At 40.8% G+C, this 72,089-nt stretch overlaps 1 protein-coding gene across 2 annotated transcripts; it reads right to left on the reverse strand.

Annotated features, from left to right (window-relative positions):
- Positions 1–15,647: 15,647 nt before the first annotated feature.
- Positions 15,648–24,560, reverse strand: CCNG2 (cyclin G2). 2 transcript variants are annotated; one of them, XM_049885977.1, is made up of 8 exons: positions 24,477–24,560; positions 23,364–23,501; positions 22,318–22,455; positions 20,981–21,231; positions 20,723–20,801; positions 20,536–20,634; positions 18,003–18,208; positions 15,648–17,079 (listed from the first exon to the last, which is right to left on the reverse strand). In XM_049885977.1, exons 2-8 carry the CDS (start codon positions 23,499–23,501, stop codon positions 16,956–16,958), a joined length of 1,035 nt encoding a protein of 344 aa, XP_049741934.1. In that variant the 5' UTR covers positions 24,477–24,560; the 3' UTR covers positions 15,648–16,955. The 2 variants fall into 2 exon arrangements, with proteins under 2 accessions (XP_049741934.1, XP_049741933.1); XM_049885976.1 differs by lacking the exon at positions 24,477–24,560 and adding an exon at positions 23,582–23,869.
- Positions 24,561–72,089: the final 47,529 nt, after the last annotated feature.

Below are 72,089 nucleotides of genomic sequence, written 5' to 3' on the forward strand. Positions count from 1 at the left end.
TCCCAGCACAGGCTTTTTCCAACAGCTGCCCCACACTGGATTTGCCCGGCCTCACTGGTGTCCACAGCTAATTCCTCTCCTTCCATCTTTTAACCCCCTTTCTTTCATCTTCTGTCACCCACAGCTTCCTTTCCTTTTCTCTTGCTTCTCCCTGCATGGAATTTTTTACGTTCTTGTCAGTCCTGTGGTGTTCCCTCTTCCTGGATCTTTTGTTTTCTCTTTGTCACCCATAAAAAAACTATGTCTATCTTTGTATCTTCTGCATTCAGTAAGTAAAAATAAGAGTTTCATGTGTATGGAAATTCTGAACTATGTTTAAAATTACAATTCTACAAATCTACTGTTAAGTCCAGTGGAAAAATACTACTACCCAAATACTCCCAAGACTAACTACAAAAGCGCTTCCGGGATGGCAGAATAGGTTTTGAGATGATCACACAGGGGCCTTCAGAACATCAAGGAAAGGTAAAGTTCCTACAGGGAAACTACAGTCTTACGTAATACAACAAAATAAAAATGCAATGGAGGATATTAATTCGTCTGTAGTAGCGATGGAAATGAACAACTGAGGAGAGTTTTAAAAAAAAAAAAAAGGTCAAATAAATTCCATCAAGCTAAGCGGAGAAAGCTGTTTGGGGACAAGCTGATGCACCATGTTTCATCAGGTCTGAACGGGATGAGCCTCAGAACCAATCCCGCTGTCTACAAATTCAGTTTCCCATGTATGTTGCTGGCAGGGAGGTTATGTTTTGGAGAGTAGACATTAACATTCTAGATCCGAGGAAGGGAAACCCTCTAACATAAATTAATCAGTTGGTATCCCCATTTCCTTTCACTAAGAGGCTGTTCCACTTCGTGTGTTAGACTCTAGTTCCCGGCCTGCAGAGCAGAGGAGCTGACCTTGAACTCTGCTGGCCCCACGAAGGTACTGACACCATGACCTCTGCTCTCTCACATTTCTGTGTCCTCTCTAGCTTCTGCGAGTTGATAAAATAATCAGAAAATACCGATTAAGCATGACTGCATGGCCTTGAATATGGTAGATTATTTGCCTTCTGAGAGCTGGCATTCTCATTGGCTTAAACATTCCAGAAGCAGTGGGTATTAATGAGTTCCAGAAATGGATAACTAGATTTGCTTCCTCCTGGATTATCTTTTTTCATGTTCTTCTAGGAGCATCAAGAAAGGGGAAGTATACACCAGTGTTCATTGCAGCACTATTTACAACAGCCAAAACGCGGAAACCACCAAAATGTCCATCAACAGAAGAATGGGTCAGCAAAATGTGGTATATACGAATACTACTTAGCCATAAAGAGAAATGAAGTCCTGATGCATGCCACAACATGAGTGAACCTAGAACACATTATGCTGGGTGAAATAAGTCAGTCGAAAAAGGACAAACACCTTATGATCTCACTTATATGAAATATGCAAATATATAGGAAGCAAAGATTATTAGTGGTTATCAGAGATGGGAAAGGGGAGTTTTCCTTAGGGGGCATTTGGCTTATGTTAATGGGGGTGGAATAATTTGAAAAAGGATATAGACAAAGTTTGCACAACATGAAGAAAATGTCACTGAATTATTCATGTGGAGATTGTTGAATTGGTAAAGGTTTTGTTGTGTATATTTTCACCACAATTAAAAAAAGAAAAAGAAAGAAAAGCAGTCCTGAGAGCTTTCTGGGCTAGCCCTAGGTAAACAAACATACAGCTTTCTTCTCAAAGGAGAAGCCCCTCTTGAAGGCCCATTTCACTTCCTGCTTGAGCAGCCCTGTTTGCTCCAAGAACTCAGTCCTGGAAAGTACATAGCAGAGCTGTGTCATTGAGCCCCAAAACAGGATCCCTGCCTCAAGTCCAGGCAACAGCTGCTACGCAGCTGCCCCATTGTGCTCTCATGCCATTAGGGTAAGATGCAAAGAAAAAAGAGACTAGGTCTCAGAAGCTGTGTGAAAAATAAAAACCCCCGTGACGACAGCTGGTGGGTAACCTATATCATGAAAACATTTGTGGCATCCGAGTGGATACATACATGGATAAGTTTTAGATGAGTATTTTAAAGTTCTTTTTTTCATAAAACTTGTGGACCCAAATCTTTTGAATTTAAGAAAAAAATAATAAGGACTAAAAAAAAAAGAGGAAAGGAGAGAACCATGGCAGTTGGCACAGCACCGGCATGGAGGTAGGCAAAAAGCGACTCCCTGTCGACCCTCACCTCCTGCCCCTGCTCCCGTGCTCCACCCAAAAATGTCATGAAATGTTTCCCTGGAGCAACTGAGGTGAACACCTCCTCCTGGAGCCAGGCTCCAAGTTCAGGCATAGCACCACTTCTTAGAGTTGGCAGCTTGTCTAACCTTTGATCTCCTTTTGTTCAAGGGGCACGTCAACCTTGCTTCTCTTTTATGTGCAAGACGTGACAAGAGCCCAGGTCAGGCAGGTATAGCTGCAGGCAGTGCTTTCTTCAATGTTGCACAGGAAGGCTTTTGCCTGCCCAGGCCCAAAGAGGCTGCTTCAGTGTCTCGCCTGCCACATCGCTGAGGAGACCCAGCCTTCTGGCGGCTTAGGATGTGGGTTACTCATCTGGTGGGTGAGCTGGGACCTGAAACCAAATGAAAGGCAGACAGCTGGTTACTTTCTAAGTGTCCAGCTTTTGGGGTCTGTCCTTTTCGGTGACACCTTCCTGTGAGCCTTTTAAGAATCTAATGTCTCCATTCTCTTTTCCAACTCCTCCTCCCCCAACTCCACCACAATTCTCTTTTTTAGTGAGGAAACAGACACTGGTATGAGTTGTTTATGGGAGTGTAAATTCATATAACCTTTCAGAAGAGCAGGTCAATAATATGTAGCAAAGTTTTAAATGTGTATTCCCTCAGACCCAGGAATTTCACTTCCAGGAAAAGTATCCTAAAAAAATGATTACACAACAGAAACATACGTACAAAGATGTTTATGGTAGCTTTGATGAAAAGCTAATGAACAAATGGAAACAATGTAAGTGTCCATCAGTAGGGGATTGGTTAAATAAAATCTCTCTTAAACAATAAGGATGTAGATCCAAATCTATTGACACTGACTTATGCTAATGATATATTGTTAAATTGAGGAAAGTAGATTATAGACAAGTATATAAAGTAGGCTCCCACTTGTGTAAATGAATTTTTTGTGTTTGTCCCTACAAACAAATACTCCCAACAGAGTATTTCAAAATCAAATATTCTGTTGGCAGTATTTATCTCTGAGGGGTAGCATTGTAGGCATTATCTACTTCTTCTGTATTGTTTACATTTTTACAAAGGAGATATATTAACAACAAATATATTTTGATTTTTTTTTAATCTATTCTCAGGAAAATCTATGTACTATATTTACATTGGCAACAGCAACTTGCATTTGTAAAGTGCTCCACAGTTTACAAAATAGTTTTATTTTCTCCATTAACTTGCTCAGTCCTCTCAGCCCCGTGAGGAAGTATAGGTTGATCTTATTATCTTCCCTCTCAAATTAAAAAGCTAAATCTCAGAAATTATGTGGTGTGGCATTGTGCAGTTACGCCACATGGATCTCTCTTCAAGAAAGAACTTGCCATTCCACTGCAAGGACAACCTCCGGCTGCAGCTTCTCAGGACCCATGGCAGCATTCCAGTCAAGGTCACACTTGTCCTGGGAAGCCCTCAGCCAACTGCTGAGCACAGAGAGGGTACTCCAGTTGCCATCAAGTGGATTCTGACTCATGGCAACCCCATGTGTATCAGAGTAGAACCATGCTCCATAGAGTTATCAATGGCTGATTTCTCGGAAGTAGATTGCCAGATCTTTCTTCCAAGGTGCTTCTGGGTAGAATCAAGCCTTCAACTTTTCAGTTAGCAGCTAAGCGTGTTAACCATTTGCACCACCGCAGGACTCCAAGAGGGTAGTAGGCCTGGCCATTTCTCCCTAGTATGAGGCTCTTCTAACAGACAACTTTTGTTCCAGCGTCTCAGGTTGGCTGAGACGTCAGATCTGAATCACAGTCCCTGGCTTTCCTTGCCAAGCCCACCTTCCTCTGCCTTTATCATTCACAAGCATTACCTCCCAGTAAACTTCTTGCACTTCTAACTTAGTCTCCGTATCTGCTTCCTGAGTGACCAAAACTAAAACATGTGGCTTGCCCAAAATGACCCTCACAGTCAGGGTGGTCAAGTCTTGACCCAAAATATGTTTTCTGAATCCCATGAACAAAGAGCATGAACCCTTAAGGGGACTATTTGGAGATATTTGCATTTTAACTGGATTCAAAGCCTTTCGCTAAATGGAAAGCCAATCTAAAAGCAGGAATGACAGAATGAGCTAGTGGGAAACAGTGATGTAAGGGACTCTGGGGAGAGGACACGGCAATCAGGGCCTACTTTGAATGACTCAAATCACACCACCTGGTATTTTTGTTCCATCCAGAATATTCTGAAATACATGCCAAGGCCAAGTCAGGATGCTGACACAGCGCCTTGTACATATTTCTTGTATTATGTTTATTACATTGAATAGTGATTTATATGTCTGCTCGCCCATTAGATTATGAGCACCTCAAGGGTGAGAACTGTGCCTCGACTCCTTTTTGCATTCTCAGTGCCTGGAACAAGACTCAGTACATCATGTTATTGTTGCTGTTGTTATTAGGTACCGTCGAGTCAGTTCCAGCTTGTAGAGACCCCATGTATAACAAAAAGAAATGGTCCCCAGTCCTGTGCCATCTTCACAGTAGTATGTATGTTCGAGCACACTGTTGCAGCCACTGTATCAGTCCTTCTCACTGGGGGTCTTCCTCTTTTTCGCTGACCCTCTAGTTTACCAAACACAATGTCCTTCTCCAAGGGTTGGCCCCTCCTGACAAAGTGTCCAAAGTAAGCAAGACGAAGTCTCGCCATCTGCGCTTCTAAGAAGCATTCTGGCTGTACTTCTTCCAAGACAAATTTGTTCATTCTTCCGACAGTCTATGGTATGTTCAATATTTTTTGCCAACACTATAATTCAAATGTATCAGTTCTTCAGTTTTCATTTTTCATTGTCCAGCTTTCACATACATATGAGGCAATTGAAAACACCACGGCTTGGGTCAAGGGCACCTTAATCATCAAAGAGACATCTTTGCTTTTTAACACTTTAAAGACATCTTTGGAGCAGATTTGCCCAAAACAATTATATTGTTGGATTTCTTGACTGCTTCTTCCCTTGTGTATGGATTGTGGATCCAAGTAAAATGAAATCTTTGACAGCTTCGATATTTTCTCCAATTATCATGATGCTGTTTATTGATTTGTTGTGAGGATTTTTGTTTCCTCTATGTTGAGATGTAGTCCATACTGAAGGCTGTAGTCTTTCATGTTCATCAATAAGTGATTCAGGTCTTCTTCACTTTCAGCAAGCAAAGTTGTATCATCTGCATAATGCCGGTTGTTAATGAGTCTTTCTCTAATCCTGATGCTGCTCTTTTCTTCATCATAGTCCAGCTTCTTGGATTATTTGTTCAGCATACAGACTGAATACGTATGATGAAAGGATACAACCCTGATGCACACCTTTTCTGATTTTGAACCACCCAGTATCCCATTGTTCTGTTCAAATGACTGCCTCTTGGTCTAAGTACATCATAATTACTCAAAGTGGGATAATAAATATAGCCAATATTTACTGAATGCTTATCAGACACTGCTCCAAATTCTTTATTAGGTATAACCTCATTTAACACACAGTCACCCCACAAGGAACCCTGGTGACACAATGGTTAAGCGTTCAGCTACTAACTGAAATGTTAGCAGTTCGAACCCACCTGTGGCTCCATGGGAGAAAAGACTTGGTGATCTCCTCCAAAAAGATTACAACCTAGGAAACCCTATGCGGCAGTTCTACTTTGTCATAAAGAGTCACTATGAGTTAAAATCAGCTTGACAGCACACAACAGCAACAACCCCACAAGGAGCACTGTTGCAGGTTGTGCCGTCCAGGAAGCAGACACCAAAACAAAGTTTAGTGTGCAGGATGTTTATTAGGGAGTGCCCTTGGAACACCTGTGGAAGGAAGCAGGACTGAGTAGAGAAAGTTGAACTACAATGCAGGCCCAATAACAGCCTCTGCCAGAGCCACGGGGACCTCTGGGGCTGAAATGATCCATTAGGGTTGTCCACCGTTGGACCAGAATGACCAGGACTTTGTATCTCCTCCCACCGCAGTCATGAGATGTGGGCCATCCCAGGCAGGGCGTGACCTTGAATGGGGCTGCTCTCTGCAGCTGAGGCAATCCCTGAAGGGGCTGTCAGCTGAAGGCTATGTGCTCACAGCTCTCCCAGCAGCTAGGGCATGTTGCAGCACATCTTTGTGTCCATCACAGGTAGCTACGATTAGTAACCTCTTCATATAGATGAAGAAAGTGAGGCACAAAGACTTTAGTTAATACCACATCAGGTCAGATGATAAGCACCAAAACCAGGACTCAAACTCTGACGGTCTGGTTCCTAAGCCTGTGTTCCCAACCACTACATTTTTCTGCTTAAATAAGGTGCACATAATTTTAGGAGTGGGCTTGTGGCCTCCATACTTCCTATTAATAATTTGAGATCCTAACTTTGGAAAAAGTGAATGTATCCTTGCCAGAATCAAAATTCATGGAGCCCTGCTGGTGAAGTGGTTAAGCACTCAGCTGCTAACCAAAAGGTCAATGGTTTGAACCCACCAGTGGCTCCAAGGGAGAAAGGTGTGGCAGTCTGCTTCCGTAAAGATTATAGCCTTGGAAACCCTATGGGGCAGTTCTACTCTGTCTTACAGGGTTGCTATGAGTTAGAATTGACTCATAGGCAACGGCATCAAAGTTCACTGTTACAAACTAGGAATCTTCCTGCAGTTAGGAACAGAAAAGACAATGTCAGGTGTGAAATAATGCTACCATAATGCTGAGTAAAAACTTTGACCCATGTTTCTACCCAGTATTACACTAGGCACCCTGAAGGAAAGAAAAGAAGCAGAATACATGGTTTCTTCTCATGAGAAGCTTAAAGTCCAGTTAAAGGGAAAAACCACAGACACATGGAATAATTATTGGAAAACTCCCAGAGCAATAAATGAATAAATGCAAGATGATTGCTATGTTGGATAATAGTAAAACAGGCAAACGGCAAGCAAGCCTTTAACAAAATAATTCTCTGTAGTTACAAAGTTCCACCCACATTAACAATGAATGACTGTGGGTTTTGGGACCCAGAATAATGATAAGATATGAAATACAAACCTAAGTGTAAAAAGAACTTGACTTCAGGGGACACTTTTTTTTTTTATCTGGGCATATTAAAATCCCCAGCTTTTGATGAGATCTCAAATTCTCTGCCACTAGACTGCCGCAAAATTTTTGTTGTTGTTGTACTTTAAATGAAGGTTTACAGAACAAACTAGTTTCTCATTAAACAGTTTACATATTGTTTTATGACATTGGTTAACAACCTCATGAAATGTCAGCACTCTCTCTTCTTGACCTTGAGTTTCCTTTTACCAGCTTTCCTGTTCCCTCCTGTCTTCTAGTCCTTGTCCCTGGGCTGATGTCTGCCTTTAGTCTTGTTTTGTTTTATGGGCCTGTCCAACCTTTGGCTGAAGGGTGAACCTCAGGAGTGACTTCATTACTGAGCTAAAAGAGTGTCTGGGGCCATACTCTCGGGGTTTCTCCAGTCTCCATCAGACCAGTAAGTCTGGTCTTTTTTTGTGAGTTAGAATTTTGTTCTACGTTTTCCTCCAGCTCTCTCTGGGACCTTCTGTTGTGATCCCTGTCAGAGCAGTCGGTGGTGGTAGCCAGGCACCATCTAGTTGTACTAGATTCAGTCTGGTGGAGTCTGTGGTAAAATGTGGTCTATTAGTTCTTTGGACTAATCTTCCCCTTGTGTCTTTAGTTTTCTTCATTCTCCCTTGCTCCGCAGGGGTGAGACCAGTGTCGTATTTTAGATGGCCCCTCACAACCTTTTAAGATCCCAGATGCTACTCACCAATGTAAAATGTAGAACATTTTCTTTATAACCTATGTTATGCTAATTGAGCTATATGGTCCCCAAGACCACGGTCCCCACAGCCCTCAGCCCAGCAATTCGGTCCCTCAGGGAATTTGGATGTGTCTACGGAGTTTCCATGACCTTGCCTTGTACAAGCTGCCCTGGCTTCCTCAGTATTGTGTACTGTTTTAACCTTCATCAATATTACCACTTATCTATTGCCAATTCAGTGTTTTTCCATCCCCACCCCTCCCCCTCCTCGTAACCATCAAAGATTGTTTCTTTTTGTGTGTAAACTTTTTCATGAGTTTTTAGAGTGGGGTTCTCATACAATATTTGTCCTTTTGTGATTGACTTATTTCACTCAGCATAATGCCCTCCAGACTCATCCATGTCATAAGATGCTTCACAGATTCATCATTGTTCTTTATCATTGTGTAATACTCCATTGTGTGTATGTACCACAGTTTGTTTATCCATTCATATGTTGATGGACATCTAGGTTGTTTCCATCTTTGTTATTGTGAATAATGCTGCAATGAACATGGGTGTGCATATTTCTATTTGTGTGATGGCTCCTATTTCTCTAGGATATATTCCCAGGAGTGGGATTGCTGGATGATACGGTATTTCTATTTCTAGCTTTCTAAGGAAGCACCATATCATTTTCCAAAATGGTTGTATCGTTCTGCCTCCCAACCACCAGTGCATAAGAGTTCCAATCTCCCTGCAGCCTCTCCAACATTCGTTATTTCTTGTTTTTTTAATTTGTGCAAGTAATGCCAGGGTGAGATGGTATCTCACTGTGGTTTTAATTTGCATTTCTCTAATGGCTAGTGATGGTGAGCATTTCCTCATGTGTCTGGTGGCTGCTGAATGTCTTCTTTGGTAAAGTGTCTGTTCGTTTTCTTTGCCCATTTTTTAATTGGATTATTTGTCTTTTTGCTGTAGGTGTTGGATTTTCTTGTAGATTTTAGGGATCAGAACTTTGTCTGATTTGTAACAGCCAAAAATTTTTTCCAGTTGGTAGGTTTTCTTTTCACTCTTTTGGTGAAGTCTTTTGATGAGCATAAGTGTTTAATTTTTAGAAGATGCCAGTTATCTAGCTTATCTTCTGGTGTTTGTGTGCTGTTGGTTATGGTTTGTATCCTGTTAATGCTGTGTATTAGGGCCTCTAGCATTGATCCTATTTTTTCTTCAATGAACTTTACAGTTTTTGGCTTTATATTTAGGTCTTTGATCCGTTTAGAATTCGTTTTTGTATATGGTGTGAGATATGGGTCCCATTTCATTTTTTTGCAGATGGACTTTCAGTTTTGCCTGCACCATTTGTTAAAAAGACTGTCTTTTCCCCATCTGACGGACTTTGGACCCTTGTCAAAGATCGGGTGACCATAGGTGGATGGATTTACATCTGGGTTCTCAATTCTGTTCCCTTTGTTAATGTATCTGTCATTGAACCAGTACCAGGCTGTTTTGACTACTGTAGCTGTATAGTACATTCTGTGCCTCAAATTTTTGTTATGGTTCTAATCTGGGTTTTAAGTGATTAAAGATATTTTAACTCTAAGTCTTAGCCACTTTTCCTTTATATGGGTGAGAGCACTTAAAAATTGGACAGGAGAATATTATGGTTAATTTTACTAGTATGACAAGTAGGATTTTTTTTAGAAGAACTTTTTATTATTTCATTCTTTCAACAACTGTTTAATGAGTACTGTCAACTTTTGGGTAGTAGTTTCGCACTGTGGTTAAGGGCATAGGGTTGGGCAGAGAAACTTGGTTAGAATTAAAGCCCTGTTACTTATCAGATCTGTGTTAAGGTATTAAACATCATTTCTTCTTAATTCTAGCATTTCTTCTTAACTAAAATCCTTAGTTTCTTCATACATAAAATGGGCATAATAGCAGTACTTGTCTAGTAGCATTGTGGTGATGATTAACTATTCACTTAAAATGCCTAGAACATAGTAAGTGGTCTGTAAAAATACTGTCACCAGTAATAGCAGAAGCAGTAGGAGGAAGAGTGTGGGCCAGATTCTGTGCTGGATGCTGGGGATTCAACAATGAACAAGAAAGACAAACAGCCCATGCCTTCCAGAGTAGAGAGATAAGGTAAGCTGACAAGGGAGACAGACAAGCCAGGTAGTAACTGCTAGGATAAGAAAAACATACGGTGTTATGGACACAAGCAGCACTGACAAGAAGAAAATCAGGGGGTTCCAGGAAAATTTCTTGGGAGAAAATGTCAAGAAATCTTTAAATATATTATTTGCTGTTAATTGTCTGATTCCACCACTAGAATGTAAGTTCCATGAGGGCAGGGACGTTGTGTGTTTTCTTCGGTTTTGTATCCCAAGCACTTAGTATTATATCTAGCATAGAAGAGGCATTCAAATATTTAGCGGGTGAATACATGAGTGAATGAAGGAACAAATGAAGTGACCCCTAAGGTAATTGAGTAGGAGGAGTTTGCCAGATGAAGATGACAGGAAGAAACAGTATTCCAGGCAGATGAAATGTACATTAAGTCACTGAAGCGATCAAAAGCATGGTGAGTGGGAGGAGCTAAAATGCTAAAATGTTAAGAACGAATCAAGGACCAAATCAAGCAGTATCTTGTAAGCTATGGTAAGGAGTTTAGGCTTGATGCTAAGGAGCAATGGGAAGTTATTAAGGATTTTAAGCAAAGAAAGAATATAAAGAATATAATCAGTGTGTGTTTTTTAAAGTTCATTTTATATTCCATTATTACACAAATAATTCAAATCCATTTTAGGAAAAGAAATGGAAACTACAAATAAACATATATATATATGTAGGGTAGCTATGAGTCAGAATCCACTCAACAGCACTGGGTTTGGTTTTTGGGTTATATGTATATAAATGTGTGTGGTTGACGTTCAACCATTTCAAGAGGTAGCATACGATCAGGAACCAATGGAACTGAAGGAAGAAGCCCAAGCTGCACTGAAGCCATTGGCAAAAAACAAGGCTCCAGGAATAGACGGGATATCAGTTGAGATGTTTCAACAAACAGATGCAGCGCTGGAGGTGCTCACTCGTCTATGCCAAGAAATTTGGAAGACAGCTTCCCGGCCAACCGGCTGGAAGAGATCCATATTTATGGCTATTCCCAAGAAAGGTGATCCAACCAAATCCGGAAATTATGGAACAATATCATTAACATCACATGCAAGCAAAATTTGCTTTTGAACATCATTCAAAAGCAGCTGCAGTGTTATATCGACAGGGAAATGCCAGAAATTCAGGCCAGTTTCGGAAGAGGATGTGGAACCAGGGATATCATTGCTGATGTCAGATGGATCCTGGCTGAAAGCAGAGAATACCAGAAAGGTGTTTACCTGTATCTTATTGACTATGCTAAGGCATTCAACTGTGTGGAATCATAACAGGTAATGGAAAACATGGTGAAGAATGGGAATTCCAGAACACTTAATTGTGCTCATGAGGAACCTATAGATCAAGAGGCAGTTGTTTGGACAGAACAAGGGGATACTGCATGGTTTAAAGACAGGAAAGGTGTGCATCAGTGTTGTATCCTTTCGCCACGCATATTCAATCTGTATGCTGAGCAAATAATCGGAGAAGCTGGACTATATGAAGAAGAAAATGGGACATCAGGATTGGAGGAAGACTCATTAACAACCTGTGTTATGCAGATGACACAACCTTGCTTGCTGAAAGTGAAGAGGACTTGAAGCACTTATTGATGGAGATGAAAGACTACAGCCTTCAGTATGGATTACACCTCAACATAAAGAAAACGAAAATCCTCACAACTGGCCCGATAAGCAATATCATGATAAACAGAGAAAAGATTGAAGTTGTCAAGGATTGCATTTTACCTGGATCCACAATCAACACCTACGGAAGCAGCAGTCAAGAAATCAAAAGACGCATTGTATTGGGCAAATCTGCTGCAAAGGGCCTCTTTAAAGTGTTGAAAAGCAAAGATGTCACCTTGAAGACTAAAGTGCACCTGACCCAAGCCATGGTATTTTCAACCGGATGATATGCATGGCAAAGTGGACAATGAATAAGGAAGACCAAAGAAGAATCGATGCCTTCGAATTGTGGTGTTGGCAAAGAATATTGAATATACCATGGACTGCCAAAAGACCGAACAAATCTGTCTTGGAAAAACTACAACCAGAATGCCCCTTAGAAGCAAGGATGGAGAGGCTGCATTTCACATACTTGGCCATGTTGTCAGGAGTGATCAGTCCCTGGAGAAGGACATTATGCTCGGTAAAATATAGGGTCAGTGAAAAAGAGGAAGACCCTTAACGAGATGGATTGACACTGTGGCTGCAACAATGGGCTGAAGCATAACAACGATTGTGAGCATGGCGCAGGACCAGGCAGTGTTTCATTCTGTGGTACATAGTGTCGCTACGAGTTGGAACTGACTTGACAGCGCCTAACAACAACATATATTTAATAATCTGTAATCTCACCAGAGATAACCATCATTTACTGTAATAAGCAATCTCAGTTCTCTACTGCTGTGTAACAAGCTGCCCTGAAATTTAGTGGCTTAAAATGAATTATTACTTCTCATGAGTCTGTAGGTTGACTGGGATCAGCTGGATGGTTCATCTGCTCTGTGTGGTATAGCCAAGGACACTCATATGGCTGCATTCAGTTGGGAGTTCTGAGACTAGAATATCCAAGATGGTCTCTCATCCTCAAGAAACTCTCTTCATATGGCCTCTCATCTTTCAGGAATCGAACCCAAGCTTTTTTGCAGCATGGTGGCTGGTTTCCAAGAGGGTAAAAGGGAAACTGTCAATGCTTTTAAGGCCTAGACTTGGACATACACTGAGCTTCTTCCACTGCACTTTATTGGGCAAATCCAGTCACAAGGCCAGTCCAAATTCAAGGGGAATAGACTTTACCTCTTGGTAGGAAAAGCAGAATGTATGCACTAGGATGGGAAGACTCATTGCCTTATTTAGAAACTATGCTGGGAAACTACCACACAATCTGGTTTACTAAACAGAAAACACTAAATTACTGACCATATCTGGTACAAAACAAGTAAAAAATTATTTTGATCTCTGAGTTTAAAAATGACCAATGCAAAGTACAATGTCTTTGTCCACGTACAAGCTGATAAAGTGGGTTGCCTAAAAAAGGTGACAATTTCCATGTGTGGAGAGGAAGGTAGGAGGCAGGGAGAAATACATTATGACTTGGTGTTGAAATGAAATGAAGGAAAAAGGCAGATACTGACAAAATGGTTAAAATTATCACATATTCTTGGCTAATACCTCTATAGTTAATCTGAGCATAAACTCTGAGTGATTAAAACCCATTGTTTGATTGGCACAAAACGAGAGACTGAAAGGGCTGACTCAATAGGGGGAGAGCAAGTGGGAGAAGGGAGTAAGATGTATGTAAACTTCCATGTGACAGACTGATTGGAATTGTAAATGTTCACTTGAAGCTTAATAAAAGTTAATTTAAAAAAAAAAAAACAAAAACCCATTGTTTGTCCTAACTCACTTCCTGGGGAGAGAGTAAAAGCTGGGTCAAATGGGTGGAGACCCAGGTTCCAGGCAAAATGCTACTTCAGCATGCACAACAGCAGAAGCAGCAAGGTGTGCACACCACATCCAAGAAGTGACAGGGTCAGAACCTAAAAAGCCAAATCAGTACCCACATCCAAGGGACAATCGTAAGGTCAGAATGGGAGCCTTCTCCTAACCCTCTGCTTTGAACGGGCAAGAGGCTTCTCAATTTTATTCATCACTACTCATGGGAGTCACCTGAGTGGCACAAGGAGGGCATAATCAAGCTCCTGGACTTGTTTGTGGGTCTAATACCTACAGAGAAAAGACCCATCCATTGCCATTAAGTTGATTCCAACTCAGAGTGGACCTTGTAGGACAGAGTACAATTGCCCCATAGGGTTCCCAAGGCTGTAAATCTTTATGGGAGCCGACTGCCACATCTTTCCACTACAGAAGGGTTGGTGGGTTTGAACCGCTGACCTTTTAATTAGCAGCTGAATGTTTTACCACTGCACCACCAGGGCTCCTTACACAGAAAATACAGTGCTTCTCAATTCCCACCTCTCTTCTTCATCTCCACTGCCATTGCCTTAGTTCATTCAGTCCTTCATCACCTCTGTTGGATTTTTTCATGGCTCCTGGCTGGTCTCCCTGTATCTGTATTTCTACCCGTCAATCTCCCACGTAACTGCTAGTTATCTTTCTTAACACACATTTTCTAGCTCCTGGAAATGCCAAGAGAAAAAAGTGAGACAGGGCAGCGTTCAGATCAGGAGGTCTTATATGTCATGATATAGACTATGCTGATCACAAGGGACCTACTGAACAATTTTTCAGTACAGTCATATTTGGGTATTTTAAAAGGTATCCAGGCAGCAAAAGGGAGATCAGGAGTGACCCTGAAGGCTGAGCGATCGCTAAGTCAAATACTGCTGTAATCCTGCTGATACGGGTGCAGGTCTGAACCAAGCCAGTGGCAAGAAAGAGGCAGACTAATATAAATGACAGAGGCTGGCGACTGCCAATAAACAGGAGGGAGAAGATGAGAATATCACTTAGGTTTCCGACCTGAGTAGACGGAACTCCCATCCACCGAGATAGACATACAGGAAGAGCAGGTTTAAGAGTCACCAGAAACTTCCAAGTGGGACAGTCAGTTGTGAATAAACAAGTTGGGAGCTCAGTAAAGAGGTCCAGACTAACTACACTGAAAACGAGGTGGAACAGATGACGCCCCATGTGGACAGCTTCACTAAGGGCATCTAGGAAAAAGAGCAGTAAAACCCTGAAAGAAAATTGAAGAGGGTCCCAGGATTTTGCAAGCCACAAATAACTTCTACATCTCATTAAATCAAAATCTGAAAACAGAATATATTGTCTACTATTTACCAAGGTTATTTAATAATAGAGGGAAGGTCATCCTCTAGCAGATTCTCCACTGGGGAGGCTAGGAAAACATGCTTCTGTCTCTAGGGAAAAAGTTTTATATGAAAAACATATTCAGTATACCTGATGCTTTTCTAACCAACTAGAGAAAATAAAGGTCTACAAAATACTAGATGGGGAATCGCTGCAAAAAAAATGACTGTGATCACCACTTGTAAAACCTGAGTTTTGAAAAAGAAATGCCCAAACAGCCAGAGGGTTAGCAGGGCCCTCTGTGACAGGCAAGCTCCTAAGGATGACACAGCCCCAGTACTTGTTCACCAAGCAGCCTTCTGATTAGAATTTGGCTTGTCCACAGAAGCCTGCAGTGATCTGCCAATCTGAGCATTCTAATCTACTTGATACCTTTTGCAATTACCTGTAAATTAACAGGCATTCAGGTTAATATACCAATCTCTGTGAGCTTGCTTAATATGAGTACAACCCAAAGAGAGGTCAATGCCCAAGTGACAGATTCACTTTCTATGTCTCCCAGGCTAAGGGGCAAAGTTTGGACTGTGGTAAATTTATGAGGAAATATTACCTAGAGAACTCTGGTAGCCAGTTAGAGAGCTTACCCTAGAGGCACTCCAGCCTCAATTCAAGCCTTCCCGCTGAAACAGTACTTTTTTTTCTCTTAACCAGAAGATTTAAAAATTAAGGTATGATTGCACAGTAGTATAATTTATTAATATTTTTATTTTGAGCTGTAATCTGTAACCACTTCAAAAAATCCACTTCAGAAAAACATCCCATGGATGCTGACTTACCAGTAAAAAAGTAAGTCATCAATGTGTAATTTATTATACAGAATACACAATAAATTATATTTACATGCAATGACTAGACTATCACACACGCAAGGTAAAAAAATACAGTATTTTTATGTACATTTTTTAAGATTTACATTTTCATATACAAAAATTTATAAAGTTAAAAAAATTCTCTGTACAAAATCTAATGTGTACAGAGTTTACATATCCCCATTCTTACGGATGCATCACCACACGGATATGCTTGAAACTATAATACTACACTTTTTTTTTTTCTTACTTCATACTCAATCTTGGCACCCATATACTAATACCATTATTTCTGAAATGTGAGTAATAAAGGAAGCAAAACACAACCATGCATTTTTAATATAAGAAAATTAGATAAAATGTTCTATTAGATCAGCATTTATCAATTCCATAGTTACCTAGTTCTGTTCAATTTCCTGTGCTGCTTTTGTACAGGTACATGCAAAACTAGCAGATTATGGATTGTTTTAATAACATTAAAATACTACTACAGTCTGATAATACTTAGGTACTAGGAATGCAACTATCTAACAGCCCTAGCCTGTCAATTATTTCTGCTTTACCAGAAATCTCAATGAAGACATTACATACTAAAATTCACAGAAATGTCAGTAATTGTAATTTCTAAATTTAGGGTCTGCATCAGATAGTACACTGATCATTTAAAAAACAAAACAACAAAGCGTCTGACATTTAAGAGTATATTCTCTCTTCTGAGAATGAGGTTGGGGAAGACCTAAGATAAACCATTAAAGGATTATCCATTGTCCCTGCTAAGGAAGCATTTGCACTCCCAATCTGTTTAAATAAAGACACCTGAAAGCTTTATAAAAAGTTTAAGATAACTTACATTATTCATCTTTAAAAATCTCCTTGAAAAGTAGTAAAGTGAAGGTAACAGCCCTTACTATCCTCCCCCAAGTAGCTAAGTTCAACGAGGAAAATAAAGTGCCGATGTTTAAAATTTTTCAATTGTTTAAGAGGCACTAACCCACTTGATGGCTTAGGATTAAATATGAAAATAGGCCAGATCTGATCTGAATAATAATAAATAGAAGGTAGGTATTCTAGTCTATGCAGTCCCTGCCTAGATGGGGGCTGGACCTGAAAACTACCTACTCCCCCATTTATTGCTTAGAAACCTGTACGCACACTTTAAATTCTGACACAGAACAATTAGATTTCTAAGACGGTAGGCACAGTGCCTGTGCCACTTTGAAGGTGAAAAAGAAGGTGCACTCCTGATCACTGGGAGGAGAGCTGCTGAGATTCTCTTCTCCACAACTCATGTCTTCACAAGAGTCCTCACTAAGGCGAAAAAGAGAGACAAAAAGGATTCCATTCTGTAGCATACTCTTTTGTGTTTTACAGGCAAGACAAAACTGCTACATGAGTATCTCTAGTCTTAAGATTTTTATATTCAAAATTTAAGCTATACACAGAGAAAACTTATAAAGTCTATTGTAATCTCAGTAGAAAATATTTTTTAAGAGGTTTGAACAAATCACTATCTACCAAACTACTACTATTGTATCAATAATTCAATCAGCACCTTATTGTGGGATTCTAAGTATTTTAAGTCCAATAAATACAAACTAAGGACAACGTATTTCCTATCAGTTTATTTAGAATGACAGGAATGTCTTTCTTGTATCAATAACTGCATTGATGCTTTTAAATATCAAACCAAGAATCCAACCAGATATGAAAATGTAACTTCTGGTCCTTTACCCTTACCTATAGATCAATTTAGTAAAATTACACACTTTACAAAAAAAAAAAAAAAAATCACACTCTGATGAAGATAGACATCTGACAAAACTATAGGAACAACAAAAAAAATCTGCCCCATTAGTGGTGGTGGTTTCCTTTCTTTTCCAGCCAACTACTCCTCAGCCTCTTTTCACAGCATCACACCTGGAACTCTTACTAATGTTTAAAAACTCAAATTTCAATTTTTTAAACTAAACTGTATTTCAAATAAAAAGAAAGGTAAGGAGGGAGATGGGGGACAATCTGTTTAAAATGGAGAGAAAGAGAAAAGGCTTCTAAAATCATTACCTATTTTAATAAAACTATTTCTAATTAATTTTCTCACCTGAAAAAATGGTGGTATTAGAGTAGGGGCTTTCTCTGAAAATGCCTTATAATATTTCACAGTTTTGTTTGGACTATCAAATCCAGTTAACATGTAGTCTGGGGATGTCTAATTGGTCAAAGCACCTTCTTACCTTTCACTTTCATCAAAACAACCCCCCTCTGGTATTGTTGGCAACTCGGGAACACTATAGTAGCTATTGTGGAGGTTCTGAGCTGTGCGCCTTGAAACAATCCAAACCAGCTTTTTATGATCTGGTTTGCAACATTCGGGAGAAGAATACTCTGCTAGACATTTAGAAACCAACTCCCTCCAGTAAAAGAACTCGGTGTCGTTAACCTGAAAAAAAAAGTTTAAATAAAGACGTTATGCAGTGGTTCCCAAACCTTGCTGCATCTTGGAATCATCCAGAGACCCTTAAAAAAATACTGATGCCTGGCTTCCTCTCCCAGATGTTGTTGTTGCTAGATGCCTCAGAAATCGATTTTTGACCCAGTGACCCCATGTGACAGAGCAGAATTGCCCCATAGGGGTTTCTGGGCTGTAATCTTTAGGGGGGAGCAGATCTCAGGTCTTTCTCCCACGGAGCCCTGCACTGATTTAGTTGACATGGGGTGCAATCTTGGCATCAAAAAATTTTAAAGCTCCCCAGGTATGCTTCAAAAATTTGTGGACCCCTGGTTTAAGGGAACAGCACAATAGGTATAAACGATTTACATTAGAATTCCATACACAGAAAGCTTTGCCTCTCTTAAAAGACACACTAACCTAAAAACATGGTAGGTCTGTTAATAAATTAACTATCTCCTCTTTAACAGTCCCAGTGCAAATGAATTTAACGTTAACTTAGGTTTCTGTAGCAAAACATTATTTGGATTATAATAACATAAATTTATTATGATACCAGACATATGCTAATAGAGAAGTGAGAAATATGAGAAAATCAATCTGCCACAAAGGACACAGTTCCTCCTCCACCACTGGGGAGTGCCCCAGTTTACTTCAAGGAATCAATATTCACTGAAGACGTTGCCAGATAACACCGTAATAAAAAGTGCAGATGAAAGCCAATAAACTCGTGATTAAAAGTTAGAAGTTATCTACGTTACAAAATGCTTCACACTGCATGTTTCTTTTTTTAATACTATGATTTTTATATCATATTGGTTTTCATTTCCACCAAACCCAGCTACATCTTAAGCTCACTGCAATCTGACTTCTTCTACTTCCTTGTCCCTACTCTACTGAAATCACCCTCCAAGGTATCTAATCTTTAATTCTCATTCTACTGTACCATTCATCAAACTTCAATACTCTTGACCACCTCCTTCTTGAAAACCTCTTTCTAACTCAACAGTCTACATTACTTGTCTAAATACACCTTCCTTCACTGGGCTTATAAGTGGGGGAAGGGCAACACAGGGACCCCACAGCTTCAACTAACCCCTAAACAAGAGACTTCCCACAAGTTTCTTATGGTTTCAACTACCGCTTCTTCATAAGACATTCCAAATCTTAATCATCAACTGTGGTTTATCTTGAGTTTTTATTCCTGCCAGATGCCTGCTAGATACCTACCTACCTGGAAAGTATACCCACCAAAAAACCAAACCCACTGCCGTCAAGTCGATTCTGACTCATAGCGACCCTATAGGACAGAGTAGAACTGCCCCATAGAGCTTCCAAGGAGCACCTGGTGGATTCAAACTGTTGAGCTCTTGGTTAGCAGCCATAGCACTTAACTACTACGCCACCAGGATTTCCGGAAGGTATACGAGCACCTCCAGATCGTCATTCTTTCATCAAATTAACTCCTCCAAATTTCCTGTCAAATGTGTCAATATTCTCTCGATCATTAAGTCCAAATCTTGGTCATTGGCGACTCCTCAACTCATTTTCATGCTTGGGTCCAAAACCACTGTTTGAGTTGGACATCCTTACTCCCACTTGTGACTATCTCCTAGACATTCTATCTGGAAGCCCACCCAAAAAGGACTTCCTAAACCCCTTTAGTCTGCCCAATTTCCTGGCTATACATCTCTGCTGCCCAAACTTGCACTAAGATTCTTTTGGTCCAGCCAGGCCAAGTCATAGCCTCTCCTGGTCTGCTCTACTTCTCTAACAAAACCCCAACATACTCTCCACATTGACTAATGGCCTAGCACTGAGACACAACAATAAATGACAGAAGATACCATCCCATGTTAAGTTCCACTTCTCTCCAACTAGCCTAAGAGGTTAAGAAAACGGACTGTGCTTTTTTTTACATCTCTTTATGACTCCAGAAACATACCGGGCTAGCCTGCCTACAGGATTTAAAAATGGAAACACTGCTGATGGTAGTTTGGTAATGTTAATGATGGGATAATGATTCGATCTTATAGATGTGATGATTTGCCATCCTATCCCATTCATGTATTTAGTCTACTTTCTAGTATGCATTTGAGAACGATGCACATGCGGCAACGTACACAGATGTATTACCACCTGTCAAGAACACTACAGAAGGGATGCCTGCATACTGAAAGAAGCTGGGCTAAGTGACCAAATTCCCTCTCAATTTAGTCTGTATGAGTCAAAGTTGCATTCTGAAATCTAAACACTTGAGATTAAAAAAAAATTAGGAAGGAAGCGTGTTTTAAAGAATAAGGACTAAAGATATTTACCTTGGAATGTTTTTTAACAAGCAGGAGAATTTCCAATAATTCAATGGATTTCAAAGTTTCTATTTCCAGATTAAGAAGGCACAAAGCTAACACAGATGGCTACAAAAAAAAAAGGATGAAAGAAAATAAGTATTTTTTAAAAATTCAAAGTAATGCTTGTGAAAAAGCAAGCAAGAAATTGACTTACTTTTGCTTTTGAAAACACAAGTCGGCAGTTGCAAGCTTTCAGCTGAGCTTCCAGTTTATCCAGGCTCAATATTTCTTTTCTACACAGTGCAAAGAAAGGACAAAATGCTTATTAAACAACCGAAGATTTTAAGGACTTGACATCAAAAACCAAAACTGAAAACTTAGAGGAAGTAAAAATAAAAATTTCATTGGCATTCTAACTCTACTATTAGCTACAGCAATGCTCAAAGTACATTTTATTTTCAATCCCACTCACCTTTCTGAAGTATGACAAAGTACAATAGTGTGGTATAAGTGCAAAAAGTTTAAGGCAGTAGTAGCTTCCAATTCATAGTCCAATTTTTCCGAAATTATTTTTTCCATCCGTTTTATGTCAGAGGCGGTACATTTACACTGACTAATCCGGATTACATCATGAGTGGATGGAATATTGCATTCTTCCTCAACTATTCTAGCAGCCAGTAAAAAACAACATACTCCAATACAAGACAAATGTTTAGGTTTCACCTGAAAAACAAATAAAAGGCCTCTTCTAACAACCGTCACTTTGACTTAATAAAGCAGACACTTAAAAGAATACTGTAACGATACCCTTACTTTTAAAACAGAACACAGTCACGCTGGTCCCATGTAAGTATTTGTCTTAACTCATAGTTCTACTTAATCATTTTTACATTTTAGACATTAAACTCCTTAAGAAAAAAAAAAAAAGTATTTTGAGTACTTGAATTATTCAATTTAAATTTTAAATTCAGATAAAAAGCAAACAAAAAAAAAAACTTCAAAGCAGGTTCAAAAGTTAGATTTCTAACACTGAGTTATACTTTGTATCTCAGATTATGAAACCTATAATGTTATAATCTCCCCCCAAATTAAGCCTTTTAACACCAAGATACTACTTCTTTGGCTATAAAAATACTGTTTATCTTTTTATGCAGAAAATCTTTAAGAATCATCTCATGCTTCAATGCAGATTTGCCCAAGAGAAATATTCTATCAGTCATGCAGAGGGAGACATATGTAAAAGCTGCCACAGACAGATGGCCGCCCTTTTTTTCCAGTGCCCTGAAAACTGACCCAGCAGCTGAAAGCAATCCTATTGGCAGAGGAATCACCACATTTTCTAACAGTTGCTAATCACAGATAGTAAGATAGTGGTTCCCTGCTTTGAATGACTTTTCATAGGGAAAGCAGTGGGTCACCTTTAGCACACTGCTATACTTCCATTTATCATGTTTCAGTATTAAAAACACCTAGGCTCTAAGAGAAACACAATGGGAAATGAAAATATAAAAATGCTATTCTAAGATCTATATACATAAAGATACCTAATACACATTAATCTTCATTTTGCCACATCTTCAAGGAGAAAGTGAAGGGTACAGCAAAATCTCACTTAAGACACAACAACACATTTAATTTTGTAGTCTCTTAATATAAGACTAAACATCACACTTCCAATTATTGGAAATGTTTATGTATAATGTACATTATTACATTCACTCAACAAATTTATTGAACCCTTGTGTTAGCCATTGTACTAGGCACTACGTGTAGAAATATAAATATGTATTTATAGAAATTATTAAATACCTTCATAAGAGCCAAGAATCTGTCCAAAATATTAACAGCCAGGACAAAAGTTTCAGTGCAAGATCCGAAAAAGTTGGTTAAACTCCTTAAATCTTCTACTTTGGCATTTCTCAATCTTGAACACAAAGTGTTATCATTCTGCAATAAAAACCAAGATCCAAAGTTTATGATTTTCTTAGAACTAGATTGGATAATGCTGTTGTTAGGTGCCAACAAGTCGCTTCTGACTCAGAGAACCCACGTATAACAGAACAAAACATTGCCTGCTCCTATGCCATCCGCCATCCTCACAATAGTAGGCATGTTTGGGCCCAATGCTGCAGCCACAGTTAAATCTAAACAGATTCAAATAAAGTACTTTTTCCCCCTTGATTTTAAAGAACCTGAGATGGGGTAGAATAGTATCATGTACGGAAAGCTAAGCACTTCATCAGACACAGAAAAATACTCCTTGCGGTAGAGTCGATTCTAACTCACAGCAGGCCTATAGAACAGGGTATAACTGTCCCATAAGGTTTCCAAGGACCAGCTGGTGGATTCGAACTGTTGACCTTTTGGTTAACAGCCAAGCTCTTTGTAAATTATTACTTTTTAAATATTATCCATCATTACAGAGCTTTAGCGACTCAATGTAAGCTGAACTGTTGCCACACTTCCAGAGGATTATAACAGCTAAACGTAATTCGATTCCCTTAAGACGCAGGTAACGGGTTTCTCCTTTTTTTAATAATTTCAGATCCTACTAAAAATAAGTATTTCATAACCAGAGGGTATTTCCACAAATCTACGGCTTAATTCCCAGGGAGTCTCCCACTCAGAAGCCGCGGTGACACATTTGGAGAAACACTTCTGTACAGTACCATTCTTATTCTAGCTAAGAAACAAAAAAAGCATGACACTGTATTAAGGTTTACCTCAATATTCCAGGAAGACCAGTTTTGGTCTTAAGAAATTCTGCAGCTTTGGTCTTGATTCAATTGGAAAAAAAGTTATCCCCTCCAAACTCCATCAGCTGCTTGAGTGACTCATCTTTCCCGGGAACTTACCTCTGGGGTAGCCTCGATCAAGCTCAGCCCTTTTTCTCGAGGTTGGAATCTCTGTTCTTGTTCCAGGTAGAGGCTCAACAATCCGAAGAGCTGGACCCCTTCGTGACCGGCCAAGTCCTCTGTCCCCAAATCCTTCATCTGCATCAAAGACACCACGAACAGTTAGCATGTATCCTGGGGAGGGCGAGGGTGGAGAACAGAAGAATTAGTGCGAATACCTCCAGCGGGGGCGTCCCAGCACACCCCGGCGAGGACACGGTAAGGAGACCAGTCACGTCGACCAGAAGCCCCAGGGCAAACCTCATCCGCCGCCAAGGGGGTGTGGCGGGGGAGGGGCAGCGGTCACGTCCACCGCCAGCGCTGGGTCCGACCAGCCAGCCTCGGGCCTTGCACAACAGGAAAACTGGGCGGCGGTGTCAAGGCAGTCCGGGCCTACCTGAAGCCACGGGGGGAGGGACTCCCAGCCAGCAGGCTGCACCGAGGGCAGCAACTGCAGCGGGTTCAGCCGGTGGGGACGTTGCACAATAGGTGGCAGGAAAGAGAAAGTCTCGCGACCGAACAAAGAACCGGAGGGCGGAGACTCCAGGACCACGCCCCTACCGGAGACCCAGCCCAGAAGCCCCTCTTGCTGGGTTCGAGCCCCGAAATCTTCCCCATGCGCTTCGACAGCGCCTACTCCGGACAAACCCAGGTGGCAGCAGCTCCTGCCCGAGCGCGCGGCGGGGTGGCGCGGCCGCCGGCCGGGGCCCGGGGACAGAAGCCCAGCCCGCCCCGTGCCCGAACACCCGTACACCCAGCGACGCCACCGTTCTGCAGCTGTGCGGGGCCCTAGGGCTGCCAAGCCAAGAAGCACCACCCCCAGGCAAATCCCCGTGACAAAACAGGGAGGAGAGCACCGAAGGAGAAAACCACCTCCAGCCTCCTGAACTCATCCATCCCTCCCACCCTCATCTACCCGCCGCCGGGCGCCAACTCCCCCAGGGCTGGAGCGGAGGGCTGTACCAAGGTCGCTCCCAAGGATGAGGGAAAGCACCGGGCCACTGCGGCCAACACCTCTCCGCCAGTTCCAGCCGCGAACAAAGAAACCCAGCGATCCCCGGTGGGCCCACTCACCGTGCCGGAGACGCGCCTCCGCCGGCCCGCGGCGCCGAGGCCCGGAGGGAACTGTGCGCGGCGGGGGCGTCGCGGGCCTGCCTCCGAGGTCGGGGCCCCGCCGCTTCAGCGGTGCCCCCGGACCGGCATCGACCTTTATCCTTGCTGCCACCGCCACCTCGGCCTCACAGCCCGGGCTTCATCCCGCTGCCCGCGCGCCTACCCTCTCGCTGGGGCGAAGCGCCGGCCCTCCAGACCCGCTGCTCCACCAGCAGCTCCCCCGCCACCGCCGCCACAGCTGAGGCTGCGGCGAACCCCTTGTTTTTGTTTTGCGCTTTCGACGCCCCCAAGGGGGCGGGGCACGTGACTCCCCGCGGAGGAATCCTCAGTGCCTCAAAGGACTTTGAAAAAGAGTCCCTCCCCTAAACCAGTGACTCCAGCCTGTTTTATGGCCTCCTCGGCGCTCCTTTGCTTTACCGAGATAGTCCCCTCTCGGTTCTTGGGCGAAGGGTGAAATCTGAGCGTAAAACTTATTCGGCGATTGATCCGAAGTGGGAGGGTAATGAAGGACTAATGTTGAGAAGCGGAAGGAGACAGTTCTGGGCCTCATAGCACCTTTTAAAGGTCCCTGATTTGTTTTGTTTTCGCTGGTTTGAAAAGTCCGCCCAAAGTAGCCGGCTCTCTGATTGGATGCGGGGGAGCGAGGTGAATGCTGAGGTCCAGATTCACTCTCGAAACCAGATTGGCCAACTGATTAGTCTTTGAACCCTCTGATTGGCTTTCACTGTATCTGGCTCTTCTATCTTCCTTGAGGCCTTAGCAACTCTGGGATCTGGATTGCGCATGCCTGAGTGGGCAGAATGAAGGAATTCATTTACCTGTCCTGGGGGGTTTGCGCCTCCCACCTGCCCTGGGGGAATGCTATGCTGGGTTTCTCAGCGCCATCCAGCCAGAACAGCCAGATAACCTCTGTGACAACTTTTCACCACGTTAGTTCTATACTTGTCCTGCGACCCCTTTTGCGATAACCAGTCGTGATTAAATTTGGGGGATGTATACTGAAATATGGAAACCCCTGTGGCGTAGTGGTTAAGAGCTACAGCACCTAACCAAAAGGCTGGCAGTTCGAATCCACCAGGCGCTCCTTGGAAACCCTACGGGGCAGGTTTATAGGGTCGCTAAGCGTGGGAATCGACTCCACAGCAACGAGTTTGGGGTTTTTTGTGTGTGTGTACTGAAACATTGAGTAAAACCCTATGGTGTTTTGGGTATTTGCTTTAAAATTTCAGCGGGGGCGGGGGGTGGGAAATAGGGAGGATAAATGAAACAACATTAGCAAAAAGTTGAAAGTTGATGAAGCTGGGTGGTGAGTACACTAAGGTTCACTCTACTATTGTTTCTAATTTTGTGCACCTTTAAAATTTTCCACAACAATAAAAAAAATGTTCAAAGCAGAAACTTTTTAAAAATTTACCTGTGCACATTAATGAGGGCACATAAACATCTGACAACTACTATAGCGTACCTCCAGAAGCTGTAATTGTGCTGTTGTTTTAATGAAGACCGCCGGGGTTTTTGATCATCCATCAATAAATTATCATTTATTGTTCATTATAATTAGCATTATTATTGCGAGGTGACACCTCTCCAGAGGCGGGGCAAAAAGCAACTGAACCAGGTGCCTTTTAGGCCTTAGAAAATTTGACACGGAATGTATTTGGAGGATGTGGGTGGAGACTCCTCTGACCCGTTATAGTCCCTTTCCTTACTTTCTCTCTTCTCCCCTTCCCACTGCCCCATGTATTTGAAAAAGAGTAAATAACATATTCGTGGGTTCTAGTCTAAATAATCATCCCGGGGAACAGATTTCTCTTTTCGAATAGTTCTTCTGTTTTCTCTGAATTGTTTTATTTGCAAAAGACAAAACCAAAAACCCACTGCCCGTCAAGTCCGACTCATAGCGACCCTATGGGACAGAATAGAACTGCCCCACAGAGTTTCCAAGGAGCACCTGGTGGATTTGAACTGCTGATCTCTTGGTTAGCAGCTGTAGCACTTAACCGAAGGCACATAATATACCTTTAGCAGCAGCTTTCTCTACTTTCCAGAGCAGTCAAGGAATTTTAGAAATAGATCCCTTTACATATGAGCTAGGACTAGATACAGGCGGAACCCTGGTGGGGCAGTGGTTAAAGAAGTACCGCTACTAACCAAAAGCTTGGCAGTTTGAATCCACCGGCCCCTCCATGAAAACCCTATGGGGCCGTTCTACTGTGTCCTATAGAATCGCTAAAAGTTGGAATGGAGGAGAGGGCAACAGGTTGGGTTTTTGTTTGTTCTAGATACAGGCGTCTGGAGCACAGACCAGCTGGGGAGAGAAGCTCAAAGAGCTTCTTATGTTAGTGTGCTCTTGCTTTGCTCAGAGTTTTGGAAAATAAAATAACATTATCAGACTAATTTTAAATGATTTATTCCATGCTTGTTTGATCTTGTAAATATTATTAAAACTATTACTTTTACTTGACATAACCTCACTGGAAATCTCTACTGATAAACTAAATGGGGACATGCAACTAACTTTGAAAATAGAGCTAAGATTAGAATTATGTAGATGACAGCTCACTGTACAAAGTGTAAAAAGGCTCAGTGGACAGAGTCCACAGAGAGGCAGAAAGTAGCTGGAGGAGGAAAACACATCATGAGAGTTGTGACCTAAACATGAAGAAGACTGGGGACTTTTTTTTTTAAGCAAGGGGGTAGAGGTAGAAAAGGAACAAATGATATAGAGTAAGTGATATGAAAGAGGAAATGTAAAATTATGTGATAGAATATTTTGAAAAAATAATAAAGATATAAAACAAAAAGATCTTGAAACTGCCGTTTGCTTAGATCGCTAAATGCTATAAAGTTGTACAAAGTATACATAGCGTGTATATACATTGGAACCCTGGTGGTGTAGTGGTTAACTGCTACAGCTGCTAATCAAAGGGTCGGCAGTTCAAATCCTACAGGCCCTGCTTGGCAGTTCAAATCCAACAGGCCCTGCTTGGAAACTCTACGGGGCAGTTCTACTCTGTCCTATAGGGTCGCCCTGAGTCAGAATTGACTCGACAGCACTGGGTTTTTTTTTTTGGTATATACATTATACTGTATAATATGTATACACAACATACTATATGATATTGTATAACTGGTATTTTAATGTGTCTTTCTGCAGACAGCCTCTTGAAACAGGTGAACAGTTCTCCAAGAGTAACGTAAGAAAGCTTTGTAAATGGTGTGGAATTTCCTGCCCTTTGAAGCCCCTTTTAAGCATAGAAGAAGACTGACTAGTCATGTTGTCTGCTGTAACCCTTTATCCACCCTGATCTACTTTATGTCTTTAAGATAAAGGAAAGCAATAATTTTAAATATTGATTCAGTAGTCACGTCTTCCTCCCCCCTCCCCCCCCCCGCCAAAAAAAAACCCTCCTTTAAAAAATGGTGATATTTAGGGGAAAAAATTATGCAGATTTTCTCTTTTTACTCTGCTATTTTTTAAAAAATTATTTGTTAATATATCCTATACATCATTTTTAATGGTAGCCTTTCTCCAGGCTCTGTTTGTCTGTCCTCATCATCTTAGCTCACTTTGCTGGAGCTGGAATTCTTTACGAAAAATATATTTCCCTCTAGGCTAATCAGTCTTTACCTGCCAGCCACCTTTCAGCCTTTCCTAAGTTCTCTCCAGGACAGCTTTCCTGTATCATGCGCACATACAAAATAGGGACATCAGAAATCTGGCAGTCCCCAAGAAGGTCTTTGTGTGAATTTATTTTATCATAAGATACTTGTATCACTGTACAGCACAGTGATAGTGATAGGGGTGCAGTGAGACTGGGGATACTCTGCTTCTACAGCCCCTGCCAATAAATAGCCCCATAAAGGCTGACACGGAGCCCTTTGTCCTCAGTGTGACATCTGAGACTGAAACTAGAAGATGGACATGGAGAGGGAAATGAGCAGTGGTGCACCCACATGGAAACAATGCCTCCATTCAGTGAATCCTTGCCTTGTGAGGGAGTGTCCTTCGAACCTGCTCACAGTCAAGCGAGATATTTTAGTTCTCTGCTTCTACCTTGAAGAGAAAATAGGGCATTCCCAAGTGGCTGCTGCAGTGCTCATCTAAATGAACATGTGGACTTCCCTGAACTCTGTAAAGCATCAAAATTTCAACAACTTTCCAGACATCGTATTTTTCTCTTCAGAAATAATAATTTTGGACATAAGCACCAGTGTGTATTTAACGAACATCTAATGAACACTCAGTAGGTGCCAGGCATGGTACTAGGCCTCAGGAATACAGAAGTAGATAAATAAAACATGGCCCCAAAATGTACCTGGTACATCTGAGGTGTAGGGCAAAGAGCGCTAGCTGTGGGATCAGAATGCCTTTTCTGAGTCCCAGCTACCCTACTCGTCAGAGTTGAAAACCCTGTGGATCACTACTGTCTGATCCGCAACCCATCGTGGGGATGGGCCAGTGTTTTCATTCCATTGTACATGAGATTGCCATGAGTCAGGGGCTGACTACAGCAGATAACAACAACAGAGTTAATGCCTTGAATAACTTGAAGTATTCACATTGCCCTGAGCCTCAGCTTTCTAATTTATAAAATAAAACAAAACAGAAAACCAGGTAATATGCTTACATCACATGTAAAGACTAAGTCCGAATGTTTGTGAAAGCACTTCTTCTATATCTACCTAGGCTATTAGGATTTTCCCCAATGCTCTGACTTCATGAAGGGTTAGAAGCAGGGATCATTTCTAACCTCGTCAAAGAAAGTTGGAGAAAAGCAGCCCTGAAGGAAAGCACTTCAGGACCAGAATTTACTAAGCTGATGCGAGGCCACACTCCCATCCCCCTCTACTCACTGTTTCTGGCCTCCCCACCTGGGCTATTTTCTGTCATTAAGAGTGGCTTGCAGCCTCAAACTTCCCGCTGAGATTGTCTCTGATTACAGAACCTGCAAAAGAGACAGGAATGCTTTTTTTAGGGAGAAAACAGGGAAGGTATAACCTAACTCAGGTGCCATCTTGAAGTGATTCAGATTTGTCAACCAATAGCTCATTTTTTAATCTGAACCTGGAAGCATGAGATCATCTATATGGCAGATTAAACCATTTATCCTAGTAATCAGAATAAATCAGTGGGGCATCACATATATTCTCCTTTCTAACTTTTTCACAGACAAAATCATCTCAAATATGAAATCAGCGAGGTCAACAGTTTACAATCTATTGTATGTGTATATAAATATATATATTTGCCGACGTTATTAATGATAAAGGCATGTAGCCTCTTTCCACATGAGTGTGTTTATCTATGCACTAATTGGTGAAATTCACAACACAATTAATTCCCAGATATTGATGTGCACGGCTTTGGAATTGTGCAAATTAACCACACCATTGAGACCACCTCAGGAGTCCCTGGGTAGAACAAATGGTTGTGTTCGACTACTTATGGAAAGATTGGTGATTCAAACCTGACCAGAAGTGCCTGGGAAGAAAGACCTACAGACCTGTTTCCAAAAGGTCACAGCCTTGAGAACCCTATGGATCACACCACAACTCTGCAACACATGGGTTCACCACGACTCAAAATCCGCTCAATGGCAACTGGCTTGGGTTTTGTTCGGTTTAGAGACCATCTGAATGACAGTAGAAGACCAGTTTTTCTAGCTTGCCAGTTTAGTCCTTCCCAGTTCTACTAGCCTGCAAGAGATTAGCCTCATGTAAACTATCCATTCCGAAACTCAAGAACTCAGCTCATGTTTGACTCTGTGGCCCCACTTATTACCTCAGTATCTACAGCTCTTTCTGTTATGCTAACACTTAACTGAAGTAAATGGGGTAACTTTGACATAGGAGTTCCTGGGTGGCACAAACGGTTAACCACTCTACTACGAGGTGAAAGGTTGGCGGTTTGAGCCCACCCAGAGGCACTGGGAAGACAGGCCTCAGAGCCTTGAAAACTCTATGGAGCAGTTCTATTCTGCACACATGGAGACTCCATGACACTGACAACAACAAGAGCTCTGACATGGTGTGAAAGGAGAGTTCAACTGAGAATACAGGCAATTCCTGAAATCAGACCCAAAGTGGGGATCTGGTTTCGAAGCAAGCATTTGTTAAGAAGCCAAGGCTGCCTTCCAGGATATTATGCATCATTGTTTACATCACACATTCTTCTTTTATGATTCGTTCTAAGAACCTTAAGTTCATCACGGAGATTTTCTGTCTTTTCTTGACATCACAGTGCTATATGAAGTGTACAGTGCCAGCAAAGAATCATGTAGGAGCCATCTGTTAAATATGTCCTCTTATTCTCAAAGGAAATTTTTGTTAATGATCTCTTATTTTTATCTCAAATAAAAAGAAAACTGACATTTAAAGTGATATGAATAGTACCTGCTTAAATTTTGCTTTCATTAAAATTTTGTATTTCTTCAGAATGAAATTTTTTTTTTTTTAACTTCTAAAAAGAAAGATTACTTTATATCAAAGATCTTAAGGTCTCAAAAAAAAAATCCTCGGGTCTGTTTAGTTATATGTATTATTATTGTCTTGTACCAGTATGATCCTGTGGCTCTCTCCTCTTCATTAATTGAAGTACCAAACAAGAGCCTATCCATTACTGCTGTTCAAAATTTCTCTTTTCCTCTTAAGAAAGTGCTGCTTTTGGAATGAGCTTTTAAATTTTTTAACGTAAAAAATATGGCCTAAATCTAGGTTTCCTTCCTTGCAAAATAAGACTTCCAAGCTGGAACACCTCTCTTACAAATCAGTAAGAGGAAGATGAACACCCAACAGGAAAAAATAAAAACGCAAATGAACAGAAAAGAGCAATTTGTAAAACAAGAAATACAAATGTAATTTTATTAATAATCAAAGAATAATAAAAGACCAATTTCTTCTTTTTTTCTGTAAGAGTGCCAACAATTTAACATAATACCCACTGTTACGAAAGTGCAAAGTGTATAATTTTTCAGATGGATAATTTTATAGTATGTATCTTCTTTTTATCATGCCACAAAAATACTCATACAGCTTGTTTTATCAGTGCCACTTCTAGGAGTTTATTTTAAAGAAACAATCAGAAGTATACACAAGGTTTTTGTATAACCAAGGTCATATTTATGATGGCTAAAAATAGGAAACAACATAAACGTTCAACAATTGGGTATTGTATAAATAATTATAAGTTTATATGATGGACTATCATATAAGGATAAAATAAAAATATTTAATAGCATGGAAAATGTTCATAACATGTTAGAAGTATAGACTTTTGGCTATGAAAACAGTATAGGTCTGTCTGTGACCCAGGAAGGAAATCCTTGTTACTGTGTTGGAGGACTGAGAGGTTAGGATAGGACATGGGGGCCAAGGGAGACAGGTTAGAGAACTGTATCAGGAGTTAGGAACAGAAAGCTTCCAGAAGAAGCCAGTAATTCTAGGGACTGGATATCTGGGCCACCCAAATCTACATTAGCCTTTGACTGCCAAGTAACTTGGTCTGTGCTAAAAAACGAGGACTTGAGTACGTTAGTTCGAGCCAAGGCAATTTAGATTTGGATGTTTTAACAGCATATTTAATCAATAAGCTATTCAGCTGCATATTTTGTGTGTATTTTTTTCTTCAATTGCAAATGAATGTGTTTTTGAGAAATCCTAGATTTATTTCCACCAAACTCTGTGGAAAACAAATTGTCCAGTTAAAGACCAGGACTGCCAAGATTAGTGCCCCCACCTCAGAGTTCTGGCGGTGGGTTAGCATGTTTCTAACAGAGCAGGCCAATGGTGTCAGCCCTGCTCCCACCACCCAAATCCCAGGAAAGCCAGCAGGGGAGTAAACCCAGTAAGGGAGGAAGAAGAAGAAATAAGAAGGCTCTTTCTTTTCTGCCCAGGCAAGATGTCTAAAGACTTTCTAAACATCATGTGAGTGTGTCATATCAGTACTTTGCAAGTGTTTAGGTGCCAGAGAGAAATAGGTACTATGTTCCTATTGGTCCTGATAATGGCTGTTTTGCAGACATTTGGGCTGTTTTCCATCTTCTGACAAGGAAGCATTATTTTCAGTCTTTATAACAGAAGATTGTAATTAGCAAATACTCTGCTTGCTCTATCATGACTGTTCTGCTCCTGTATTCTGAGAACTTCCACACGATCATTCTCAGTGCAAGTCAAGGCCCCCTGATAACTCACTGCTAAAAATAGCAAGTTTAAGCTTTTAAGCAAGTTTTACAGCCTGTGGTGGACAGAAGGAGGGTATAGAGGGTGAAGAGTAGCACAAACAGTATGTGGAAAATACTGTTCTTGGTATGTGCCTAGAAATTACCAGTTTTTTATGCTCATTGTGTTCTGCAATGTTTATACGGTTTTATGATATATTTGGGTATAACATATTAACTCTAGATTTGATATTTATACATGATAGAAACATATTGACTTATTCTGCATGAAGATTAGCTTAGAATATTCAGGTTTCCGTAGCCATGTGCAAATGCAGCCCCCACTGCATTGTAAAATCTGTGCTGCTTCTTTTGGTCAGTTTAGTAAAGGTTATCTGGGCAGCTACTCTATTCCAGGCACAGTGGTGGAAACAGGAGATACAAAGTGACTATGGTTTAGACTCTTCCCCCGGGGAGCTCAGAGCCTAGAGGAGGAGACAGCCAAATCAACAAATAACAATACTACACTGTGGTTTGTACAATGATAGGAGTGTATACAAAGTATAACAGCAGGACAGGGAAAGAATGGTTACCCCAGGAGAGGGAGGGAGATTAGGTAAGACTCCAGAGGGGGTGATTCTTGGCTGCTATTAAAAAATTGCTTTTACTGTGTAATTATGTCTTCTTTTAACTCAGAATGATATATTCTTTTCTAAAAGTGAGCAGCTTCCAGGAAGAACAGAGTAATAGCACCTGAGCTACTCAAGAGTACGTGCTGGTAGAACTTCCACCTTTAGGGAGTTCTTTTAACACTGGTACTTCCCTGGAGGCCTGAGAAATCCATAATTCTAACTAAAACTACTGCAAGTCGTATTTTGGGTCTTATTTAGGCTAAATCAGAATATTGCCATTTCCCTATATTTTAATTATGAAGGCAATAAAAACATATTACAGAAAATGCAGGAAAAGAAAAAGAAATCACCTATAACCCAACAATCTAACACAACCAATGTTATTGTGGTGATATAAATTCTTCTGGTCTCTTTTCTGAACCTTTTTTTTTTTTTTTTAATTGTATTGCGAAATACACGTACAAAAACGTATGGATAACATATGCACAATTTAAAGACTATTGATAAAAAAAAAAAAGTAATCGTGTATCTGCCATCCAAGCTAACCAGTAGAATATGATCTGTACCTTTGGAGCCTACGGATACCTACTCGGATCATATCCTCCCACTTTTTCTCCCTAAAAGCAGCCCTAGTACTGAATTGGGAGTTAATCATTCCCTTCCTTTTTAAAATAGATTACTTCATCTGTATCCTCTAAAGAACACTTTGTTTATTTTATGAACTTTGTATAATTGGAATCAAACTGAATGTATTTTTCTGTACTTTTTTTTTTTTCAACTTTATGTTTTTGAGCTTCACCCATGTTTGCCTATAATTTTTTATTGGTATATAATGTTCCATTGTATGAACATACCACACTCTATTTATCTATTCTACAGTAAGTGGACTTTAGGAATCTCTCCAGTTTACCACTATTATAAGAAATATTGCCATTCATGTACTTTTTTTTTCTTTCCCATTTCCTTGTGTACACACACAAGAGTTTCTCTACAGCATATTCCTAGAAATGGAATTTTCCAGGTCTCAGGGCATATGCATCGTCAACTTGACTGAATAACAATCAGTTTTTGGAGAAACTGAACCAGTTTCCATTTCCACCAGTACTCTGTGAGAGCTCTTGCCTGTGCCACATCCTCACCAAAAGGTGTTACCTATTTGCATAAGACTTAAGCACAAGGGCCAGAATGACTTATTTCTATACTCTTCCCTGTATAGAGCTGAACACAGAACAGAGATGCTCAGGAAAAATTTTCTGGTTGCTCGATTTTGGGAAATATCTTTATCCTATAAATATAAAGTTAAAGACAACTATACTTAAACAATGTTTAAGTGCTACGGCTGCTAACCAAGAGGTCGGCAGTTCAAATCCTTCAGGTGCTCCTTGGAAACTCTATGGGGCAGCTCTACTCTGTCCTATGGGGTCGCTATGAGATGGAATCAACTCGACAGCAGTCGGTTTATACTTAAACATACAATTATTTCCATCTAAAGGAGAAAGCTTTGCTTTTATTCTTAAATAAACACATAAACACATATTCACACACAGAAACACATAAATATATATTGATTGTTGTAATGGATTTAATTGTGTCCCCCCAAAATATCTGTCAACTTGGTTAGGCCATGTGTGGTTGTCCTCCTTTTTGTGATTTTCCTGTGTTATAAATCATAACCTCTGCTGTGGTTAAAGAGGGTTAGGGTGGGATGTAACACCCTTGCTCAGGCCACATCCCTGATCCAATGTAGAGGGAGTTTCCCTGGGGTGTGGCCTGCACCACCTTTTATCTTACAAGAGATGAAAGGAAAGGGAAGCAAGCAGAGAGCTGGGGACCTCATACCATGAAGAAGCACCAGGAGCAAACAGTGTCCTTTGGACCTGGGTACCTGCACAGAGAAGCTCCTGGTCTGTGGGAAGATTGATGAGAAGGCCGACAGAGAGAGAAAGCCTTCCCCTGGAGCTGACACCCTGAATTTGGACTTTTAGCCTACTTTACTGTGAGGAAATAAATTTCTCTTTGTTAAAGCCACCTACTGTGGTACTTTTGTTATAGCAGCACTAGATGACTAAGACAGAATTTGGTACTGAGAGTGGGGTGCTGCTCTAACAGATACCTAAAATGCAGAAGTGGTATTGAAACTGTGAATGGATAAAGACTCAGAGGGAAGTGAGGAGAACTGTTAACACCAGAGAAGGCGCAGGTGGTGAGAAACAGCAGCAGAGGACCTGCAGCAGCAGAACCAGGAGACCAGCACCACATAGTGCTGGAGCTGACCCACGGAGTGAGAAAGCTGAGTGCAGGTGTGCAGAAGGCTTCCTGGTAGAGTAGGGTGCCTCTGGGCACTTATTGGTGGAGCTGGGCTTGCTGACCCATGGAGCAAGAGCTGAATGCCTTCCACCGAAGTTTACTGGCAGAGTGGGGTGCTTCCAAGCACTTACTGGTAGAGCTACAGAACTTTGGAACACTTGCTCCAGCAGGGCAGATGCGGGTGGTGAGGCCCGAAGGGCTAAGAGACCAAGAAACCAGGAAGCAAAAGCCAAAGAGACAAGGAATACAGGAAGCAGAGCTTCCTCAATCTCAAAGGGTATGGCTACAACCTCTGGGGTTTCAAAAGGTGAAGTGATGGCTTCTGGTGTTTCTAAAGGTGGAGTTGCCCCTCAGATGGACTAGGAGAAGAGTGTACCTACAGCCAAGGGAGCAGAGTTGCCATCCCAGTGGGCCTAGACGGCGGAGTTGAATCCCAGGGCCAAGGGGTCTCCACTCAGAATCTGGAAAGTGTGGCCAATATGTAGAGTCTGGAGGGCAGGGCTATTGTGTGAATGGTCTCAGAGAACAGAAGATTATTTTCAAGCCTTGAGGGCTAATATAATGTGTTCTGCTGACTTGCTTGGTGCCTGTTATGCCTTCTTTCCTTCCAATTTCTCCCTTTTGTAATGGAAATGTCTAACTTGTGCCTGTTCTGCCACTGTACTTTAGAAACAGATAACTTGTATTCCAGATTTCACAGATGAAGAGGAACTTTTGGATTTGGGACTTGGAGTCGGTTTAAGACTTTTGCTATGATATGATGGGGTGAATATGTTTTACGTGTAGCAAGGATATGAATTTTTGGGGGACCAAAGGGTGGAGTGTAAAGGATTGAATTATGTCCTTCAAAAGTATGTGTCGACTTGGTTAGGACATGTATGGTTGTCCTCCTTTTTGTGATTTTCCTGTGTTTTATAAATCTGTGGTTAAAGAGGATTAGGGTGGGATTGTAACACCCTTGCTCAGGCCACACCCTGATCCAATGTAAAGGGAGTTTCCCTGGGGTGTGGCCTGCACCACCTTTTATCTTACAAGAGATGAAAGGAAAGGGAAGCAAGCAGAGAGCTGGGGACCTCATACCACCAAGAATGAAGCACTGGGAGCAGAGCACGTCCTTTGGAACTGGGGCCCCTCGCAGAGAAGCTCCCGGTCCAGGGGAAGATTGATGAGAAGGCCGACAGAGAGTCAAAGCCTTCCCCTGGAGCTGACACCCTGAATTTGGACTTTTAGCCTACTTTACTATGAAGAAATAGATTTCTTTTTGTTAAAGCCATCTACTTGTCGTATTTCTGTTATAGCAGCACTGGATGACTAAGACACTTGTTTATTAAGACAAAAAGTGAGAGCAATAAAAATATTAGTACTTGTGCACTTAAAAAGAGATATTTTGAAATTGTTCTACCTTACACACACACACACACACACACACACACATATGTATGTGCATAGTGCACATGTGTGTACACGTGCATGTGTGTTCCTTCTTAGACATTTGCATCTGTGACTAAAACGAGTTTGAAAACATTTCCATTTGCAGTGGTTCCCAGGGATTCAGGGGAAGGTGGGGAGGGATGAATATAGGTGGAGCACAGCACATTTTTAGGGCAGTGAAACTACTCTACATGATACTGTAATGGTGAACACATGGTATTATGCATTTATCAAAACTCATAGGACTGTATAATACAAGGAGTGAATCCATAGTAAACTGTGGACTTTAGTTAATAACAATATATCAATACTGGTTTGTCAATTATAATAAATGTACCACATGATTGCAACATGTTAGTAACAGGAGAAACAGTGTGTGGGGGGAGGAGGTATATGGGAACTCACTGTACTTTCTGCACAAATTTTTTGTGAAACTGAAACTGCTCTAAAAAACAAAGTCTGTGAAAAAACTAAAACAACAACAACACTGTCATTTGAACATAAGAATCACTTCATAATCTCCTCATTTGGAACCACTTATTAGAGGGTTCTGAACTGTCAATTAGTCTACAAATGGAATTAAATACATAGTTTAAAGTGAGCTTCAAAATGCTTTCTTTAATACGCACTTATCTAAGCAGGAACAGGACTTCAGTGAATTACTTGATACTCAAAATTTACCTTTTCTCTGCCAATTTAAAAACATCTTTGAAAATATAAACCCCTTATTCATCTGTCAGGGTAATTTCAAGATGAACTTGAGACTTTAAAGCTAAAAATAGTGTATTCGTGCAATTACAACATCTTTCAAAATCAGCGAAAGGTAGAAACTTAAATTATAATTTTAAAACTAGATGAAAGAAATCACTTCTTACTAGTCAAATCATTTTTATCCAAAATTGCAATGGTTACACAAAGGATAATACACTGAAAGAGATCAGGCAAATGTGTTTGTTATCTAATAATTATGAGGAGGAAAAACAATGCTTTTCAGATACTTAATTATGGAAAAGTTTTTGTTCCATGAATCAGGAAATACAATGACAAAAGTAGCAGAAAATATAAGCTTTCTAATACTATACTTGAGGTATCATATATGGATCTAATATTTAAAATATGATATATGCTTCTTCACATTGATCCTCAGAAGAAAGCCCTGGCTATCCATTTCCTAAAGATCCCAGTCACTGAAAACTCTATGGAGTGCTGCTCTGCTCTGAAGCACATGGGGCCACCATGAGTTGGAATCAACTCAACTGCGACTGGATTGGTTTCTTTTTCTTTTTAATTCATATTGATAACATTTCATTCATGTTCTTAACTTCATTAAGCAAAAATGAAGTAGATGGGCCCTGTAGGGCCGGAAGAATCAGGATAATTATAAAACCTACATTTCCTTTTGTACTGCACAAAATTTAATCTCACAATAAATACACACATAGCTGACTTTGGTTGTCTAATAGCTGAAAGGTCCTGGAATCTGGAACCAGCACACTTGGCTTTGAGTACTGGTGCTGACACCTACTAGCTGAATGACCTCTCTGAGCTGCCATGCCCACATTTGTAAAAATAGGATAATCACTCCTGACTACTTGATAAGGCTGTCTGGACAGATTAAGTCAAAGCATGTATGTAAATGCAATTAGTAAACCACAAAATTCAAAACAAATGTAAAGTATTATTATCGTCATCATCATCATTACCTATTTTTTTTTTTTTTTATTTAATAGCTATAAGACTTATATGGCAGGTGACTTAACCTCTTTAAGTCTATTTCCTTACCTGCAAATGAAAGTTTTCGGGGAATTAAACTACCCAATACATATAAAGACCTTAAATACAGTGTGTGTCATAAGGGTTCAGTAAGGCTACTATTATTTCTTATTGTCACTTATTACCTGTATCAACAGAAAAATTGCTTTCAGTTGTTCTTCCAGTAATGATAATAGATTGTACTGAACGGTCCATATCATCAATGACCTGTGCTTGAGAGAGGCTAATTTGGGTAGCATATAAGCTGTATCAAAGAAACAGATCCTTTCTCTGTACAGAGCTAACCAGCCAATATGAAAACTGAACCTAGTCTTCATGAGGTAACGAGGCGAACCGATCTGGACACAAACCATATAAACAAATTATCATATGCCAAGATTATTGTTGCAAAGCCCAAGGATCAACATCAGTATAATTTGATGAATATTACACTCATAATATTGCTTGTTTATTTGCTTTTATATTACTTTGTCCTTGCAAATCTGTGCTCTTTACTTCTCTATCACCCATTTCTACAACCAAATGGCTTTGGCTATCTCACTCAGCTGTCTTCTTTCCATGTTGTTCTGAGAGGTGGACAAAGTGGGTTGCTGTTACGGATTGAATTATGTCCCCAAAAAATATATGTTGTAGAGTAGCGTCTGAGGTCTTGAAAGCTTGTGAGAGGCCATCTAAGATACTCCACTGGTCCCATCGCATCTGGAGCAAGGAAGAAGGAAGAAAACTAAAAACACAAGGGAAAGATTAGTCCAAAGGACTATCAGACCAAATCTACCACAGCCTCCGCCAGACTGAGTCCAGCACAACTAGATGGCACCCAGCTACTACTGCAGACTGTTCTGACACGGATCACAACAGAGGGTCCAAGACACACCTGGAGATAAATGTAGAACAAAATTCTAACTCTTGAAAAAAGACCAGACTTATTGGTCTGACAGAGACTGGAGAAACCCTGAGAGTATGGCCCCTGGATACCCTTTTAATTCAGTACTGAAGTCACTCCTGAGGTTCACCCTTCAGCCAAAGATTAGACAGGCCCATAAAACAAAATAAGACTAAATGGGCACACCAACCCAGGGACAAGGACAAGAAGGCAGGAGGGGATAGGAGAGCTGGCAATGGGGAACCCAAGGTTGAGAAGGGGAGAGTGCTGACATGTCGTAGGTTGGCAACAAATATCACAAAACAATATGTGTATTAATTGTTTAATGAGAAACTAATTTGCTCTGTAAACCTTCATCTAAGGCACAATAAAATATATATATATATATATATGTTATAAATCCTAAGCTCTATGCCTGTGGTTATGACACATTTGGGATTTGTTATGTTAACGAGGTGGGACTAGTGTAGGATGTATTTGAGCCAATCTCTTTTGAGATACAGAAGAGATTAAACAGAGCAATGATGGAAGAAGAGAGATGCCAACCCACATGAAGATTTCCCAGGAGCAGAAGCTCAGAAGAGACAAAGACCTTCCTCAAGAGCTAACAGAGAGAGGAAGCCTTCCCCTAGGGCCAGGGCTCTGAATTCGGACTTCCAGCCTCTTAAACTGTGAGAAAATAAATTTGTTTGTTAGAGCCATCCACTTGTGGTTTTCTGTTATAGCTCAGCACTAGATAACTAGGACAGTCACTGTGGAGAAAAGCCATGTGCTACCTCTCATAGGCTCCTTTCACTTTTCCCCACAATCCTTGAGGTCAGACATCTCCATGATGTTTATGACCTAAATTTCAGATCTACAACGTGCCAGAGAAATAATCAAACGATTATGCGGGACAACTCTGACTCTATATGATGCTAACCATTTATGTGATTAGATTAAAAAATAAATAAACTAAGGTGACACAGCAATTGAAAAGTGTAAGTTTTAGAGTTATGTAGCGTGTGGCATATAGAACAATAGTAATATAAACCAAATGTTTTATTTCTCCATAAATACATAGCACTGTGTGTTGTCAGAGGCCACTGAATCACGGTAACTTCTGATCTTATCCCAACCAGTTCCACAAGTACTGATATAAAAACGGTGTGGCTGAGATGTCTGGCCTCTAACTTCACAAGGGGGAAGGAGAATCATTATCAGCTTCATTACCATTATCAGCCCAAAGCTGATATGAGGTGGAGGACTTACTCCTCCCTCCAACCTTTGTACCAATTCCTACACCAGCGGTCCCTCCCACAGCACTCTCTACTTCTCTGCAGGTTTGATAATTCATTGCAATGGCCGCACAGAACTCACAGGCCATACTCACAGTTATAGGGCTTATTAGGGAAGCAACAGGTTACAATTCAGCATCAGAAGTGACTCAGGATATAGTTCTTCAATCAGGACAACCTCTTCTCAGCTGTGCCCATAGGCAGGCCTGTCTCTGGCCCTCAGCCCCTCAGCCCCTCAACCTGGTCTCTGACCTACTTGGCAAGTGTCAAAAAGCTCTTTAGCTCCACCAACAAGTTCCCAGAGGCAACCGACTCTGCCAGGAAACCTCGGCCTGAAGAAGCTCAGCTCTCTTGCTTTGAGGGTCAGCAAGCCTACCTCTGTCAACACATGCCTGGGGGCACCCCACTCTGCCAGCAAGCCTCCTGCCTGAAGGTGCTTAGCTCTGTTGCTCTGTGGGTTGGTGAACCTAGCTCCACCAAGTGCCTGAAAGCACCCATTCCACCAGCAAGCCTCCTGCTCAAAGGCACTCAGCTTTCTCACTGGGTCCTACCACACTATCTCCTGTCAGTCTCCTGGTTCTGCTGCCTCTGCTGCTGCTATTTCCCTGCTGTTCCTTCTCACTGTCTCCAGTGTTACAGCTCTTTCTGTATCCTGGGTCTAGGAGGTCTCAGTGCGTGGATGCTGGGTCCAAAGGATGCACTCCACTCCTAGCTCCTCTTCTCTGGTGGTAGTCAGGTCCCCCGTCCACCTCTGGGATGGCTCGCTTTAAGCCTAGAGGAATGGCAAAACTGACCAATCTCTTCATTAGGGTTCCATACACTTTATTTGCATGGTCCTCCCCCAAAAAGGTGCCATGCACCTTATTTGCATTCTTAGCAAGCTGTCTAATCCCCTTGGTGAGCTACAAGCACCTTATTTACATAGTCCCACCAAATCATTTGGTAGGAATTACAAGACCATGGCGAGAAAAGCCTTATAAGAACAATCCATCGCACCACAACTAGGAATCAAACACTTGTTTATTTCTTAATGAAACTGAGGGAATGCAGTAACTGGGTTTCAGTGACTCTAAAATATATACATGCATTCTATTTCAGACCAAACATTGTATATCCTTTCATATATGAGGTTGTTTTGATAATCAATTTCCTATTTGAAAGGTATCGGTATGATTCATGTACTTTGTCTCACTGTTGATAATTCATTGTTTTTGTTCTCTGGAAACAATCTAAACTCTGTATGAATATTATGTCTATTTTTAAGTTTTAGGAATTATACATGGTTTTAACAAATGATTGAGCATTTATTTGGGGGTACTAGCCAATCACTTAAATGCATTACATCATATCATATTTGTCATGGATTGTAATTGTGTCCTACAAAAATGTCAACTTGGCTAGGTCATGATTCCCAGTATTGTAGACACCGTTTTGTCATCTGATGTGATTTTCCTATGTGTTGTGAATCCTAATCTCCGCCTGTGATTAATGAGGCAAGATTAGATTATATCAAAGAGAATTAAGTTGGGCTGTAACACCCTTGCTCAGGTCACATTCCTGATCCAATGTGAAGGCAGTTTCCCTGGGGTGTGGCCTGCACCACTGAGCAGAGAGTCGGGGGGATCTCATACCACTAAGAAAGACGCACTGGGAGCAGAGTGCATCCTTTGGACCTGAGGTTCCTGTGCAGAGAAGCTCCTTGACCAGGAGAAGATTGATGACAAAGACCTTTCCCCAGAGCTGACAGAGGGAGAAAGCCCTCTCCTGGAGATGACACCCTGAATTTGGACTTGTAGCCTACTAGACTGTGAAAGAATAAATTTGTCTTTGTTAAAGCCATCCACTTGTAGTATTTCTGTTATAGCAGCACTAGGTAACCAAAACAATATTCTACTATAGGAAAAATAATATTAGCGTGTTGTTGGCATTGTTAGTTGCTGTCGAGTCAATTCCAACTCATGGCAACCCTGTGTATACAGAGTAAAACTGCTCCATAGGATTTTCAAGGCTGTGGCCTTTCAGAAACAGGTCACCAGGCCTCTGGGTGGGTTCCAACTGCCCATCTTTTGGCTGGTAGTTGAGTGCTTAACTGTTTGTACCACCCAAATACTCTCGTATTAGCATACCAAACCCAAACCCATTCCTGATGAGTCAATTTTGACTCATAGCAATCCTATAGGATAGAGTAGAGCTGTTCCAAACAGCTTCCAAGGAGCAGCTGGTGGATTCAAACTGCCAACGTTTTAGATAGCAGCCAAAGCTCTTAACTACTGTGCCATCATGGTTCCTAATATTAGCATTAAAAAAAATATATATTAGCATACAGACTATAAATTTAGTATAGACTCTAACCACTAAAGAAGAGGCACTAGGTGGTCCTTTTTATAGTTCAGATGCAATACAGGTAGTCCCCAGGTTAGGACTGGGTTCTGTTACGACGACTCTGTCGTTTAAGTTGGTTCTTATGTAAGCCAAATACCTCATTATTATTTTTAGTTTTCATTATTATTGCCTTTTATTATCAGTGTCTTTATAAATCTGATCTTTGTCTTTGGGGGTTGGAAACATTACAGATAAGCTTACAGATATATTTTAATCCATGTATACACACATAAAAAGTATACAAATCATAAAAATTTACTCTACAATGAAGAGTTGGACATTAACATTTTGTCAATTACAGAAATAACTCCATTTGTGGAAGGTTCTGGATCATCTGGATTATCCATGGGGATGGGGATGTTGTTTCTAGTCAGAAAATTAGTGAGAGCTTTCTGTGTGGTCCTTTTCTTTTTTTCTTCATTTATTTCACAGTAACATCTCACTGCTTCCTGAATCTGCCTGTCAACTTCAGCAAAATGATCAGCATTTGAGTCCATGCTTTCAAGCAATCGAATCCCCTGATTTAGTTTATAAAAAAACTTCAGCTAATCCTTTCACTATAAAAGTTTTTGACAACTTCTCTCCTTCCTCTTCCTCATTAGTACACATATTATTTAAGTCAAATCTGTGTTTGAAGCGATGAAACCAACTCTTGCTGGCATTAAAGTACTGACAGTAAACTCCTTGCTGTTCCTTCAGGTTCAAAAAGGCTGTGTGTGCTTTCGTTTGAATCGTCAGTAAACTCATAGGAATCCTCATCTGGGTTTGGTCTTCTATCCAGCTCACCAACAGCTTGTCCATCTCGTGGATTGGCCCTTGCCTCTTTTTTGTTAAAATTGTAGATTTTATGCCAATAGTTCTTTTAAGTGCCTCCAAAATCCTATTCTTATCCTTAATGATTGTCAAACCAGTCGAATGAGAACATCTGAGAATGATAATACCGGCAAAATATGTGCCGCTAAGTTGTATGTAGTACATATTACGAACCACACCAAACCAAAAACCAAACCCATTGCCGTTCAGTCAATTCTGACTCATAGCAACCCTGAAGGACAGAGTAGAGGTGCCCTGCAGGGTTTCCAAGGCTGTTAATCTTTATGGAAACAGAATGCCACATCGTTCACCCATGGAGTGACTGGTGGGTTCAAACCACCAACCTTTCAGTTAGCAGCTAAGCCCTTAACCGCTGCATCACCAGGGCTCCTTTACTAATGATAAGATGTACAAAAAAAAAAAAAGGACGGTCGTAAGTGTGGTTCATCATAATTCGCATATGTCGTGTGTCGGGGACTACCTATATATACTACATTTGTGTGTGCCACTTAGGCCCCATTTACCAAGTAATCTGTAAAGCTGTCAGTCTTGAGGGAGACCATAGCAAAAGAGGCTGTGCGGCAAGCGTAGCAGAAGTGTAAGCTGCTCCTCCCTGAGACCCAGCACACCCAGTGATACTCTCTGTGGCAAGCGATAAAAGGAGAATCAAGGTATAGAACTCCACGGTTTTTGAAGCAAATGTATGCTTCTGCAGGTAACAATTCTGCCACATCTTTTTCCCACCGAGCGGCTAGTGGGTTCAAACCACTAACCTTTCAGTTAACCATTGTGCCACCAGGGCTTTTTTCATGTGCCACCCGTTACTGTTACCCGTTACCCATTACTGTTTAGTCGATTTCGACTTATAGTGACCCTATAGGACAGAGTAGAACTGCCCCATAGGTCTTCCAAGGAACAGCTGGTAGATTCGAACTGACAACCTTTTGATTAGCACCCAACCTCTTAACCACTGCGCCACCAGGGCTCCATATTTATATAAAAAGGACCAGTAAAATTTGTTAGGTAGAAATACAGAGGGTTTTTGTTGTTGTTGTTGTTGGTTAGAAGGTTGAAAATGTTTAGTGGTGTGAATATAGATGTAAGTAATCAAAGGGGTAGAAGATGTCAGTTGTTAAGCTATTATCTGTCAGCTGCAGATGCATGCTTCTATACTCTGCTTCATGATGCTAGTACAGGGGCTCTGCACACCATACCTCTGCCTTGCCAGCTCGCTTCCTGTTAGGCTTTGCCAGTAGAGCATTCTAGAAGGATACTGCAAGGCTGGAGGAGGATGAAGGGACTTGCTTTATGCTTCCTATGTCTGTGAGCGTCACACTAGCATTGCTTCCTCACCCTGGTAGCACTATTTTTTCCCTCATAGCAGCAGCTTAATTCAGTTTGCAGTTTTTCTTATACTTGAAGAACCATCTTCATTTTGCCTCACCTCTTGGACACCAGTGGGTGCCCTTTACTCAGAAGTCTAATCCTAGCCCAAAGGGCTTCTCTTCCAGACTCAGCAACATCATCACCAGTTGAGCAGCACTTCTTCCTCTGAGATCTGAATTTCAGCTCCAAGGGACCCTACCCAAGCTTCTAAGTGTTAATAATTCCAACTTCTTTATTCAACCAGCCTTAGAGTGACAGCTGCCTCTTATCATTGATACTTCCATGATAACTTAGTTTCTTCCTTTTGTCTTTTCAGTTACCTAGTTAACAACTTTATACCTGGTTAAAAATTCCTTATGTTAAAGTCTCTTGGTTTCTATCTTCTGACAGACGCTGACTGATACGGATGGATTCCCTCACTTACCCTACCTCCCCCTATAGTCTAGGTTGGAAATTTCTCTTCTGGGTTCCCATTCTCCCATAGTACTACCCCTAAAAACCCCTAGCACAACAATGATCACATAATTTTGTGATTTTTTTCCTGTATCCTCCACTAAATGGAGAACTCTATAATGACAGGTATATTTCTGAATTATTCACCTTGGCGTCTCCATTTCCCAGCATATTTCCTGGAAAATACAGACATTCAATGAATATTTACTGAATGAATGAAAGAATGAATTCAGGAAGGCTCCTTGTAGGAAGATGAGAAAGGAGAGGAATCAAGGTAGCCACTAGACCAGTGGTTCTCCAACATTTTAATCTTAGAATCCCTTTACACAGCAATATACTGTAAAATGTTTAATAACCATATAGGGTTCAATAAGCAACATCATGATAAATAGAGAAAAGATTGAAGTTGTCAAGGGTTTCATTTTACTTGGATCCGCAATCAACAGCCATGGAAGCGGCAGTCAAGAAATCAAAAGACTTATTGCATTGGGCAAATCTGCTGCAAAAGTGTTGAAAAGCAAAGACGTCACCTTGAAGACTAAGTTGTGCCTGACCCAAGTCGTGGTGTTTTCAATTGCCTCACATGCATGCAAAAGCTGGACAATGAATAACAAAGCCTGAAGAAGAATCGATGCCTTTGAATTATGGTGTTGGCAAAGAATATTGAATAGACCATAGACTGTTAAAAGAACACACAAATTGATCTTGGAAGAAGTACAACCAGAAGGCCCTTAGAACCAAGGATGGGGAGACTACATCTCACATACTCTGGACATATTGTCAGGAGTGATCAGTCCCTGGAGAAGGACATCATGCTTGGTAAAGCAGAGGGTCAGCGAAAAAGAGGAAGACCCTCAGTGAGATGGATTGACACAGTGGCTGCAACAATGGGCTCAAGCATAACGTCTGTTGTGAGGATGGTGCAGGACTGGGCAGTGTTTTGTTCTGTTGTACATAGGGTCACTATGAGTTGGAACCGACTCAATGGTACCTAACAATAACAAAAACTTACGGTCACTATGAGTCAGAATCAACTCGAGAGCAACGGGTTTAGTTTTTGTTTTTTTAAAAAATAGCCCTGGCCGGGGGTTTGGGGACCATGGTTTAAGGGGACTTCTAAGTCAATTGGCAAAATAATTCTATTTTTAAAACATTCTGCATCCCACTTTGAAATGTGGCGTCTGGGGTCTTAAATGCTAACAAGCGGCCATCTAAGATGCATCAGTTGGTCTCAACCCACCTGGAGCAAAGGAGAATGAAGAACACCAAGGTCACATGACAACTAAGAGCCCAAGAGACAGAAAGGGCCACATGAACCAGAGACCTACATCATCCTGAGACCAGAAGAACTAGTTGGTGCCTGGCCACAATCGATGACTGCCCTGACAGGGAGCGCAACAGAGAACCCCTGAGGGAGCAGGAGATCAGTGGGATGCACACCCCAAATTCTCATAAAAAGACCAGACTTAATGGTCTGACTGAGACTAGAGGAATCCCGGCAGTCATGGTCCCCAAACCTTCTGTTGGCACAGGACAGGAACCATCCCCGAAGACAACTCATCAGACATGAAAGGGACTGGACAGTGGGTAGGTGAGAGATGCTGATGAAGAGTGAGCTAATTATATCAAGTGGTCACTTGAGACTGTGTTGGCATCTCCTGTCTGGAGGGGGGATGGGAGGATAGAGAGAGTTGGAAGCTGGCAAAATTGTCACGAAAGGAGAGACTGGAAGGGCTGACTCATTAGGGGGAGAGCAAGTGGGAGTACGGAGTAAGGTGTATATAAACTTATATGTGACAGTCTGACTTGATTTGTAAACGTTCACTTGAAGCTCAATAAAAGTTAAAAAAAAAAAAAAAAGACTTCATTTCTCTTCTTGAAAAAAAAAAAAAAAATAGCCCTGGCTTGAAGCATTTGCTGATTTCTGTTCTTTAAATACTTCCCCTATGGCCAATTTCAAGCCACTAATGTGATGGCACTGAACACATAGTTGGGAAGAATTGCACACAGTTGTGCACAATTGGCTCCAGCAAGCCAGTACAAACCAGCTCCAGCACACCTCTGCCTTTACACTCTTAAACATTATTGAGGAGCTCAAAAAGCAAATGCACATTATATCTCCCAATATTTGCAATATTAGAATTTAGAACTAAGAAATTCTTAAAATATTTCTTTATTTTATAAGATAACAATAATAAACCCATTACATTTTTTTTATGTTAATGTAAGTAACATTTTTATGAAACACAACTATATTTTTCAAAACAAAAATAAATAGTAAAAAGAGGAGCATTATTTTACATTTGGGAAAATCTCTTTAGTAGTTGAACTAATAGAAGACAAATGTATTAACATATTTGCTTCTGTATTCGTCCTACTGTGATATGTTGCTTTGCCTTAAGTATATTAAGAAAACCTGGGCTCAGATTTGTTACTGGAAAAAGGAGGGATGTGTGTTCTGATAGCTCTTTCAGATAATTGTGGATATTTTACTTTGATACTACACCAAAACTAAAACACTGGTAGTTTCTTCAAGATAAGTTGTAATGTGCAATCTGAAATCATATCACGAACTTCTAGAATTCTGTTACACCACATTAGACAAAGCAGTTCTTAGGTGATTCCAAGAGAACAGAGCTCTATCTCACGGAGCCACAGCTTTCAGAATAAAAGCTTGGGGACTCCAGTCAACAAGGTTGAAATGTGTTTTGAGAAATCTCCCCCTTTGCAGACCCTTACCTGGTGCCTTATGCTTCTCAGAACCCACTTTGGCACTCCACCTGGGCCTGCCATCTCCCATCCAATACTCGTATTCCAGAACTGCCCCTTTCCTTTTTTTTCACCTGAACAAAATTTGTCTTACATCAGTCTTCTTCAGGGCAGCCAGAAAAGTAACCTGTGTTAGGACTTTGCTGGTCTGATACAGCTGGTCATTCCAAACAAGATACATATTCACTAGGTATAATTTCTTATTTTAGAACAGTGGTTCTGATGGTAGCAGATACCAAGGGTTAATTAAAAAAAAAAAAAAAGATGCATTAATGCAGGCAGTCCATCACTACCACTGACAATGCAACCCATTTCTCGAAAATGTGAGGCTGACCTTTCCTTCTGTTCCCATTCCAAACTGGTAATCTTATGTTTTCTGGACGCAGTCTGTAACAACTGTGTACGTGTTTTCACATCGCAGCCATCACTCAGTGTTCTGTGCATAATAAATAACTTTATAAACCAGAGATGCAAATGCAAAATCCAAATGAATTTACATTTGTGCAACACCTTCCAACACCCTAAAGAAATAAAAAATTCAGTTTTTAATGAGCCGTAAATGAATTTTCAAAAGTGAGAGTTTTTTAAACTTTGCAAACGTACAAACTTCCAGTAAGAACTAATTTTTGAATTTTTGGTTGTTTGGTTTTTGTTTTTTAAAAAATCTGTGTTTACATACATTTTAATAAGTATAACCCATATTTTCAGCTCCCTTTTCATGTGAGAGGCTGCAAATCATCCAGAGACTGACCTACTTAATTTAAAATTCTGTGTCTAACGATGGTACAATAACCAATGAGATTACATGATATCATAAATATTCTGCCAGACCCTCCAGCTTGCTCTACCAGCTGTAAAATCTATACTAAAAAGATATTAGGCTTTGATTCTCCTTATCTCCCACACACAACAAAATGGCAGCATGTCTTAGTGGTTAGACTGTGGACTTTGTAACCAGACTTCCCAGGTTTAAAGCATTCTTCAGTCAATAGGAGACTTAAAGAAAGTTGCTTAAGGCCTCTGTGCCCCACCTTCCTCATCTGTAAAATGGAGATAATAATGCTATTTGCTCATATGGTTACTAAAGAAGTTAATTTTGCAAAGTTCTCAGTAGATTACTAGGCCTTTCTTCCAAGATGCCTTTGGGTGGACTCAAATGTCCAAATCTGGCCATATGAAAGATTAGTTATTACTGCATTAAATTTTTAATCTCCATTGCCCTGTCTTTGTCTTTTAATAATCATCTTTGCCCGGTTGGGAGGAGAACCACATTTAGGAGATGGCTGTAATATTTTAGAAGTGCAGTGGCTAAGAGTTCAGCTGCTAACCAAAAGGTTGGCAGTTAGAATACACCAGCTGCTCCTTGGAAACCCTATGGAGCAGTTCTACTCTGTCCTACAGGGTCGCTATGAGTTGGAATCTACTTGACGGCAATGGGAGAACAGCTGTTAATATTTTAATCTTGTCTCTAATAATTTAAACTAATTTTTTTTGTTTTTGCTTTTTAATAATTTTTATTAAGCTTTAAGTGAACGTTTACAAATCAAGTCAGTCACATATAAGCTTATATACACCTTACTCCATTCTCCCACTTACTCTCCCCCTAATGAGTTCAGCTCTTCCAGTCTCTCCTTTCGTGACAATTTTGCCAGTTTCTAACGCTCTCTACCCTCCTATCTCCCCTCCAGACAGGAGATGCCAACACAGTCTCAAGTGTCCACCTGATACAAGTAGCTCACTCTTCATCAGCACCTCTCTCCAACCCATTGTCCAGTCCCTTCCAGGTCTGATGAGTTGTCTTCAGGAATGGTTCCTGTCCTGGGCCAACAGAAGGTTTGGGGACCATGACTGCCGGGATTCCTCTAGTCTCAGTCAGACCATTAAGTCTGGTCTTTTTATGAGAATTTGGGGTGTGCATCCCACTGATCTCCTGCTCCCTCAGGGGTTCTCTGTTGCGCTCCCTGTCAGGGCAGTCATCCGTTGTGGCCGGGCACCATCTAGTTCTTCTGGTCTCAGGACGATGTAAGTCTCTGGTTCATGTGGCCTTTTCTGTCTGTTGGGCTCATAGTTATTGTGTAACCTTGGTGTTCTTCATTCTCCTTTGATCCAGGTGGGTTGAGACCATAAACTAATATTTTAATATTTAAGGTGTTAGCAGTGGCATATTTACTCTTTAACTATATGGGAGACTAGAAGGGGAGAATATGATTGCTGAGGGTGGGACCAGCCTGGGAGAGTAAGGTGAAAGGACAGCAGGAGTTACCTCCACCAGTGAGAAAACTTACATTGATAGCGTTCTTTATCATGCAGTAATAAACTCCTTTTCTGAGATGCATGAATAAGGATCACAGTAGCTGAATCGCCCAACATTTTGTTAGAGCCTTACGAAGTGTCGCTGCCTCCACTGTAGCTATATGTTTTTCCCCCATAGTTTCCTATTATTCTGTAAGGAGCATGAGGAGACTTTTTTGGCTGAAATGGCTTTTGATGACACTGTTAAAACAAAAGTCATACCAAGCCAATAACAGAAATTGACTGAAGTTTATTGAATATATGATTTGCAAATGCAGGTAACATTTCAACTAAAGAGTCAAGAATATTCTAAAGATGAGAGGAACTTCCAAAATTCTTGTACCAAGTCTTACCAGCATTGCTATGGAAAAAGGGCTGGTACAGAATTGAGAAACAATTTGTGATTAGGAAGAATTTCATGCAGTATTGTCTTGAAGAACAATTAAAATAATTACTGATCTACCCTAAAACATAGCTTCCAGTCTGGCCTTTAGAGTCTCTGTTTCCCAAAACTGACTAAATTCTTCAAAGAGCCTAATACCTAAGATAAAACAGTCTTACTAGTTTATCTAGACCATTATTTGCCTCAAAGGTGACTTTCAAAAAACCAGTTTCTTCAAGACTCAAGGTTCGAAAGGATACCTAAGGGCAAATGACCTGGGTGGGTCACCCCAACTCTATGGAACCATAAATCTGGATTCCAGGAGAGTTAAAATGGTTTTTTACCTCAGGAGTCATTCACGTAAATAATAACCCAGCTGCTGCACTGGGTTTGCCGTGCCCCCACCCACAGGCCCCTGCTCCACTGCCATTTTTTTTCTTTTTCCCTCCCACCTGCCCAAACATGTGAGGTATGAATGACATGTGAGCATAATTAGTCCATGCTCCAAAGATCTCTCTTGCATGTCAAAAGATATTAACTGAAAGGTCACATTAAAAAACTAGATGGTTCAGAGGCTGAACCAACATGGCGCCCTAGACAGAAGCACCAGGCTGTCCCACTGCAGCAAAGACCTGAAAAATTAACTGAAACAGATACAAATGTCAATCCTGGAACCCTCAGCCTCAAACAAAGGGATAAAGAACTAGATCAAACACCAAATGGAAGAAGAAACTGACAGAAAACAGAGAAATGAAAAGAGATGTGGCATGGAGGTCCCCTGCCAACTATCATGGAACATGTCACCATCTTGGAACACAGCCAGCAATAACCCTGGACAGGAAGTACAGAAAGGCAACTTCATGGAGCTCCCAACAGGAGACAGACCATCCGGTAACCAGAGGAACACGTATTATCACTCCTCACCCTTCTGCTGAGTTGAAGCAAGAATGACCCCATCTGAAGGGGTCCACAATACAAGCACCACCCCCCAGACCCACCCTTCCCCTCCTCCTGTGCCGCTTTTTCTTTTTTTCTCTTTCTTCCTTTTCTTTCTCCTTCCCACCTAGCCCCGTACACCAGTTCCCGGCCTTCCCGTAGGCTCCCAGTGCATCGCCACGGCTAGAGAGCCACCGCCCTGTGTCCATGCCACCCCCACCTGCTGGTTCTAGCCACCCCGTCATTTTTGTTTGTTTCTTTTTCTTTTTTTCCCTTTCTCTCTCCCACTTAGCCCCATATGCTGCCTTCCCACCTTCCCGCCGAACCCCCACCGTGCCACAGGGGCTAGAGAGCCACCGGCCAACTGCCGCCCCGGGTCTGCCCCAAAACCCTCCACCGGCTCCTGCCACATCGCCATTTTTTTCTTTCTTTTTCTTTCTCTTCTGTCTTTTCTTTCTCCCTCCCACCTAGCCCCTGTACGTCACCTCCCCTCCCTTCCCACTGACCTTGGGGTCTGCCCTGCCCCCACTCACCAGCCCCCACTGCACTATTTTTTTCCTTCTAAATTATTATTATTTTTTCTCTCCTTTGTTTTCTTTCTCGCTTCCAATGGTCCCTGTTGCACGAATGTGGCTAGAGAGCCACCAGCCAGCCTTCACCCTGGGTCCACCCTACCCCCACTCACCAGGTCCCATCATGCCATTTTTTCCTTTTTTTTCTTTCTCTTCCTTCTTTTCTTTCTTACCTCCACCTAGCCCTGTAGAAATCTCCCTTCCCTTCCCATTGGCCCCTGGGTCTGCCCCACCGCCACTTGCTGGCCCCCACTGTGTCACCATTTTTTAAAATTTTTCTCCTCGTTTTCTTTCTACCTCCAATCTAGCCTTGTATGCCACCACAACCCCTTCCTGCCAGCCCCTGCCACACCACCATGGCTAGAGAGTCCCTGGCACACCAGCCAGATGCTGCACCAGGTTTGCCCTGCCACCACCCACAGGCCCCTGCTCCACTGCTGTTTTTTTCTTTATCCCTCCCACTTCACCCAGTATGCCATCTCCCTTCCCTTCCCACCAGCCCCCAGCTCTGCCCTGGCACCACTCACCAGCCCTTGCTGCACCACCATTTTTTCTTTCTTTGTCACTCTCTTTCTTCCTTTTCTTTCTCCCTCCTACAAACCCCTGTATGCCACCACCCCTCTTCCCTCTGGCCCCTGCCACACTGCTGCAGTTAGAGAGCAACCTGCCTGCTACTACCCCAGATCTGCCCCATTCCCATCCACCCACTCCTGCTGCACCACCATTTTTTTCTTTATCCCTCCTGCCTAGCCTTGTAATCCACCTCCCCTTCCTTCCCACAGGCCCCAGAGTCCACCCTGCCATCCCTTACCAGACTGCACTATGCCAGCATTTTTTCTTTTTTTCCTTTCTTACTTCTCTTTTTCGCTCCCACATAGCCCTGTACACCACCTCACCCCCTTCCTGCCAGACTCCACCATGCCACTGTGGATAGAGTGCCACCAGCACACCAGTCCACCACTGCCCTAGGTCCACCCTCTCCCCACCTGCTGGCCCCCACTGCACAACAATTTTTTTCTTTCTTTCTTCCTTGTACCTCTCCATACATCACCTCCCCACCTTCCCACCAACACCTGGGTCTGCTCTGCCCCCACTTGCCAGCTACTACCACTCTACCCTTTTTTTTCTATTTTCTTTCTCCCTCTTACTTAGCCTTGTACACCACCTCCTCCCCCTTCCCTCTGACCCTGCCACACTGTCATAGATACAGCATCCCCAGCACTCAGGCCTGCCCCTCCCCTCATACTACTTGACCAACTGCTCAATAGTGGTAAGTGAGCACATACCACTCTCTGTCTGACACTTCCACACTGTTGGACAAACATCAGGAGGCAGACAGTGCCCACTCGGTCTTCCTTCAGCCACTTTGCCAAATGAGTGTACAGTGAAGTGGGTTTGCCCTGCCTGCTGCTGCCCTGCCTGCTTAGACAAGGTGGTGAGAGCTATCATGCTCACAGATGAACGAGCAGCAAAGCATGCCCACCTGCCTGCACTGAGATATCAAGACAAAAAAAAAAAAAAGGCAGAATGAAACAAATGTACAATCAATCAGTAAAGAAGATAATACCCTTAATGTCTCAGAGACAGCAGACAATATAAAACCTATTAAAAAGTAGGACAAGATGGCTTCAACTAGTGACCAAAATAAAGAATCAGATAAACTTCTGGTAGAATAAAAAAATAAAAGGCAGTGGAAATACTAAATGGAACTAAAAAGACTAATATATAGGGCTCTCTGAGAGATTAGGAAAGAGATCAAGGAAAACACAAATAAAACCAAGGAAAATATAGCCAAAATCAATGAAAATAGAGACAAAGCAATAGAAGAATTCAGGAAGATAATACAAGAACAAAATGTCAAATTAAATAAAAAATTAGAAATCATACATAAACAGCAACTAGAGATCCAAAAATAAACAACAAAATTTCAGAAATGGACAACTCAGTAGAAGGTTTTAGAAAAAATTTGAAACAATGGACAACAGAATCAGTGAGACTGAAGACAAACCCATGGACACCATTTTTTGAGGAAAAATCAGTGAAAAGAATGAAGAAAACCTAAGAATTGTGTAGGACACAATTGAAAGCAAAAATTTGCACATGATCAGAGTTCCAGAAGAGGGGTACAAAAGGAGAACACAGAGAAGATTCTTGAAGATTTGCTGGTAGAAAACTACCCAAATATCATGAAAGACGAAAAGCTCATCATCCAAGAAGCACAATGAACCCCACATAGGATAGGCCCCAAAAGAAAGTCACCAAGACATACCATAATCACACTTGCCAAAACCAAAGACAAAGTAAGAATCCTGAGAGGAGCTCCAGAAAAACAAAACTCACTTACAAAGGGGAAACAATAAGACTAAGCTCTGATTACTCAGCAGAGACTTTGTGGGCAAGAAGGTAATGGAATGACATATATAAAGCCTTGAAAGAAAAAAACTGCCAACAAAGAATTCTATATCCTGCAAAACTCTCTCTCAAATATGATGGCAAAATTAGGACATTTCCAGATAAACAGAAATTAAGGGAATTTGTAAAATCCAAACCAAACTTACAAGAACTGTTAAAGGAAGTCCTTTGATCAGAGAACTAACAACATCAGACAACAACTTGAGTTTAGGACACAAAACAGTATCAGCCAGATACCAACCTAGGAAAGAACGCTCAATAATAAAACAAAGCTAAAAAGCTTAAAACAGGGAAAAAGAGAAGTCAATGTACAAATGATGACAACATCAAAACAATAAAAGGGGGAATAAACAGTATAGGCATAGAACTTTCAAATAAAGAAGTCAAGGCAATATCAAGTAATAAAAGACTGGTTCAAACTTAGGAAGATAAGGGTAAACTTCAAGGTAACCACAAAGAAAGTTAACAAACCTATTCATCAAAATAAAAAGAAGGAAAACATAAAGAATTAGTAAACACAAAATCTGTAATAATGAGATAAAAGAAAATCCACACACACAAGAAGAAACTCAGCACAAGAAAGTAAGAGGAGCAAAGAAAAGTCAACACCACATAAAAAAGCACAATATGATAGCAATAAACTCATTAACTATCAATAACCACACTGAATGCGAATGACTTAAACGTAAAGAGACAGAGAGTGGGAGAATGGATTTAAAAAAATGGCCCATCGATATACTATCTACAAGAGACACACTTTAACAGAAAGACATAAATATATGAAAAATCAAAGGATGGGAAAAAAATGTATCAAGCAAACAGTAACTAAAAGAAAAAAAAAGCAAGAGTGGGAATACTAATCTCAGATAAAATAGACTTTAAGGGAAAATCAACCATAAAAGACAAGGAAGGACATTATATAATTATTAAAGGAATAATCCACCAACAAGACATGACCCTAATAAATACCTACACATGCAACAACAAGGCTACAAAGTATATAAACCAAACTCTAACATCAATGGAAAGGGAAATAGTTCCACAATAATAGATTTCAACACACCACTCTCAATAAATGATAGAACAACTAGAAAGAAACTCAACAAACACACAAAAGCTCTAAAAGTCACAATCAACCAACTTGACCTCATAAGCATATATAGAACACTCCATCAACAGCAGTAAAGTATACATTCTTTTCTAATGCACAAGGAACATTCTCCAGAATAGACCACATTTTAGGCCACAAAGCAACCCTTAATAAAATCCGAAACATTGAAATAATACAAAGGATTCTTTCTGATAACAACATCAAAAAAGTAGACATCAATAACAGGAAGAGCAATGAAAAAAATCAATACCACAGAAGCTGAATAACAACTTGCTTTGCAAAAAAAAAACGGGGAAGTGGGGTAATAGAAGAAATTGAAGAGGAATCAAAAAATTCCTAGAATAAAATGAGATGAAAACACATCATACCAAAACCTTTGGGACACAGCAAAGGAAGAAGTCCTTTATAGCAATAAACACACACATCAAAAAAGAAGAATGGGCCAAAATGAAAAAGTTAGGCCTACAACTCTAACAAATAGAGAACAGCAAAAGAAGCCTACAAGCACCAGAAGAAAGAAAATAATAAAGATTAGAGCAGAAATAAATGAAATAGAAAACAGGGGAAAGCAAAACAAAGAATCAAGACCCAAAGTTGGTTCTTTGAAAGGATCAACAAAATTGACAAACCATTGGCCAAACCGGCAAAACAGTAAAAAAAAAAAAAAAAAAAAGGCAAATAACCCAAACAAGAAATGAGATGGGAGGACATTACAATAGACCCAACAGAAATAAAAAGGATCATAACAGAACACTATAAATAAATACAATAAATTTGAGACCCTAGAGGAAATGGACAAATTTCTAGAAACATACTACCTACCTAAACTAACACAAACTGAGATAGAAAACCTGAACAGACCCATTACAAGGGAAGACACTGAAGAGGTAATAAAAAAATCCCCCAACAAGAAAAAGCAGGCCTGGCCAGGAGAATTTCACTGGAGAATTCAACCAAATATTCAGAGAAGAGTTCACACCAGTATTACTCAAATTATTTCAGAGTGTAGGAAAGGAAGGGATACTCCTGAATTCATTCTATGAAGCCAGCACAACCCTGATACCAAAGCCAGGCAAACATACCACACACAAAAAAAGAAAATTACAGACCAGTATCTCTCATGATATAGATGAAAAAGTTCTCAACAAAATTCTAGCCAATAGAATTCAGCATCATATAAAAAAAAATACACTATGATCAAGTGGGCTTCATATCAGGTATGCAAGGATGGTTCAACATTAGAAAATTGATCAATGTAATTCACCACATAAATAAAAGAATCACATGCTGATCTCAGTTGATACAGATACAGCATTTGATAAAGTCCAACTCCCGTTTCTGATAAAACCTCTGAAAAAAAAGTAGAAATAGAAGGGAAATCCTCAACACAATAAAAGGCATTGATACAAAATCAACAACCAATGGAGAGAAGCTGAAAGTATTCCTCCTGAGAATGGGAACAAGACAAGGATGTCCTTTATCACTACTCCTGTTTAACATTGCGCGGGGTTTTTAAAAGTCCTAGCTAGAGCAATATGGCAAGAAAATGAACTAAAGGGCATCCAGATTGGAAAGGAAGAAATAACACTATCCCTAGTTGCAGATGATATGATCCTATACATAGAAAACCCCAAAAATTCCACACGAAAACTACTAAACTAATAGAAAGATTCAGCACAGTAGTAGAATACGAGATCGACATACAAAAATCAGTTGGATTCCAACACACCAACAAAGAGAACTTCAAAAAGGAAATCAGGAAAATAATACCATTTATAATAGTCCCTAAAAAGACAAAATACTTAGGAATAAATCTAAGTAGGGTTGTAAAAGATCTATACAAAAAAAAAAAAAAAAAAAACTATAAAATACTATTGCAAGAAACCAGAAAAGACCTACATAAATGGAAAACATACCATGCTCATGAATAGGAAAACTCAACAATGTGAAAATGTCAACTCTACCCAAAGCGTTCTACAGATATAATGCAATCCTGATCCAAATACCAACAAGCATTCTTTAAAGAGATGGAAAAACTAATCACCAACTTTATATGAAAAGGAAAGGGGCCCTGGATAAGCAAAGCATTATTGAAGAAAAAGAACAAAAAGGGAGGTCTCACACTACCTGATCTCAGAGCCTACTATACAGCCATGGTAGTCAAAACAGCCTGGTACTAATACAATGACAGACACATAGACCAATGGAACAGAATCGAGAACATAGACATAAACCCATTCACCTATCATCAGCTGATCTTTGACAAAGGACCAGAGTCCATTAAAAGAGGAAAAGACGATCTGTTTAACAAATGATGTGGGCAAATCTGGATGTCCATCTGAAAAAAAATGAAACAAGACCCATACCTCACACCATACACAAAAACTAACTCAAAATGAATCAAAGACCTAAATATAGAACCTAAAATGATAAAGCTCATGAAAGAAAAAATAGGGTCAATGCTAAGAGCCCTAATTATGGCATAAATACAATACAAACCATAACTAACAATGCACAAACACCAGAAGAGAAACTAGATAACTGAGAGCTCCTAAAAATTAAACATGCATGCTCATCAAAAGAATTCACCAAAAGAGTAAGAAGAGAACCTAACCAAAAAAAAAAAAACCAAACCCAGTGCCGTCGAGTAGATTCCGACTCATAGTGACCCTATAGGACAGAGTAGAACTGCCCTATAGAGTTTCCAAGGAGCGCCTGGCGGATTCAAACTGCCGACCCACTGGTTAGCAGCCATAGCACTTAACCACTACACCACCAGGGTTTCCACAAAAGAGAACCTACTGACCGGGAAAAACTGTTTGGCTATGACACATCTGACCAGGGTCTAATCTCTAAAATCTATAGCATAGTTCAACATCTCAACAATCAAAAGACAAATGATAAGCCCACTTTTTAGACAAAGATTAGACAGGCCTATAAAACAAAAAATAACACACGTGAGGAATGTTCTTCTTAGTTCAGTCAAATATATGACACCAAATGGGCAACTCCTGTCCCAAAGAAATATGAGAAGGCAGGAAGGGACAGCAACTAGACGAATGAGCACAGAGAACCCAGGGCGGAAAGGAGAAGCATGCTGTCACATTGTGGGGATTGCAACCAATGTCATAAAACAATATGTGTACAAATTTTGGAAAGAGAAATTAACTTGAGCTGTAAACATTCGCCTAAAGCGCACACACACACACACACACACACACACACACAAAGAACAAAGGATGTGAACAGACACTTAACCAAAGAAGACATTCAGGCAGCTAACAGACACAAGAGGAAATGCTTGCAATCATTAGGCATTAAAAAAAAAAAAATTAGAGTAATGGAAATCAAACTACATTGAGATACCATGTCACCCTGACATTACTGGCATGAATCAAATAAACAGAAAATAACAAATGCGAGGAGCTTGGAACTCCTGTGCACTGTTCGTGGGAATGTAAATTGGTACAACCACTATGGAAAACAATATGGTGCCTCCTTAAAAAGCTAGAAATAGAAATACCATATGATCCAGCAATCGCATTCCTAGGTATATACCCTAGAGAAATAAGACCCATCACACAAATAAACATATGCCCACCAGCGTTCACTGCAGCACTATTCACAGTAGCAAAGAGATGGAAACAACCTAAATGCCCATCAACATATGAATGCATAAACAAATTATGGTACATACACACAATGGAATACTATGAAACAATAAAGAATAATGATGAATCTACAAATTATCTCACAACACAGATGAATCTGAAGGGCATTATGCTGAGTGAAATAAGTCAATCACAAAAGGACAAATATTGTATGAGACCACTATTATAAAAAACCCAAGAAAAGATTTTGTTGTTATTGTTAGGTGCCATCGAGTAAGTTTCGACTCATGGCAACCCTATGCTCACAGTGGTTATTATGCTTGAACCCACTGTTGGAGACATCATGTCGATCCATCTTGTTGAGGGTCTTCCTCTTTTCTGCTGACACTGTACTTTACCAAGCATGATGTTCTTCTCCAGGGACTGATCCCTCCTGACAACATGTCCAAAGTATGTAAGACGCAGTCTCACCATCCTTGCTTCTAAAGAGCATTCTGGTTGTACTTCTTCCAAGACCAATTTGTTCATTCTTTTGGCAGTCCATGGTCTGTTCAATATTCTTTGCCAACACCACAATTCAAAGGCATCAAGCCTTCTTCAGCCTTCCTTATTCATTGACCAGCTTTCACATGTATGCGATTGAAAATACCATGGCTTGGGTCAGGCACACTTTAGCCTTCAAGGTCACGTCTTTGCTTTTCAACACTTTAAAAAGGTTCTTTGCAGCAGATTTGCCCAATGCAATGGATCTTTTGATTTCTTGACTGCTGCTTCCCTGGGTGTTGATTGTGAATCCACATAAAATGAAATCCTTGGCTTCAATCTTTTCTCCATGTATCATGATGTTGCTTATTGGTCCAGTTGTGAGGATTTTTGTTTTCTTTTTACTGAGGTGCAGTCCATACTGAAGGCTGTAGTCTTTCATCTTCATCAATAAGTGCTTCAAGTCCTCTTCACTTTCAGCAAGCAAGGTTGTGTCATCTGCATATTGCAGGTTGTTAATGAGTCTTCTTCCAATCTTGATGACCCATTCTTCTTCATACAGTCTAGCTTCTCTGATTGTTTGCTCAGCATACAGATTGAATAGGTATGGTGAAAGAATACAACTCTGACGCATAGCTTTCTTGACTTTAAACCATGCAGTATCCCCTTGTTCTGTCTCTTGATCTACGTACAGTTTCCTCATGAGCACAATTATGTCTTCCAGAATTCCCGTTCTTCACTATGTTATCCACAATTTATGATCCACACAGTCGAATGTCTTTGCATAGTCAATAAAACACAGGTAAACATCTTTCTGGTATTGTCTGCTTTCAGCCAGGATCCACCTGACGTCAGCAATAATATCCCTGGTCCCATGTCCTCTTCTGAATTCAGATTGAATTTCTGGCAGTTCCCTGTCCATAAACTGCTGCAGCCATTTTTGAATGATCTTCAGCAAAACTTTGCTTGCATGTGATATTCATGATATTGTTTGATAATTTCCATATTCATTTGGATCACATTTCTTGGGAATAGGCATCAATATGGATCTCTTCCAGTCAGTTGGCCAGGTAGCTGTCTTCCAAATTTCTTGGCATAGACGGGCGAGCACTTCCAGTGCTGCAACCATCTCAATTGATATTCCGTCAGGTCCTGGAGCCTTGTGTTTCACCAATGCCTTCAGTGCAGTTTGGACTTCTTCCTTCAGTACCATGGGTTCCTGATCATATGCTACCTCTTGAAATGGTTGAACGTCGATATAATGACTCTATGTACTCCTTCCATCTTCTTTTGATGCTTCCTGTGTCGTTTAATATTTTCCCCATAGAATTCTTCACTATTGCAACTTGAGGCTTGAATTTTTTCTTTAGTTCTTTCAGCTTGAGAAATGCTGAGCGTGATCTTCCCTTTTGGTTTTCTACCTTCAGCATTTTCCACATGTCATTATAATATTTTCCTTTGGCTTCTCAAGCTGCCCTTTGAAATCTCCTGGTCAGTTCTTTTACTTCATCCTTTCTTCTTTTTGCTTTAGCTGCTTGCTGTTCAAGAGCAAGTTTCAGAGTCTCTACTGACATCATTTTGGTCTTTTCTTTCTTTCCTGTCTTTTTAGTGGCCTCTTGCTTTCTTCATGTATGATGTCCTTAATGTCATTCCACAACTTGTCCAGTCTTCGGTCATTAGTGTTCGATGCATCAAATCTATTCTTGAGATGGTCTCTAAATTCAGGTGGGATATATTCAAGGCTGTACTTTGGCTCTCGTGGACTTGTTCTAATTTTCTTCAGTTTCAACTCGAATGTGCATATAAGCAATTGATGGTCTGTTCTGCAGCTGACCCCTGGCCTTGTTCTGACCGATGATATTGAGCTTTTCCATCATCTCTTTCCACAGATGTAGTCAATTTAATTCCTGTGTATTCCATCTGTTGAGGTTCATGTGTGGAGTCGCCATCTATGTTGGTGAAAAAGGTATTTGCAATGGAGAAGTCATTGGTCTTGCAAAATTCTATCATGGGATCTCTGGCATCGTTTCTATCACCAAGGCCATATTTTCCAACTATCAATCCTTCTTTGTTTGCAACTTATGTGTTTCAATCTCCAGTAATTGTCAATGCATCCTGATTGCACGTTCAATCAATATCAGACTGCAGAAGCTGGTAAAAATCTTCTATTTCTTCATATTTGGCCTTAGTGGTTGGTGCATAAATTTTAATAATAGTCAAATTAACTGGTCTGTCTTGTAGATGTATGGATATTATTCTATCACTGACAGTGTTGTACTTCAGGATAGATCTTGAAATGCTCTTTTTGATGATGAATGCAACACCATTCCTCTGCAAGTTGTCATTCCAGGCATAGTAGACTATATGATTGTCAGATTCACAATGGCCAATACCAGTCCATTTCAGCTCACTAATGCCTAGGATATCGATGTTTATGCATTCCATTTCATTTTTGATGATTTCCAATTTTCCTAGATTCGTACTTAGTACATTCCAGGTTCCGATCATTAATGGATGTTTGCAGCTGTTTCTTCTCATTTTGAGTCGTGCCACATCAGCAAATGAAGGTCCCCAAAGCTGGACTACATTCATGTCATTTAAAGTCAACTCTCCTTTGAGGAGTCAGCTCTTCCCCAGTTGTCTTTTGAGTGCCTTCCAACCTGGGGGGTTTATCTTCCGGTACTATATCAGATAATGTTTTGATGCTATTCATAAAGTTTTCACTGGCTAAGTCTTTTCAGAAGTAGGCTGCCCAGTTCTTCTTCCTAGTCTGTCTTAGTCTGGAAGCTCAGCTGAAACCTCTCTGCCATGGGTGACCCTGCTAGTATCTGAATACTGGTGGCATAGCTTCCCGCATCACAGCAACATGCAAGCCCCCAAAGTATGGCAAACTGACAGACACATGGGAGAAGAAAAGGTTTACACATAGAAAAAATTTTTTTTTCGTGGTTTCAAGGGATGGGAGGTGTAGAGAGGGGAGGGGAAATCACTAACTAGATAGTAGACAAGTGTTACCTTTGGTGAAGGGAAAGACAACATATTATATAGGGGATATTAGCACAACTTGACCAAGGCAAAGTCATAGAAGTTTCCTAGACACATCCAAATGCTTTGATGAACTAAGTTACTGATGCAGAGGGCTGGGGACTATGGTCTTGGGGGACGTCTAGGTCAATTGACATAACATAGTTCATAAAGAAAATATTCTATATCCTACTTTAGTGAGTAGCATCTGGGGTCTTAAAGGCTTGTGAGCAGGCATCTAAGATACATTTATTGGTCCTATTCCATCTGGAACAAAGGAGAATGAAGAAAATCAAAGACATAAGGAAAATAATAGTCCTAATAGACCACATGAAGCACAGCCTCCACCAGCCTGAGCCCAGGAGAGCTAGATGTTGCCCAGCTACTACCACCAACTACTCTGACAGGCATCACAATAGACGGTCCAGAACAAAGTGAGGAAAAATGCAGAACAAAATTAAATTCACCAAAAAAAGACCAGACTAACTGGTCTAACACGGGCTGGAGGAACCCCTGAGACTATGGCACTGGGGACACGCTGCTAACTCAGAACTGAAGCCAATTCCAAAGTCCACCTTTCAGTCAAAGATTATAACCCATTGCTGTGGAATCAATTCCAACTCTTAGGCCTATAAAACAAACAGCAACACATGTGAGGAACGTGCTTTTTAGATCAATCAAGTGTACAAGACCAAATGGGCAACACCTGCCCAAAATCGAAGACGAGAAGGCAGGAAGCGACAGGAAAACTGGACAAACGGACACAGGAAATCTGGGGTGGAAAGGGAAAGGGGGAGAGTGCTGATGCAATGTGGGGAATGCAATCAATGTCACAAAACAACTTGTGCATAAATTTTTGAATGACAAATTAATTTGTGCCTAAAGCACAGTAAATTAAAAAAAACAGACAAACAAATAAGAAAAAAAACCCAGATAGTTCAGTGTTCAGAATAGAAAAACAGATGGGTTACAGGGTAGCTCAATCTCATTAAATGTCTTATAAATACTAGAAACTGAATCTATTAAAACTTTTAATGGCCTACATAACTTTTCCAATCCAATGCATATAGGGAACTACTTAGTAATTGTTGTGAGTTGAACTGCGGCTCCCCAAACTATGTGTTGGAATTCTAATCCCTGTGCCTGTGGATGTAACCCCATTTTGGAATAGGGTTTTCTTTGTTATGTTAATGAGGCAATCAGTGTAGGGTGTGTCTTAAACCTAATCACTTTTGAGATATAAAAAGCAGATCAGTCACAGAGAGAGGCAAGCACAAATGGGGGAAGACAGGAGCACAGGTGAGTATCGCTAATGACCCAGGAACCCAGGGAATACAGAAACTGAGACAAGGATTTTCCCCTCTACCCGACAGAAAAAGAGTCTTCCCCTAGAGCCTGTGCCCAGAATTCAGACTTCTAGCCTCCTAAACTGAGAAAACAAATTTCTGTTCTTGCAAGCCACCCACTTGTGGTATCTCTGTTACAATAGTACCAGGAAACTAAAACAGCAACCTTAACTTTTGTCTTAGATTGGGTTTCAAAGTTTATTGAGACAATGCTCTCAGGAAAAACCTATAAGAAAAAGAGAGAAGTAGGATAGGAAAGGCGAAGAAGCTGAGCAAGAAGGTGGTCCCAGGTTTTAAAAAAAAAAAAACCCATTGCTGTTGAGTCTATTCCGACTCATAGTGCCCTTGTAGGACAGAGTAGAACTGCCCCATAGGGTTTCAAAGGAGCAGCTGGTGGACTTGAACTGCCAACTTTTGGTTACCGGCAAAATGCTTAACCACTACATCATCAGGGCCCTGGTCTCAGACAGAAAAAACAAACCAAACCCATTGCTGTGGAGTCGCTTCCGACTCGTAACAACCATGTAGGACAGAGTAGAGCTGCCCATGCGGTTTCCAAGGAGCACCTGGTGGATTTGTACTGCTGACCATTTGGTCAGTAGCTGTAGCTCTTAACCACTACACTACCAGGGTTTCCCTGGTCCCAGATAGGAGAGTGGAAATGAGTCAGTCCTCGGTTACCCTTGGAGATGGGAGGGGTGTGACCTCTCAGGAGTCTCCGGTGAGGTAGCTCCACTTACCCCAAGATCAAGTCTCTGAAGAAGGTCGCAGCTTTCAGCTGTTAGACAAGGCACTCACAGATGCTAAAGGATAGCTGACTAGCCAGTGAAGGGCAAAAACAATGCTTACTAAACAGGTCTTCAAAAAAACCAAAAACCAAACCCATTGCTGTCTAGTCGATTCCAACTTATAGTGACCCTATAGGACAGATTAGAGCTGTCCCATAGGGTTTCCAAGGAGCACCTGGCAGATTCGAACAACCAACCTTTTGGTTAGCAACTGTAGCTCTTAACCACTGTGCCACCAGAGCTCCAAACAGGTCTTCATTGCTCTTCAATGATAATTTTGTAACACATGATGGCAGGAACTATTTTTCCTGCATTATTTGTATTCCCAGTACTTATCACAGTGCCTAGCACATGATTAAAACAAAACAAAACAAAACAAAAAAACCCCAAACCAAACTCATTGCTATCAAGTCGATTCCAACTCATAGGGACCCTAAAGGACAGAGTAGAACTGCCTCATAGAGTTTCCAAGGAGTGGCTGGTGGATTTGGACTGCTGACCCTTTGGTTATTAGTTGTAGTGCTTAACTACTACACCACCAGGGTTTCCTATCACATGATAGGTTTTTAATAAATTGTTTTATTGATTCAAATTGCAAGGGAGTCTATTATTAAATTTCAATGCAATTTCTTAAGACAGCCATCTAAATTCAAACTTTATAATCTTGTAAAGTAACATTGTGGATTTTTCCTTCATGCTTTATGTCACCACTCCTGCTGCTGACATTTTACATTCTTCTCTGCACACCAATTATAAGAGAGGAAGGAAGTGTGGTCTTGCGGTCTGTCAGAACAGAAGCTTGAGAACCCAAAGATCCTAGCCTTACTTCTCTCTTATTGGATGCTCAGATGAAGTCACAGAACCTTTCAGAGCCTCCAGTTTTGTGAAGGGAGAATAATACTTCCTTAAATAGTCTGTTTTTCTCAGATAAGCTGCATCTTTCATCATACTTTTCTTTATACTTAAAGCTTCTTCAAACATTTACAGGTAAGAAATATCTAAAACACCTTCCTGCTGGAGAGAGGCACCTGAAAGTTCTGATGTTTACAGAATACATTTGGAACCTTAAAATGCTGAGATGCTGGGCTCAGTAACACTCTGCTGTACAGCAATGAGGAGCTGAAATGAGCTCACTTTTGCTCATCCACCATCATGCACATGGGCAAACTGGCCTCATTCTGTATGTTCATATGTAAAGGATAGGCAGAGCGAGACCTGAACGCTGGAATCCGATAAGGTCACTATCAAAGGGGCATTGGGAAGGAGGATACTGGGAGTAGGGAGGATACTGGGTCCCTGTAATGTCCCTTTAAAGCTCCTTTAGGTTTCATCGAACCTTCTGCTAGACCTAGAGAAACCATCTGGTAACCACTTTATCTGAATCTACATTCCATGCGTGCCACAGAGTAGGGAGGGCGGATCATACCCAAGAAAGCCCTAATTTTGGGGAGGGTTAGAGCTATGTTGCCTAAAACATCGTGGTACTGAAAGTATGTAACTGAAGGCATTGAATCCTTGAAATGGGGAAATAGGAATTAAGGAGGAAAGTGTAAAGATCTTATTGTGTAAGTTGTGTAAACCTAAACACTCTAACGGAATTAATAGCCTAATTAAAAATGTTTGCTCATAAATTACAGCTAGATTAAATTGTGAATTAATGAATGCTTTTACGACCACAAACTATGCCAGGTATTTAACTCATGAATAACCACCTAGTTCCACTGGAGCTAAGGAAGTTTAGAATTGAGGGAAAGAGAAGAGGAATTTTAGAAACTGTTTGGGAAGAGAATTTCTGTAGTTGACTCTGTGTGTGTGCTCACTGTGGGTGTAAATAAGTAAACCTGTGAAGTAGGAGGGACAAGAAATTTCTCTTAAAGGTAGAAAGCAAGTAAAGAGAAAGTTCATAGATCTTTAAGATATACATATCTTTAAAAAATTCTTACATTGTTCTCCTTTCAAAGACTTCGTAGAAATCAGATGCCTTCTTTAGAAAACGGGGCTCGTAGGTAAGAACTGCACCACCCACATCATTACATGGTGGCAGGGACAGATGGAAAACTCTACCTCCCCTATCTGTCCAAGCAGGGAAGGGCCAGATGGTAAATAGGTTTGGGGGGAAGGAAGGCTGGTTTCTGCTGGTTTCTCTTAAGCATAAAATTCTTACCCACTGAAGGATTTAGTTCTTCCCTTCCATACCTCATACCTGCTATCCAAACCCTTTCCTTTCTTGGCCTCTAACCTGACTCCGAGAGCTTATTTCCAGGAGCAGTCATTGTCAGAAATGGGTATAGCAATACCTACAAACAAGTTGAAGACATTTGGGGTCACCTTTGTGTACATGGATGCTGAAGTAGAAGGGACTTTAAAAAGAGAGGGAATATGGTAGAAATTACTAGTGCTCATCATAACTAGTTTTCCTCTCATTTCTGGGTACACAGCCTCCTTTAAAGTTAAGTTGGGGTCATGTAATGAGTTCTGACCATCGAACTGGGAGTGGAAGTTATGTGTGTCAGTTCTATTCTGTGGAAGTTGAGAAACACCAAAACCAAACCTGTTGCTATCAGGCCAATTCTGATTCATGGCAACCACATCTATCACAGAGTAGAACTGCTCTATAGGGTTTTTTTCTTGGCTGTAATCTTTATGGAAGCAGATCATGAGGCCTTTCTTCTGTGGTGCCACTGGGTGAGTTTGAACCACCAACCTTTACGTTAGTAGTTGAGCACAAACCATTTGTACCACACGATTGAGAGTAGGTGTGAATTTTTCACACTCTCTCATTCCCTACTTCTGTGTCTCCGGAAGTCTTATGTTCCAGATGGAGTAGCTGTAACATGAAAGCAACCTGGATTCCTAAGTCCACACTTAGAAGGGAGATGCCCTAAAAAGTTGCTGTACCTGCAGCACATTTTGCATGAATGAGTTAATGCAAAGTTAGGATTTGTTTGTTGCTGCAGCATAACAGAACCTATACTGATTAACATAGGGAAGGAAGCAGAAAGAGATGTGAGGAGGTGTCTAGACCCAGCCCTGCTCTCCTCGCCTCTTTCCACAACCACAAAGAAAGGGTCTCTGCTCTGGAAAAGGGGGCATAAAGAAACTTCAGCGGAGATGGACTTTAATATCTAGATACTCCTGAATTGTTTGAATCTTTTACAATAAGAATGTATTTCTAATGCAGTTTAAAAAATAAAATAATAAAGTTAGGAAAATTCCCTTCAGGCAACTTTGAGAAGGCTAAAATTCATCAGTCTTTATAATGAGGAATTTGGAAATCTGCCACATCCCTCAAAAATGTTTCGTCCATTTATAGAATGATTTATATGGGCTACCAAGTACTCCTTCAAAAAACAACTTATGAAGTAAGGTAAGCAAAGTGAATTCCTAGACTGGTATGATTTGAGTCACCCAAATTCTGGCTGTTGCTGCCTGAAGATACCAAGCCTCGACCTGCTCCGTTTGGCAGGTTGATGGTGTTGAACACCAGCTCGGACCAGTCAGTCAGTCCTAAATTTTTTGTTCCCTCTCAGTGATGAGGAACAAGTCTTAAAGCTCCTTAAGCAAAATAGGTTGGCTTCTGTTGATAAAGTATATTTCCTGCTAGCAGTCTGAAATATTTTGTGGAAGAAATCAGGATATAAAATAAATAAGATACTACGTAATAAGTAAGGGCTGCTGACTTGTAAAAAAGAAAAAAAAAAAAGAAGATGGCCACACTTTTGAATAAACCACAAGAAATTAGAGAAGTTAGTTTGCATGCATTCAGTGAGATGGCAACTTTCTGCAGTCTGTGGAAATAACATTCTTCCTTAATGCTGTTGGCGGCACTAACATTTGAAGAACAGAACAACAAAATCAGCTGCATATATTGTGCTTCTCGACCTTGGTAGCACTATGGAGCACAGAGGCGAAAGGCTATCAAGTCTCCTACACAAAAATAACTCCACAAAAATGTCTATTTGTCAGCAAACATCGAAAATAAACATAGAAAAGAAAGCCTGAGCCTCTCCTTTCTTCACTTCTCCTCACCCCTCTGACCCTCCTGTTGCCCACATTGAGTTTCCTCTTCTCAAAACCATGAAAGTCTCTCGCATCAGTAATTTATTCTTGCCAGTTAATTAACTGTTCGAGCTTGTGTAGGAATGAGCTTCTCTCAGTGAATTACCACAACCAGGAATATTCCTTGTAAGCCTTTTATCTCTAATTGTGAAGTGGGACTGTTTGACCCCTGAAAGGGATTTTGCATATTAACACTTAGAAGGTTCTGAATGACCCACCGAGGGCTATAAAATCACATTTATTATCAGTAGGCTGGTCCAGAAATTGAAGCTAATCAAGATTGTTTCATGGTACCTGGGGTGAAGGTCAAAAATTCACAGCTTTGCCAGCCTGTCCTCTTCAAATGGCACCCTGCCTTCCTAAGATTGAAGATCTGGAAGGTAGTGGTGGCTCCTGAAGACCTGTCCCCAGGACCCTCAGTGGTGGTCAAGTTTTCTCCCAGGGACTGGACCCTGCCTTGCCCTTCTACTCTTCTCTCTGGAACACCCCTTCCTTCTAGCTCCTGGCCCTCCCCTCTTTTAGCTGCCTGAACAGGAATTGAATTTCCCTCCCTACTTCTAAATCTTAACTTTTCCTGTTACTATGCTCTCTATGGAGCCCTAGTGGCACAGTGATTAAAGCACTCAGCTGCTAACTCAAAGATCAGCAGTTCATACTCACCAGCTCAAAGGGAGAAAGATGTGGTGGTCTGCTTCCACAAAGATGTACAGCCTTGGAAATCCTATGGGGCAGTTCTACTCAGTCCTATAGGGTGCTATGAGTCAGAATTGACTTGATGGCAGTGAGTTTGTTTTTTGAATGCTCTCTATGCATATTTTATTTTTTCTAGAAACCTCGGTTTTATTTTTATCATATAACTATAATTTTATACCACCCCATTTCTGAAAATCTAGAATGCTCTTCTTTAAGGAAATGCCCTAGATTACTCAGAATATAAGAATATGAGGTTGCTATTTTCTTTTGAAAGCCTCATTGTAGCATCCATTTATTACTAGAGACCCCCAGAATTCCCAGATTCCCCACCAAGTGTCATCACACCTTTCTCACATGTTGTGAGGACTTGTTCATTAAGCCTGAGTAATTATACTGAAATTAAATTAGTCTGAGAGAACAGTAACTATAATTCACTCAACACTTAAAGCCAAATTCCAATTTACTTTGATAAAGTATTTGCTTTCAATTCTCCCTCTGTTCTTTGTGTTATACCTTATTATCTCCAAAGATAATTTGAAAATTTTTAGAAAAGGCTTCATAAAACTTTCATTGGGGAAAATTGATACATTGGCTATATTGTAAATTTTGAACCGATTTGAGTAACAGATAATGATCCTTCCAAATCTTCTAAGTAATTATTTCTGCAATTATAGTTAATTTGTAGACTAAGGGTGGTTTTCAATTTAAAATATCTTAATGATTTAACTAGGGAGGCCGAGTGGCACAGTGGTTAAGCACTGGGCTGCTAATGGAAATGTTGGCGGTTCAAACCCACCAGCTGCTCTGCGGGCTTCCATAAAGATTTACAACCTTGGAAACTCTGTGGAGCAGTTCTACTCTGCCCTTACACGGTCACTAAGAGTCAGAATCAACTTGATGGCAGTGGGTTTTTTTGTTTTGTTTAATAACATAACTACTGAATAGAACTACCCTCTTGGTTTCTCTGCTGCAACTTAAGTTGTTGTGTTATTTGAGTAAATTAAAGCCTTGAGCAACAAGCAGTACACTGTAGTTTATACATTGATCTATATGGGGTCATTTGTAACCAACATAACAAGAAGTTGTATTACTAAAATATTTGGAGTCATAGGGACTATTACATGGAGTTACGCAAGAACTTGATTCAGCCTAAAGTTTCCTCCCCTTTAACATCATATTAATGACCTGAGATGTTACCTAGGATGTATGACAGAAGGATTGCGTTTTATTGTCTTTATTTTCCTTTCTGTTGTTTGTGAAGGCTGAAGCACAATGAAATGACCAAAAGGCAGATACCAAACGAAACCCAGTGCCATCAAGTCGACTCCGACTCATAGCAACCTTATAGGACAGAGTAGAACTGCCCATTATAGTTTCCAAAGAGCACCCCGCGGATCTGAACTGCCGACCCTTTGGTTAGCAGCTGTAGCACTTAACCACTGCACCACCAGGGTTTCCAAAAGGCAGATAGGAGGAAGGAAATCTGAAGAAACACAGACGTTTCAAAACAAACAAATTGAACAGCCAGTCCCTTAATAAATTGGTATTTATAGTGCCGTCAAATATTAATTCACCAAACAAAAAATGAAGGTAGGCCAAG

The sequence above is a fragment of the Elephas maximus genome, chromosome 5 (assembly GCF_024166365.1).
Source record: "Elephas maximus indicus isolate mEleMax1 chromosome 5, mEleMax1 primary haplotype, whole genome shotgun sequence".
NCBI classification, from domain to species: domain Eukaryota; kingdom Metazoa; phylum Chordata; class Mammalia; order Proboscidea; family Elephantidae; genus Elephas; species Elephas maximus.

Bases quoted from the DNA above. Each gene is read 5' to 3' on its own strand.
- CCNG2 (XM_049885976.1), bottom strand. From the start codon at position 23,668: ATGAGGTTTGCCCTGGGGCTTCTGGTCGACGTGACTGGTCTCCTTACC. The intron at 20,635-20,722 runs GTAAGTCAATTT...TTTTTTTTGTAG, and splicing joins TTGTGTTTTCAAAAGCAAAA to CCATCTGTGTTAGCTTTGTG. The intron at 17,080-18,002 runs GTAAGAAGGTGC...TTTTCGCCTTAG, and splicing joins TGTTTTGATGAAAGTGAAAG to TGAGGACTCTTGTGAAGACA.